The 67,633-nt window shown below is 45.9% G+C and overlaps 2 protein-coding genes across 3 annotated transcripts in view; both read left to right on the forward strand.

Moving 5' to 3' along the window:
- LOC149355094 (cytochrome P450 4V2-like) overlaps positions 1-11,724 on the forward strand; it is a 22,471-nt gene extending 10,747 nt beyond the window's left edge. For both annotated transcript variants that reach the window (XM_089577591.1, XM_089577592.1), the window contains exons 4-11: positions 188-387; positions 1,364-1,436; positions 3,840-3,966; positions 5,635-5,829; positions 7,598-7,771; positions 8,948-9,014; positions 10,147-10,326; positions 10,477-11,724. In XM_089577591.1, coding sequence (XP_089433717.1) covers positions 188-387; positions 1,364-1,436; positions 3,840-3,966; positions 5,635-5,829; positions 7,598-7,771; positions 8,948-9,014; positions 10,147-10,326; positions 10,477-10,697 — 1,237 coding nt within the window. In that variant the 3' untranslated portion in view covers positions 10,698-11,724. The remainder of the gene's footprint in view (positions 1-187; positions 388-1,363; positions 1,437-3,839; positions 3,967-5,634; positions 5,830-7,597; positions 7,772-8,947; positions 9,015-10,146; positions 10,327-10,476) is intronic.
- A 6,835-nt stretch (positions 11,725-18,559) lies between these two features.
- On the forward strand, positions 18,560-52,853 carry LOC149355095 (cytochrome P450 4V2-like). The gene is made up of 11 exons (XM_089577593.1): positions 18,560-19,122; positions 26,064-26,173; positions 33,711-33,799; positions 34,578-34,777; positions 38,382-38,451; positions 40,640-40,766; positions 40,867-41,058; positions 43,680-43,853; positions 49,486-49,552; positions 51,234-51,413; positions 52,636-52,853. Exons 1-11 carry the CDS (start codon positions 18,873-18,875, stop codon positions 52,836-52,838), a joined length of 1,662 nt encoding a protein of 553 aa, XP_089433719.1. The 5' UTR covers positions 18,560-18,872; the 3' UTR covers positions 52,839-52,853.
- The last annotated feature ends 14,780 nt before the right edge of the window (positions 52,854-67,633 follow it).

Genomic DNA, 67,633 nt, shown 5'->3' on the forward strand with positions numbered 1-67,633 from the left:
TAGATTATACAGAAGCGCACGAAAGTGGTCACACGGATTGGGAATTTCTTGAGATTGGGCAGGAGAGTTGGCAACATTTCAGCAACAGCTTTAGGCGCCTTCACCGAAAGCAAGGAAGCATGAAAATTTACCTTCTCGGCAAACAACGGTTGCTACATGACTCACTGCCGCGACTTCTTTATTGCAGCGTCGGCGAGAGCTGGCGGTTCAAACGGCGCCTTATGACGCCAGCGTTCCACTTCAAGGTCCTCGAGGACTACGTGAGCACCTTCAACTACAATGGCACTCTGCTCGTCGAGCGTGTGGACAAGCTGATCGCTAAGCAGCCGGGAGAACCCATACCGGCTTTCCGCATCGTCCAGAATTGCGCCCTGGACGTCATCACGAGTGAGTTAAGATGAATATACCTTTTCATAGAATGCGAGGCTACGCGGAGGCGGCAGCAGTGAACTTCCACGAAAGCTCTCTTCTCAAGAGATGCATGTCGGCGCGTGGTGCAGTGTGAACCGCGAGATTATTTTTTCGTCAAATTTACAGGCAGCTAACAGAACTCTTACCAATATTATAGGCTCTTGGGAATTAAGATTTTGTTTTTTTTCAGTGCATGCGTCCTAGGGCTAGTATTAATTAGCCACCCAAGAACTACAGGGCAAGGGGCGGTGTTCACTTAACTTCCCCCACGTTAGAACTGTCTGCTATTTGGCTGCGCTCGAGCGCTTCATGCATTGAAAATAGATGAGGCAATACCAAAAACACAAGAGCCAACGACAAAAGCACCGACCGATCATGAACATGTTCATGCTCAGTTTGTCGCCAGCATTTGTTCACCCATTCTAAATTGTTGCAATTAATTACTTTGGATTAATACTAATTATTTACAATTATATTCAATCTTTCCGGCCGCTATGCACCAACCGAGCAGCGGCCATGATACTTTGGAACACTTCCAATATCTAGACTGGCATTGTGAATGCTTGGAAATAATTATAACAATATCAATTGTTCTGCCACTAAACATGTTAACGGTAATAATAGTAAGCTTATAGCATAGCGTAATACGCGATCCTCTAAAGTGGATCACTTCCATGCTTTAGCCAGCGCGCACGCGCCGATTGGTTTCGTCGCAACAGGAGTGCGCGCTGTGTGGCGGCACCTGGCGCCAGTGGAGCCCTCAGGGCGTTCTGCGCATGCGCTATGGCGTCATTATTATTTCCGTCTATCGCGGACACATCATCTTCCCTGGGTAGTATGAGACACCACAAGTTTCTGTTTTTTATTGTTTTTTTTTAATTCGCCGAATTTAACAGTGTATATAATTCGTTAGCCTCGCTCTTAAAGCCCATGTGCGTTTCGTTGTTCGCAGAGGTTCTCATGGGAGTAGACTTGGGCTCGCAAGTGGATACTACTGACACGAGCTTCGCCAATCATTTCAACATGTAAGTATCCCATTATGCGGAGCAGTGAGACGTGCGCTTTCGAGTCCCAATTTCGACAGGATTAACGTATTTCCCTTGTATCGAAGCGCAGATGATTAAATCAAGCCCCAGCGCGAAGTTTCACGTAGTTTGCGTGTAGCCGCGTCACATGCAGCGGCGAGCTCTGACAAATTCGCTGCTCTCCGTGAAGCCGGATAAAACACATGTTTTGGTCGCCTTTGTTGCGGACACGGAAGCGCTTACTCCGTAATAGGCGGCGCCCCATTGCGCTTAGCTCAGTCCCACAAAAAGAAAAAGAGACAAGTAACTAAATTATTGTGTTTAAGATTCGTCACTTACGGTGCGGCGGCAACAACAATTCCATAAAATAACCGCAAACAACCATGTGTTAGGCCGTGTGCAGTAACACCTCTAATACTTTTGTTCGCTTGACATCCTCCCTAACTCTGCGCTCTTGCCACAACATAAAGAAATGCAAAAATATATCTTTACTAGGCGAAAAAGAAATTGATGTAAAAAGAAAAAAAAAGTCAAGAGAGCGGTGTTGTTCAGTCTGGATGCCTTCAGTGCGCGTGTGAGCGCATGTATGTACGCGTGCGCGCTTTTTTTTTTCTCCATTCGTCTTGCCCATGTTTTTATTCTGCGGGTGGTACAAGAGGGTGAAGAGCGAGGGAAGGAGACCCGATGTTTTTGGAACCCTTGGATTTCCTCGTATCTTGCAGTAGCAGGGAGAATGGTTCCGGACCAGAATGACTAGAGAAGCGTAAGCTTGGTCCGAGAACAGTGCAGAAAAGCCGGAAATACGTGACTTCATAAATAATTTCGCTAATTTTTGCTGTGACCTTTTAATTTCGAAATTGCCGAAAAAATCACTGCCGCACTTCCTATTGAATTGTGAGCCCGTTTGGGGTGTTAGTGCGCGGGTTAAGTTATCAGAAACCAAGATGTCAAGGCTGAGCGCTCCTAAACGTCTAGCCAGGATCTCGCTATGCGATTGCTAGTTCGGAAGGGCTAGGTCGACGTTCTGCAGTTCGTGCTTTATCTGCAGCATTCGCAGAAAAACGCTGCACATGTGAAAGAGCACCCCGTTGGTGCTGTTGCTCAAGCTTCGCTTCCCCTTCGCATAGCGAGCTGTTCACGCAGGCGTTCGACCTCTGGACCTATGCAGGCGCCGTGTTTGCGAATAGAACCCGCACGCAGCTTGAGTTGAGGCTCGTTGCATTCGACCGCTGTCGACTGCACTCGTCTTCCCGAGAACAGAGAGCGAATCTTTAGCAAATACGGCACCCGTTTGGCCTACTTTGCGGCACCGCCAAAGACAGCGGGTGCGCGTGACGCGAAGCCTTCCCCCGACGAGTAGGCTAGACTTGCTGCGGAACAGGAATATTCGCACCGTTATGGCTTTCTTAGAAATGGACCATCTGCACTGAAGAGCTACGCAGCTGCTCTAAGCATGCAAGAGACCAAGCGCGCACTGCGTCGTAAAAAAATATCTGTTCGACGTTACACTGTCAAGCGACCTTCCGTAGCACCGTCGAAGCCATTGCATACACTCTGTGATGCATGTGGCGTCACCGAAAGCACTAAAACTTCTCCTTCGCCAGAGTTGCAGGGCCAGCAATTCCGAGCACTGTCAGCTTTCCGCGGTGCCTCAGCGCGAACCCGGAATGCATTTCAAATAAGCTATTTGAAACGAATACGAGCGCTTTTTCTATTCCCCATTCCACTGTCGGAGGAAGGCAAAGGTGCCCGCCGGTGGGTGCGCACCAGCGTTATCTGGAGAGACGGATGCGTAAAATGTCCATTTACAGACAACACACAAAGGGTGCACCCGGCGCCGGTGGAAGATAGCGCGAAGGTAACCCCTCCGGATGTGTGCCCATGAAACGCTATAAGTGGCTTAAAAATGTATGTTGAGTATATATTCTGACTTATTGTTCGGTGGTACCTTCACACGGCACTCCTTCTTCGATACTAACCTGCAATTTCCTTGGGCGGGCTTGGCAAAAAGCGATCCGTTCAATTGTCATGTGTTAAAATATTTCACTTCGTATGGCCCCGTCTTTAAAAAATTCACATTTAAGCTTTCGCAGAACGTAACCACGACCACATAAACACATAAGCGCTTAAAGTTCTTTGTAGTCGCACTTAAGCACTTTTTTTCTCTCACCTCGTTCCCAATGTTAATTATTGCACTTTTTGTTCCCGTTTTTATCTAGCTGCAGTGTTTCAGCGAAAATTTTCAGAGGCATTCCTCACTTAAATCGGTGCCAAAAGCCGGTAAATACGCTTAAGTACTGAGAGTATAAAAGCTTTACGGTCACATCATCAGTAGATTCCTCGCAACTGCTACGAGGACCCCGTCTAGCATGCCATTTTCTTTTCGTTTCTGGTCATACGCAGGTTGATGTTCCTGATCGGCGTACGCGTCTTCCGTCCGTGGATGTGGCACGACTCCCTGTATGACAGGACCCTCGAAGGACGCCTCTACCACCAATCCATTCGGGAGATGGAAAAATACACTCTTGCGGTAAGTGGCAATAGGCAGAAAATAAAAGAAACCATCCTGATCTATGAAATGGCGCGCGGAAAGAAAGCGCGGCTGCTCCTTTGTATACACCTGCGCAACGAAATAAGGCCGTGTTTGTGTTGAAACCAAACCCGCATCTGGAGAACCTGATTACTGGCCTACATTACTTTCCTAAGCTATATAAAACTCGATGTTTCTAGATCTTGAAGTTCGCAGCATCCTCGTCCCCTGACATTACTTTATTTTGGATATGATTTGACCACTTTTACCTGCCAAAAAATGCACACCAATTTTCTCTTCCAGCATTAAAAATTAATGTTTTTGATCTTCAGCTACAGGCAATGAAATATTTCCTGTTTCCACATGCTGTGTTAAAGTGCACACCTTCATAAACAGATTCACAACAGCGCTACGGAACGAGGACAGAAGGAACACGAAAAACACAGGACAGCGCCCGTCCTGTGTTTTTCGTGTTCCTTCTGTCCTCGTTCCGTAGCGCTGTTGTGAATCTGTTTATTAAGAATGAACCAACTAGCCCACACCAGAATCCTTTTTGCACACCTTCATAAGGTGCAAAACATCTAATGGCGCCGACTGCAGTATTAATATAAGTGTCAACCACCTCTAGATAAAGTGAGGTGAAAAAAATTTCGCCTAATTATAATTATCTGAGGCATTACTGTTTTGCAGCTTCACCAGGTTACAGCTGCAGCGCACAACTATAAGACAGCTTTATGATGAAACGCTGGCATCAAAGTGGGAGATCACATGCATTGCCACCGGAAACCATGAATAAGACAAGCCTCGTGTTGTGTGAAGTCACTGATCCACTCATTCACAGTTTGTTTTACGATCAGGTTTTTCCCTGCATTCGTTAGCGCCATTAGTAAATTGCACTAGGTTTACAAATCTACTGACACCACCTATAATGGAAGTTAAAATAAAACAGCGACGTAGAACGTCTTCTTCACTAATAATACATTCGAAGTTCAGAGATAATGAGTCCATTTCTAAAAGACGATCATATGTCTGGTAAGGACTACAAAAGGGGAAGCAAAAAGAGCTTTACTTGTATGAACTGGTTGCAATCGGCGATCGGTATAGGGCAAGTGCATGTCACCTGGAGGCATCGCGCAATTTGAGTGCATAGTATGTTTGGTGTTGCCCTGGCCTGTTCGCTCTCTTATATTGCATTCTTTCGTTTTTTAATTTAGTTTATAGCTTGTTTCACGTGAAACTCTAAACTTCATTCCCTTGTTCTAGTTAGGTTTTCATATTCTTTTTGCCGGATTCGTTGTTGGCATGACGAAGCCAACCGGGCTACCATTCATTCATTCATTGCTCACAAGTTCACCTGGCCTAATGATTACATTCTTAATATTCCTCTATTTATTAACATCATTGAGTGCCACAATGCCATGTTTTCTCAAGGCCAATGCGTGCTTCAAAAAGGAATTAACATTTTACTTGCGGATTCAATTATTATACGCATTTTAAGATATTTCATGCCAGTTCATAATAGCACGAACGACCTTGTAGTGCAACTTCACATAGAGAATTCATAAGTACTGTATCTCTGAAATTCTTTTGCGAAGCCATTTCGCTTATAGTTCATTCATTACTAAGAACCGATATGGTCTTTTTTAATACTGCTTTACTGCTTTCCAGGTCCTTGAGCGACGCAAGGGCAAGCTCCAGCAGATCGCAGAAGAGCTGGAGAGCGCACCTCAGGATTACGCAGCGACTGGGGAGGAGGAAGAACAGGATTCGGTCATAGTGGACAGGTTTCTGAAGGCTCACCTGCAAGACAGCCGTTACAACATCGATGAGGTCAAGAAGGACATCGACTGCCTGCTCTTCGCAGTAAGAACACTCGGCACTGTTTTGTTGTGAACGAATGCGTTTTTGCTTTGACGTCCGAGGACCTCCACCCGCAGAACCTATTATCAAAAGGAGCAAAGCTGTTTGTCCAACGTGGCGTACGTCGTCTCGCTGCGTCGTGCACTGTCAGTCGGGGTAAAGTCGTTGAACTCTAAAAAAATTCGCTGCTGTTCAGCGTAGCACAAAAAAATCGCCCTAAGATTCCATGCCCTGGCAGAGGCAGAATGACGAGAGAAACGGCAGTTTTCATGTCTGTGAAGTCTTAGGGGCTGCCATATTTTTGTTCCCTCATGCGCACGTTGCAGGGCTATAGTGCCGTTTGCATAGAGTTGGGAAAAACAAAAAATAGGCACTTTTTGAGGCGGAGTGTAGTTTATTAACGCTAAATATTTTCTTTCTTTACATTAGTAAGAACTTCAACGCGAAGTGAGCAGCAGTCGCAGTCCTCTTAGGAAGCGAAACGAAGATTATTGTAGTAAAGAAAAAAAATTTTCCGCAAAAGATTACTCGGTCATATTCGTTGGTTCGTTGTGAAGATCGAAAAAGAGGTTTTTCAAACTTTGCTATGGCTTGTTGAATTTGTCGGCCAAGATTAATTTCAGGTCGCATTCAGTAGTTTCAGGATTAAAATAATTGATTGCGTGCATTAAGACGTTTTTGCTACGAAATCTGCGCGACGATGCAGAGGACATCCTACACAGATAGCACTTCAAAGCTCATTGTCTTCGAAGCTAAAATGCTGGACAGCAGATGATTCTCAGCTAGTTATTTTAAACCACGAGATGCAAAATACTTCCTGCTAACAAAACTTTTTAATTGCGTCATAATAGGTGAACAGTTTCAGATGTCGAAAACATGCAGTTTCTGTAAACTGCCCCATGTGCTGATCCATACATTATAAAGCCGCAGACTTGCATGTCTGCGGCTTTTGGATATAATGGAGCATAATTTTTGGATATAATGGAGCATAACAGGAAAAATGGGAAAGTGGCCAAGGGCGCCCTACGGGCGCAGAGCATTTCTTAGGTTCGCACAGCCTAATGCCGGCCAGTCTTGACAACTGAACTGTGATTTTACCATAATTCCGGGAACTGGCTGTTATTTTGACTTAAAAAATATGCCATAAATTCGGGAACCTTAAACACACGTTTACTTTTGTGTCCACCAAATTGCCGTTGGGACGGGTGAACACAGAACAAATTGAATCAAAGCCCAAAGATAGGCGCCTCTAGGAGCGCAACATCGTAGTGTCTTTTTTTTTTATTCGAGATGTTTGCCATTAGGCATGATAAGAAAGCGAGACACAGTTATAAGAAGGAGTGTAACCAAGCCTCGCTTAAAAAGTGACATAAGTTCTCGATAACGCGATTATCATGTGTCCACTTGCGATAGTCGCCTGCAACGTCCCATCGCAGGCCTACCATCTGTGTAGCATAGATCATAGTCAGTAGTAAAATTAGGCCTCTTATTCTTTAGTCTCCACTACTCTTGAATAGCTTTAACCTGTGCAACTGCTCGTCATTTTTCTTTCTCAATTGCGTAATTTTGCCTGCCCTCAACAACATTTTTCGCTGAGTACGGCTGCTCTGATTTCACCAGCAGTCCTGTCTGAAGGGACATAAAAAAAAGTGATTACCACTACACTAAACATTTACGTTGAACGTCTATATTACCACTACATTCACAACTGCTACGCGTAACCGCCAGTTAGGCGATTCAGAGCTCTGATGTGCGGCTCTTTCTGTCGTAGGGCACGGATACTACCACATCAGCGGTCGGATGGGCCTTCTACATGCTGGGGCTGCACCCAAAGGTGTTGGCCAAGGTCCACCAAGAACTTGACGACATCTTCTGTGGCGATACAGAGCGAGACATCACAGGAGACGACCTCAAGCGGATGAAGTACCTGGAGATGTGCTTCAAGGTTACTCCTCTTCTATGTTGTAATCGTATCGAGCGTGAAAAAGAAATGAACGGTATTCTTTAGGAAATGCGGTGTAAATACTGCAGGTAATGAACTAGTCAAAAGCAGCAAGAAGATGGACGCATCAGGCCCATTATTGATAGAAAGAATGTCGAAGGAGCAAGGTATTGAGGGCAATGTGAACAGTGCATGGTTTGGCAAAATGCACAGGGAGACGAGAGGATTAAACACTGAGAGTATGAAACAGAAAATCACTGTACTTTTAATAAACAAGTTCGAATAAAGAATAGCAGACGACAAGAGACTTGAGAGATCGTAGCATTGATTTCGTTGCACGGCGTGACAAAGAGAAATGGAGCTTGGTAAGGGCCAGAATGCACAGGGCCGCTCTTCTACCAGAGAATCTCGAGGCGACGCTCTTAGCAAAATTGCATGCCTTTTGTCAAACGTCTAAGAACCAGACATCGATGCCATGTCAATTGGCTAAACATCATGTGTGAGTGAAGATGCAACCCTGGCTAATTCTTGGGCGTGAGTGTACATGTACTTGCAACGATAGGAACGAAGAGCATGTTGCAAACATCGGGCTAGTTTATTCGAGTGCTTTGGTGCGTAATATGTGCTCCAAAGAGGCTACGACCTTAGTGCCCTTCACAGGCAAACTGAGATACCTAAATGTGTCAGTGTTTTTCTGAGCCTCTGTAATATGTTCCAGTGTTTGTAATTTATTAAAAATTGTTCTATTAGCTTCCTAAAACAAAAATGAGTGCAGTTAGACAGAGATGCATTGTGCAGAAGAAAATTTGAATGGTCTTTGTTACCTGCGACATTAGTGAAGGAAACCTTGACTGAACACTCGTCCAAAATGCATTTGCGCACATGAGGAGGCAAATATATATTAAGTCAGAGAAAAGGACGCAAAATTTGAAAGCACCCCGAAATGAGCGAATTCCAGCGGCGCTGCTTTGGCACGAGGGTAAGAATGTAGTACAAATGATAAAATAACTTAATTTTAGCAATATTCCCGCACTATAGCAATAATTAAGAATTAGTAGTAACAGACACCTCTGTACCTAAACTGCGGTATTCCAACGTTATGATCCAACAGTTCGCTAAACACTCAGTACGCGATGGTGGCAGTGCAATAAACCATTGTGTGGAATTTCATTTTCCCAGGAGTCATTGCGGATGTTCCCGCCTGTTCCAATCATTGGCAGAGTTCTGGAAGAGGACATGACAATAGGTGAGGAGTGAAGCCGCAGTAGCGCATTTATGATTTTATGCTAACACAAATGATGGCACCAGTCAGTGTGCCTAACTTTTAAACTAAAGCAACAGAAAGTGTCTTCGCGTCACCCATGATAATGCTTTTATGCAAGCGGGAAGCCACGACAAGTCTGGTAATTGTTAAAACCTAAAACAGCAAATATTCAGAGTACAGGTGACAGAGGGCATGAGATCAGAAAATCTCAGCTTTCTTGCGGGGTATGTCCTTAGCCGGTGAAGTAAACGCTTAAAGTTTAGTTTAGTTTATTGGGGTTTAACGTCCCAAAGCGACTCAGGCTATGAGGGACGCCGTAGTGGAAGGCTCCGGAAATTTCGACCACCTGGAGTTATTTAACGTACACTCACACAGTGCACGGGCTTCTTGAATTTCGCCTCCATCGAAATTCGGCCGCCGTGGCCGGAATCAAACCCGCGTCTTTCGAGTCAGCAGCCGAGCGCCGTAACCACTGAGCCACCGCGGCGGGGCAAAACGCTTAACAGAAGCAAGCGGATGGCACTCGTTCTTGGTTTCCACTCAGTTCCACCGACCGAATGTTTCTTTCGAAAAGTAAAACTTGCAAAGTGTAATACGCATTTTTGCTTCAAGGCAATTTAGACTTCTTTAGACTGTTTAGACTAGTGCTGATGCTGAAGATGTTGAAGATGACGCGAAGAATTAAAAGAATAAAAATTTTGCCACTTAGCACTGAATGCGGTACAAGTATACACGGCAATCTGTTCTCTTACATTAATAAAGTCGAAACGTAACGGCCAGACGAAGACCATTAGCAGTTTGAACGTGTGCCAGGAGGTCAGTGTGTGAATGTTATAAAGAAACGCGCTGAATGTAAAACTTAACTCGACTGACAATCATTCGCACACACTAATAATGTTCGTAGAAAGCTGCATGAACCAAACTTCTCTAAGAAATCTCTACATGACCCCAATTGTACATTGTTCTGTAGGGTTATTGTTTTTATATTTCACTGCCAACTGGCTGCTCTTCTATGCTATCTATTCTTCGTCAAAATTCGTGCGCACCATGCACGCATATCATTAATGTAACAGCATGGTAAGCTCATTACGATGGTCTACACCCGTCGTTTCAGACGGACACAAGATCCCGAAGGGAGTCACCTGCTTCATCAACATGTACAGCCTCCACCGAAATCCCGAATACTACAAAGACCCGGACATGTATATTCCCGAGCGTTTTCTTACACCGGAAGTAAGGAATCGTCATCCTTTCAGCTACATTCCTTTCTCGGGAGGTCCCAAGAACTGCTTAGGTAAGCCATCTTTTGCCCTCACACAAGCCTGAATTCCATTGAATGCTACCTTTCTGAGGCAGCGATCTATCGGACCGCGAAACGAGAATAAGACAGAGTTGGTGCCTTAGGCGCGGGTTTGAGAGTAAATTACGGCTCTTGATGCTCCAGGTCAACGTTTTGCGCACATGGAGGCCAAGACACTCTTAGCCAAGGTTCTTCGCAAGTACACCATGGAATCCACAAGACCCGTCAGTCAGCTCAGGATCACGTACGAGCTGATTCTCAAGGCGAGGGGAGGACTGCGCATCTGGTTCCGTGAACGGAGTCATGCAGAGCGAGCTGCTAAGATCACGGACTTCGAAGACAAGCACACGAATTACGGCCTATAATTGCCGCTACAACCTGTACAGCGTTGCGATATAGATACATGTATATTGTGTTCCATTCCTAACTGCTTATGAAAGGCACGTGGTGTTTGTGCGCGTCGAGCATTTTCGGCGCAGCGTGTTTGCTGTGAAATTACACCATCTACTACACAGTTGACTCAATAACTGCACCAGCGGACAAAAGTGCAATGATTTTGAACACCCGCATCTTTTATGAGCACAACTGCACCTGTGGACTATTTGAAATGTATGGACTATTTGAAGAATGTGTCATGGATCACGCTATCAATGATGCATTCTCTGCGTCTCTAATCCATGTTTCTTCTTGTTACCTTCTGGGTATGCGCCCGATGTACGAAACACCTGATAGAAATGAAATGTTTCGTAAGCTCCCAACTTTTGTGCTTTCAGGGAATCAGAATCGCTATTTCCCTAAACGGGCAACCTTTGAAAGCACACTAAGTCAACGGGACTATGTGAATAGATTCCGTGGAGTGGTACGAAATTTCTATGGCGCTTCGAAGTGCGTAGGACGCCATAGAACAGCGCCATGGGAAGCTTACGCGTTTCAAAGCGTGCAAAATGTACAGCGAGACAAACTATACTCTGTTCTGATTGCCTCCAAATGTGAACAGGGTCACAGATACCTGAAACCAAAGCTTCCAAGCTGTTCATGAAAATGGTTAAGTAAGCTGCGTATTTCTCTAGAATAATTAGTGTGTAATATAAGGCATGTTGCTTTAATTCTCCAAGGAACTGTAGACCTTCTACATAAGACACTTTGCCTAATGTACAAGGTCCACAGTTATCCGGCTCTTTTACGCCATTATGAATGTGTGTTTTAAGCGTGGGTATAGCAGCCTCCATACCAGAGGCCCAGGCGCCACGTCAGCACTTTCCTTCCGTCTGAGAGCTCCTGCGCTGCTATTTAAAGGTTTTGCAATATGCAAAAATGAAGGGTGTGCTCCAAAAGGCTTCAGGTATGCAAGAACTGCTTCCACTCGAAGTACATAATGTGTGTTTAATAAAGTGATGTCCTTCTGTCATTTTCTCTGCTCGTGCCTGTTTCCTGGACGTCGGAATGCAGAAGCACCGTGCCTCGTGCACAATTATTTGGAAACCAGGCTCTTTCGATCGCTTGTGCCATTTAGGATTTATGACGCGGCGAATATAGCCGTTTACTGATTACTGACTTCTCAGTAAGTAACCTGGATTTCGTCTTCAAGGGATACTGATGCCTATCCTGCTGGCCTCCTGAAAATCGTAGTGTAAAAAATGGGAAAATTTGCAAGCTTGCAAACTTCCGTAGCCTGCATAACAAACAAGCTTGAATTTTAAAAAAAAATGGAAAGTGAACATAGCGATATTTTCCACCACTGGAAGTCTAAAAAAAGTCAATAACAAGCTGTCTTCGGATGTGAAGCTTATCATGGTACGTTTCTTGCATGAAAATGACAGCTCAGCTGCAAACGACAGCACTTTTTTGGGTAATCACGATGGTTATTATTCTCACCCTTCATCGGCAACTTATGCAACGTTAACCGCAGTCAAAGAATCGGTTTAAAATTTACACTTTCTGTTAATTCCGGCTTCATGCGAGCCATTAGAGATATTCATTATAGCCTGCAGAATTTATGAACTTCACGACAATCACGTGTAAAACCAAAAGTATTCATAAAACAATAGCTGCATAGCCTGAATGTTTCTTCTTTAAACTCCTTACAAGTATTTTAGCGTTTTGCCTATGGTTCGCCTATTTAAAAGAAACGTGTGTCAAAGGGGAAGGCTTCACTCAAAGTTCAGAACTAATAATCTACTTCCGTCCGTCGCTTTCAGCTATACGTTGCCAGTATATCTTTATTGGCTTCACTACGTTTCCAGTGTTTGATTCTTGAAAGCGATTCTGTTTGCAACTACCGGTTTACACACAAGCGCACGAGTTCGGTGATATCTACGTTGGGAACGGGACGTTGTTAGCCTGATTATCTTTCGTTTTTTTTAGTGAGTTCATCTGTCACTTCATTTTCTTTTTCCTCCAAGCATGACAACCCAGCAACAGTTATCTAGAGACGCATTTGCTATGAAGTGTTAAGCAAGATGACAAGGCTAAGCGAATTTGTGTTTTTGTTTTTAGTTTTGAAGGCTACCCATTTTAGGTCACCAGTGTAATTCTTGCATATAGTAGTCTTTGCTTTCTTGGCAATCAGCTTCGTATGATGCTGTCCATGAGGACGCCTCCTAAACCATCTGCGTGAGACTACAAGGAACGTTTTGCTCTAGCTCCTGTCGAGATTTAAAATTAATCTCCGCATTCTGAATCAAACCCGAATTGTCGACCCGAAGCTGACAAAGATGAGCATTTCTGAAGTAGGCTTAGCTTTTACACGCACACCTACACACACACAAACACACACACACACACACACACGCACACGCACGCACGCACGCACGCACGCGCACACACACACACACACACACACACGAAATCTAGAGGTATTGTACACGTTGCCCGATACCACTGGAAGACGTGGTCCACTGCGACCTTGATAGAGCGTGCCCGCTGTACGTCACTACACAAAAACAAGTACCACGCGAACACATATTAAAATATTGCGTAACACTTAACCAAAAATGCAAAGGCTTCCACAGCAATTTATACATATGGTTCAAAAATAGCACACTACGCGGTAAGTGCTGTGATAGAAAACAAATAGGAGAAAACGTTTAGGCTGCCTTAGTGTACATCCATTTTCGCTGCTGAGCGTGACTCTCTCTGCGTGGCTCTAGAAAGAAAATAATAATCAAGAATATTTAAAACGTTATTTTCTAAACCAGTTCCCAAGCATATTGATCACACTACCGCTCAAAAAATGCAGTAAACTTTTAATATCAGGAATCCTATACAACGCAATACAACCTAAAACACAAGACCATGTGATAAAGTTCTGGGTACCTATAGTCACATTAGAATCAGCGAGAATGAGAGCGCTGCTGCATGTGCCACATGAGTTCTTAAGGAAATAATAGAACAAGCGAACATGCCGAACAAAAACTGCATGAAGATTATGGGAAGTAAACTGATAGTTAAACCCCATATGATTATTAAGTAGGCAACGAACTTCCCCTGGTTAAGCCAGTGCGAGTATAATGGGTGCCATGTTGGTGCCAGTATAATGGGTGCCACTATTCATTGAAGTTATTTTGTAGCCTTTTCATCAGACGCGCACATCTGAAACACAGCGTCATTCTCATGATACAAGATGAACCGATATATGATGGATGCGGAAAAGAGCTTATGCTAAGCCACATCTTACTTTCTAGTAAAAACCTCGATCTAGCAAGGAAAAAAGTTATTTCACGAAATTTCACTATGAATATATTTCTTTGCACTCCAGTTTGATCCTAAGAAGTAATCCACCGATCGAAATTTGTTGGTTTTAGCTTCTTGAGAGAACCAAAGCAATGGTCCTAAAGTTATAATATTCAAATATTTAGTTCATATCCAAACAAGCACATTAGACCTTGCATTAGACGCATGATACCCTCAGCTGCTTCAGCACCATGGAACTCTACATACATACAAGCATACGTACCCCCTTTGCCAAAAGTGACCAAGCAACAAGTCTTTGCTTCTCAACCGTATAACAGAGCCTCTACGGCACTATTAAAGACCGAAATGTGTCAAAACGTGAGGACAAGGGTTCGCCCTACTACGCACAGATTCAGAGCTTAAGGACTGCCATAAGTGCTTCGCTACTACAAACCACCGCTGTCCGGTTACTTTTGGCAAAGACTGTGCGTGAGTACACAACGTACCTTCTTTGTCAAAAGTAACCAGGCTGCATGGTTTGCTTCTAGCTAGTATAGTGGAGCCCCTGTGGCTTTCCTAAAGATGAAAAGGTGTTGGAAGGCAAGAAGACCCCAGTCCTTACATTTAACGATCATTTCAGCTTCAGGGAAGCTGTAAGGGCTCCACTGTACGAGCTAGAAGCAAACCATGCAGCCTGGTTACTTTTGACAAAGACTGTACGTACACAAACACACACGTACGTTCACACACAAACACACACACACACACGTTCTTCATTTATATATTCCATCAAAGGCACCCGGGTAGCTACAAAATTAAAGCGTCGGTGGTGATCTTGAAACGAATAAGGTTGATATGGCGTACGGCGTCCAGTGGCAGATCATTCCAGCCCCACCATGATTTGACAAAAATTTACCAGAGGTAGAAGGTGGCTCTTGCAGCATAGACGTAAACGGCTTTGTGGTGGTTTATTCGGTTGGAGAAGCGATGAGCTGGTGATATGACTGATGTTTCTAAGGCGGATGATTAAACTTATGAAAGAATTGCAATAGAGAAATTTTCTGTCGCGTTTCCAGGTTAGGTAGGTTGGCTCTAGATTTTAAGGCCGACACACAAGTGTTATGTCAGCCATCACAATATATGAAGCGCATAGCGCGGTTGTGTATTTTTTTTAGCGTTAAGGACAGGTTATATTGGTTAGGCTCCTGTACTTCTGAAGCAGATTTTAACTTAAGGCCAAATGAAAGTTAGGAATGCGAATGATTTAATGGATGGGACGCGTAATCGCAGGTTACGACGTGAAAAGCAAGTGAGCGCTTGACCTCATTACCGATATCTATGATATGAGTTATCCATGCCACATTGTGTTAGAGTAATGGCCAAATACTTGCAAGAACAAACGGTCTACACTTGAAAACCAAAATGAATGCATTCAGAAGGAATGCGCGGGTGCTCGTAATAGCAAGCAATCAAGCATATCTTAGTAACGTTAATAGACATTAACCAAAGTTTACACCGAGCTTCGATTCCGGTATTATCTTGTTGAAGCAAATCATGGTGAGTGCTGTTAAAGATAATGAGGTAATTTACACAATCATCGGCTAGCATTCGGTCGTTCGAGGAGGTAACATTGGCAGGACGATCATTAATGTAAATGAGGAAAATCAAGAGTCCGAGCACTATGCCACGAGGACACCTCTAATAACCAGAGAACGAGGGGAAGAATGCTTGCCAACACAGCCAGATTTCTCTCTGTTAATCATAGCGTTGCAAACACATTCCATTACAGAAGAAGTAAGGATGTCTTGTAGTACATGAACCTCTCTTTCTGTTCCTTTGTATTGCGGCTCCCACCTATCCCTTAGGCTGTTTCTAGATTTTGCCCCAAATGACACTGCACGCTTTCGTAAAACGAACTAAGGACACGGCTGTCTCTTCACCTCAAAAAACGGGTGACTGGACGGCAAGGAAGTTATCAAAGCCTTCCCTGCGGGCAAGAGATACCATCATGCGTAATTGTAGCACGAAAATGTCGCATCTGTAGATATTTATACCACAAGCATACACAATAGCCGCTCGTTGTAATTACAGGATTCTTTAACGCCTCTAATTATTTATTCCACGAGCATACACATTAGCTGGACGAGTAACAAACACTTGTCCGCCTCATGCGTTCTGAATGGTCAGAAGCACACTCATGCATAATGCTACCGCTAATCACGTGCACAGAATACCGTAAACGTTACAAACTCCTTTATTAAGCGTAACTGCTCTCAGTTACAGTCTTAGCGTTGAAACATGCAGTGCATGCGCATTAACGTGCTAACGTTAAACAGGTCTTCAAGGTATAATGGTTTCTTTCTCAAGAAATAACCATCTCTTCTTATCCTGAAGGACAATCAGTGCTTCCAGGAGTCATTTCTTTGAACTGGATGCCGTTATTACAATTTTTCTTTAACATTAATGGTAGAGTGTTTAGCCAGTAGAAACAAGTGAGAAATTGCGATTCGAAAGATTTTGAATGTCAAGAAATTCGCATATAGCAGAATAGTCAGCAAAGGTTCCTTCATTCTAAACGTATTTTGCGCTCAACCTCACTCGCCGGAGCTGAAAACTGCCTGATATTGTGAGTCGCTCTCTTGCGTTGCTGGCGATGCTGACAGGGCCAACAAGGGCAACAAGGCCAACACGAGTGCGTCAGGCATAACTTTTTTGAAACTGCCAATCATGTGGGCGACGTTTGAACTATTATTTCGTGTTCTTCTTGACGTTTTCATTATATTTCCTCTCATTAAAACTGCCGTTGCATGGTTCAATTCTGTTTCTGGAATTTCTTAGCCTCCCATTTAAAACTTAAGACCATAGACGGTCGAACACTGAATACGGACAACCGTAATTACCACGCAGTTCCCGCTCGAATTTGGTCGTCGAACTGTTCCTCGTAGCACATCTGAGTCGCCTGACGGGCAGGGGTTGTGGGGCCGCAGTTGGAGTCCCTTGCTTCCGGCATCGGTGCTTACGCTGCTCTTTATTTTGCCAGCACGCTGTTCTTCAGTCAAAGCACGTTTGGCAGGGAGAGCGCTCGTGGATGGTCTCCGCAAAGCCGAGCTGAAAGGTAGTCCGAGTGCTTCCCTGTTGCGTTTGAGAGGCTACGATCAAGCCGAGATACGATCAAGCACCGCAGCACAACATGCCATCGTGGCAAAAGGCAGTGAGAGCGGCCTGCTTCGACTTGTGTAAGAGAGGTCTGCAGACTTGCGACGCACAGCTCTGAATGCTACCAAGACAACCGACTAGAAGTTGCCTATGCACCTACAGCCCCTCCCTGCACCTAATTCCCTAATAGCGGCCGGGTGCCATCCCTTCCTCGCAATAAAGGCTTCATTCATTCATTCATTCATTCATTCATTCATTCATTCATTCATTCATTCATTCATTCATTCATTCATTCATTCATTCATTCATTCATTCATTCATTCATTCATTCATTCATTATTACTTCCTAAATTATGTATACTTGCATGTTAGACACGTCTAAGAATAGTTGACGCCTATTAAAATCAACCGTTATTACTCCTAATAACATTATTATTAAGAATGAAGATTCATTTCTAATTGTAGCTGAACAACTTTTGCTCATATTTTGGTTCTGCACTGATATTAGCTTCATTCTGAGTTTCTGACAATGCAACAGATGAAAAATTTTAATTTCTGCATTCGTGTTTTGGCTATTGCACCGCAGTTTAATTAATTTTGCAAGAGCATAAATCCCGAACGCACCTTGTATCAGGAACTTTTTTTACGCAGAGTTTTTCTGATGTTTTCCAACGCTCAAAAGTTTCAAAGCAATCAACTCAAGCGTTTGCGCAGGTTTCGACGCAACAAAGGAACTAAGGCTGTCAAATATACTACCAGCCTGTCATACGTTTCCATCTGCACAGGCCTTGTCTCGTGCACCGTTTAACGCACATCTCCTACTGTCTATTTCCTCCTACAGGTCTGCGCCATACACACACGCAATTGTGTTGACTCTGTGTGTGCCTCTGCTCTGGCAACAAAGAATGAAACGCGAAGAGAACATTAAACTAGCAGGTGAGGAGTGAACAGCATGCGCAAAGAATAGAGAACATTAACCTTTCCTTTTGGCGCTGAGGTGGCCAACAAAGTCGGGACTTCTGTACGGAAGTGATCAACCGCAACAAAAACAAAAAAAATCCAACCGACAAACCAAGTGGCAGCTCCTACCGCACGTGTCATTCGCCCTTCAAGCAGTTTGTTACGGATGTGACGTGGCCTGGCTACTTGCTGCTCTTCAAAACAAAAGGCCGGCCTAAGGGCGTCCGTCATCGCGATTTCGGCGCGGCCGACTGTGCCGAGGTAATTACCAGGGCGCCCTTTGTGACAAAAGGCAGCATAAAATAGAAAGTGACGGCAAGGTCGTGAGTTGTCAGAAAAGCGCGATCGTCATCTACAGGCCATGGTCAGTAACTCCGACGGAGCGTCTGCCCTTATAAAGCCAGTGCCACTTCCGCTTTTTCGCTTCTGGCGGTCACAACTCGCGAATAGAACACACCTGCAGAAATCAGTAGTGCTTGCGCTTCTGTAAAAGAAAGAGGACGATCTAGTTAGCCCACGAGTTGAAACAGTTTACTAATCCGAGAGCAGAAACGGAACGGGAAGGGCCTGATGGACAGTGGCGGTGTCTTGCGTGTCCTCTCAATAACTGTGACCGCTTCACCAACTTCTCTAAGCACTCATTATGTCTGTACGAGAGTCTAAGCGGGGTTCCCTTAGCCATATACATGCAGAGACGGTTTAAAACAAACTGTTGGGCATAACCTTGCAATCAATACGTGAGAATCTGAGAGATGCCTCTCCAATGGAGCTCGCACGATGTCCGCGCAACTTCTCACCTCGATGCCTTGCTCATGACAGTAGCACCGTGGCTCTTTGGAATTCTCGTGTGCTATGTTGTTTTCGTAATCACTGCGCGGTGGTTTAAGACATGGATCGCCCTTAGACCTTTGCCGGGACCTTGGGATGGCATTCCTTTCTGGTTCTCCGCAGTCGCTTACTGGAAAAAGAGCCGACAGTTCAGCGCTAAGGACGCCGCTGTTGGTAAGTTCTCGAGGAAGCTCTTCACTGAACTGACTTCGCACCAAAAATTCACTGGCCGATTATGCTCACTGAACTTTCTGGTGCAAAGTCGCTTGCTTTCATTCTGTATTACATGCCTGCACTTGAGTCAAATGTCTGTCCTTGTATGCTGTAAATAATGCATTTATCCCTTTCGCGTTAAATAGTGATTTCCAGTAACACCCACGTTAGTCGAGTCGCACACATAAAAAGAAAGGCTATGTAGGTTTCCAAACCTGCTTAGTTGCCGGAAAATTCTCGCTGTGGTGATCGAACGCTGGACTACCGAGTATCCGGTAATTGTTGGTCTAGCAGGTAAGCTACTCCGCAATTCCTGCAGTCGGCAAGGCTGGTACTAGTTTATCAGCACATTGAAATGGTAACAAAATATTTTTTTACGGAGAACAAAATTTCCTTTTTGAAAAGCTGAGCCATACAGACTTTTAGACTAAACGCTTTGCAGTAACGCTGGTCCTACTTCTGACTGAAAGTCAGCACAGACTTGTCCTGCCCATTGTTAAGCATTACCAGCGCTTAATTGCTAGGGCGAGTGCCAGGGCAAGAGATGTTTCCAGGTTTCAGCAGCGGACCAGGACGAATTTTTTTTACGCTATAAAGGTTCAGATTGCATTATAGCTTTTCAGCCGTCTAGAGCCGTTTAGCTGGATGTTGATTGAAATTACGCCCTTGTACGAAATCTACTCCCCTTTGAAGCTTTCGTCCAAAGACAATGGAAGGACTTTTTCAGCTGTTTATATGAATCAATCTCGTCTTTACCAACCACGTGGTTGCGACCGCGCTTTTTCCATGGGCTTCACAAAGAGCTTTCGCCATGTTTAGCAGCACGTTTAACTGAAATAATCACTGCTGATGAAAGGCAGGGAGAGACAGCAACTGTAGCTTCTCTGGCGACGAGTAAGCCGGTACAGGTGACAGTAGATGTTGTCAGCCATTACAGCGCCTTCAAGAACACAAGAGCCATCATTTGTGTAGAACATCGGTTTTGATTCTGTGGCTCATTTCTCCAGAAATTGCGATTCTCAGATTCACCGATGTTTCTTCGTTTTTTTTAATTTCTGTAATAATCTGGTTTTTGCTAACTTTCTGCCCTTTAATTCTCAGCTGGCGGCAAGCATGAAAATTGCTGCGGTAGTTCACTAGGGTAAAACAAAAATTCACAAGACGCTTTCACCTGTAACGCGAATTACCGGGACAGCTTGGGCGGCACGAAGTGCTGCATGTTCGCGCATACGTCGTTTTGCCTCGATATCGGCGGCACGTATACGCGCCCCTGTGATCTGCGCGACCTTGTCGCGCAGCCTCTTTCCGCCCATCGTTCCGAGCGCTTTGTGTCCCCGATTCCACTTGACGCACAACTTCGGTCCCTGTCGGCTGCTTCTATGGCCGCCTAGCGCTCACATTCGCTCATCCAAACTCTCCTGCAAGTGTTGCTCCTCATGTCAGCGGAAGCTGCTTCCTAGAAACGCGATTAAACGAGGATGTTGTCGAGTACATGCTTCCCAGAACCGTGCTTTACTGCTCTTTCGCGATGTCGTGCCAGTCGCTAAGCTTGTGCGTCCACAGGGCCATGTGTCTGTAATGTCTGAAACATTCCTTGGAAGAGTTTATTAGGCAATCGGTCTATTATTTCTAGCGTGTCCCGCCGTGGCATCAAAACAACCAACCGGAAGTGGCGAAAAGAAAGACGAGGAGGCTTGCTTTCGGAAGCGCCTGGCGCCGAAGGCTCTGAGTCACGTCGTCACATGATATGATGCGGTGGGCAGTGGCGAAGAGAAAAAACAGATAACTTCCGCTCGCCAACGCCTCGTTCTTTTCCCACACGTGCCTTCCTTCGCGATTTCTTCCTCACTGCGTACAGAAGGCACCAATGCTATTTCGGGAATCGGAGCATTACAGCTCCCGCTCTAAAGCTGCATGCCTCGCTCACGTCCAAGCGGGAAAGTACATAGCCGCCCCGGATTTGGCAACGCAGTTGGTTCTGGCCGAGCGCGGAGAAGCACGGCTTATCCAAGAGGCGCCGTATTTCAGAAAGTTTTGCTGGAAAAAAAGGACGTGGGTAAAGTATTGGGCAGTATGCGCGTATGTTTTTTTTTTAGAAATTGAACTGAAGTTCGCCTGAACAGCACAACGTGATAGGTTTGGTTTGGTTTATTGGGGTTTAACGTCCCGAAGCAACTTAGGCTATGAGGGACGCCGTAGTGGAGGGCTCCGGAAATTTCGACCACCTGGGGTTCTTAACGTGCACTGACATCGCACAGTACACCGGCCTCTAGAATTTCTCCTCCAAAGAAATTCAGCCGCCGCGGCCGGGATCGAACCCGCGTCTTTCGGGTCAGCAGCCGAGCACCATAGCCACTGAGCCACCGCGGCGGCTTCCACACAACGTGATAGAGTTAAATGGTCCCTACGGTCGCTTTGATGTCCCCTGGCGCACCCCATCCCAGACATCCACGCGCTCATTGTCATCACAAAATGCTTTATTAAACATTAGTGCCCATATTAATTGTTTACGCTAATTAGTGAGCCTAATTAACTTAGTCTTCCTCTAGACCGCCACGGTGGCTCAGTGGTTGTGGTGCTCGGCTACTTACACGAATGACGCGGGTTTCATCCCGGCCGCGGCGGTCGAATTTCGATGCAGGCGAAATTCTAGCGGCTCGTGTACTCTGCGATGTGACTGCACGTTAAAGAACCACAGATGGTAAAAATTTCCGGAGCCCTTCACTACGGCGTCTCTCATAGCCTGAGTAGCTTTGGGACGTTAAACCCCCATAAACCAAACATAAATCTTCCCGTAATGTAATTAGAATACTGGGTGGTGCAAGCTGCTCGTACATGTGGTGCGGAAGTAGCGTGCCAACAGCAAGGACAGCAGCTCGATTCTTTTTGGCCATCTTTTTTGCTTTTCAGTGAAACTGTTTTCCTACGTCACTACCCTCTCGATCATTCAGGATTTTCTTGTTATGGGGACGTCGACGCCGACGCTCGGTTTTCCGCCGAGCGGGACCATTAGCTCTATCGCTTTAATACGGATGAAATATCGAGGAAGTCTCAGGCACCCTACAGTATTTGCAAGTGCTACATTAAAGAGGGCTACGACAACAATGTTGCCTTCTACTCGTTTCCGCCCTGGCCGAAAGAAAAAGCGCGGCGGGTTGACGTTGGTTTAGGCGTTCAGGCGTGTATGCTGAATTCGTTTGCAGCTCATTTCTACACAGCTTTACCCAGCAATCAACGTCTTCCTAATTCGCAAACGGCAAACAGTTACAACCGATGCCCGATGCCCGTATAGGCAGCAAAGATTTTGCATGCAAAGCGTTTGCGCGCCTCCTAATGACATCTAAAATATACTTCAGAGACGCAGTAAGCGAGGTGGATCCGAACGCTACTGATCGGGTTGGAGTTGCTCCCAGAAAGAAAGTGAGCATCTCTTTACTAGCGCTAAAGGCAGACACCCTTTGTTTAAATGCCACAGCACTATGGACCCCTTTCGCCAAATTTGCCGCGGTGCGTGGTTAATTTCACCTCCCCAGCTACCTCGGCGGCACGCGCGACACTCGCAACGGAAAAGCTCCGGCTGACGTGAACCATGAGGTCACCGCGTGAAGAGCAGGTACTCGCTGGTGCGGGGAGTGCACGTGACACATGGGCGCAATGTCGCCTCTTGTTCTTTCCTCCATGTTTCCAGGTCGCCTGGCAATGGCGATGACGTCCCGGTAGCAGCCCGTGTCGCTCGCAGACCGCTAAAGCAGCGGCTCGGGTGCCGCCGGCGACAGCGCCACTGCGAGGAACAAGATTTCTCAGCTACAGCGACGCCAGAATGCCGAAACTCAATGTTGTTGAATTACCTGCATGTCGCGTCACGTTGTTTGATCGCCTGCCGATTTTTTGACGCTTTTTTAGTGTTAGCATTTGTGTGCGCACTACTAGAATATTCGTGCAGTATTAAAGCGATAGCTTTAAGGCTCCCATTCAGCGGAAGCCTGGGTGCCGTTTCGTCGGCGTCTGGCGTTGTGATGCGAAACTCCGGGTCTGGCCTAAAATGTTTTACGTCAGACATCGAGCGGAACAATTAAAAAGTGTTTGAAACTCTACATACATTGGGATTTCAAGGCTTTAACGTCACTGAGCGCCATTGCGACATATAAGTATATGAAGTAAATCAATTTTAAGATAAGATATTCATCGAAAGAATTTATACTCTTCTAATAAGTGATTAAATTCTCCTGGAAAGAAAATTTTGCTAGCTGGTGGGGCATTCGAACCCTGACCCTTCTATTGTCAGTCAGACACGCTACCCACGCACCAGCAACCCATAGCCATAGGCTCGTTTGCGGTCGAATAGAGCACGGAGCTTGCAGACTGCGGTAGCTTTTGCTTCATAGTAAGTCTGACAGCGGTACCTATCGGATCCCGCCGTGCATTATGCAAACCCGCAATCGCCTGCGCAAGATCGGCAGACCTAAAGTCGCCAAGGCGGAGTTGCCATCGAATTGCGGTTGTGGCGCCAGCAAAGGACCCGTGCACCTTGCAACGCTCACCCCGGAACCTTTCGCATCGCGGCGCTTTCCTCGGTAGACAACAGATGGCGCCACCACGACCAACCGACGGCAACTCAGCGTTGGCGGTCTTCCGTTCCTGTATGTCGGCGCTTGGAGATTACAGGTTTTATCATGTGTGGCCGAACAAGGTAAGTACCGATGTCGAACTTGCTACGCTCCAAAACAGACCGCAATTTGCAAACTCAGTGAGCAGTTTCGCCGCTAACAAGCCCGCTTTTAAGGCAGGAAAAACTCCAAAATTTATTTCTATAAAGGTACACAGCACTGCATACTATAGAACAAACACTACGAAAATTTCATGAGGCCCAGTGCTGGCGTGCTTATATGCAAACTTCTGCTGCAAACATACACAGCTGTTTTGGACTTTCCATAAACGTTTATTATTCTTCGCACCCTAAACTATTATCAGCAATTAACTCTATGCTTAAATACCAAATGATAACTAGTGTCATACCTTGTACCTCCCTTCTGAAGTCGAGTAAATCTAGGCTAAAGGGTGTAAATTAAGTATTAAATCAGTCGACTCGGGTGCTCGCCTTGGCAGCATTCTAGATCCGCTTGTGTTTTTTTTTTATCACTGACTTGCCTGGAGGCTTAGGCATGTACTGAGACTGTATGCAGAGGAATCCTTTATAAACAAATTTGAACTCCAGAGATCAGTTCGAACTAAATCGAGACTCACTAAGCGGAATGAGTAATTACAATTGCATTTGATTAACAGTTATTTCTGCAATTCACTCATAGATGATGTGTGCATCAAGGCCTCGACATCAATGTAGAACCTCAGACGCAATATGAGCAATGCAACTCCTGAATATAAAAACTCATTGCATTGAAGTCCATTCATACCAAATATCGAATATGAAAGAATTGCCTGGCATCACCACATTGTTTCTAGTTGTTCTAAGGTGAAAAAAGTTCACTGTCTCGGAGCAAGGCTAGCGTTTAATGGGCACAAGTCTACTGTTTATGAACTTCCTTGCGTAAAAAAGCTGATATTCAAATACTTGATTCGTGAACAAAATCTGATAGGCGAAGGTGTCTTTCACAGCGAAAACTTTATTAGCTTTGTACAAGCCATTTAGTATAAGTAATGTACGGGGTAGAACGACAGCCATGTAAAGCGTCACGCCTAGCGCGTTATGTGGACACTACCGTCACACACCTCGAAGCGCGACTGAGATGTCCACTGACCCAGGGAGCCAGTTATGCGTCTCTTTACTTTCCTCAAAACCAACGGAATATAAACTCTCTGTTGATTTTGAGAAGAGGAAAGGCGCCCAACTCGTGAATTCGTGGCGGGGTACCACCGCCACCTCACAGCGTGATTGAGGTGTCCACCAGTGAGCCAGCTATGCACCTTTCCTTTCTCAAAACCAACCCAGGGTTTAGACAGCAAATAAGACAACACTGGGAACTAGACTGCTTGCTTCGTGCAAGCGGGCCCTGGAGTCCGTGAAATGTGCCTGCAACGCGATCGAGCCGACGACCGCAATCGGAAAGCCTAGTATGTATACGTGAGCACATAGGCGCCCAACCAGGCAGTGGCCTGCGAAACGTCAAAATGTCCCTGCCGCTCCAGACCTCCCGGCCACTAATGCCAATCAACATTCACTGATCAATGTTCTAAGCCGGTAAGCTTATATCTAATCATTTTTTTCTAGTTAACCACAACTTAAAAATAAAAAAATACATGATGAGCAGAAATCTGATGCGACAATTCTGCGAAAACAGCTTGGTTTACTCTTGAAGATTATTTTGATGCTTTGACTCTACTGAATGCTTTTCCTCAATACCGAGGCTTCACAATGCGACAAAATTTACATGAAGACTGAGCGTGGAGATTGGTCGGTAGGCTGCCCCCTAGCTAGGTGGGAGCAATGGGAGAGCGCCAGGTGCCGACAGGATGAGAGAACACGCCGGCACAACGGAAAGCGGGCGGACAGAATGGTTTATAGCACTGACTTGAAAGCTACGACAAACAATCGCACGCAGCAGGGGAGTATTCGAAACTGTCTATTGACAGGACTGCGCAACCCACCTACGTTAGCAGAAGGTTGTCATGTGCGTTGTGTGGTTTAAAATGTTTAATTGCACTAGCGGTTGTGTTCCTAATGGGTGACTGTCTGTAGTTCTTGTAGAACGGAGTAAGCAGTGCGCAGTGCTTCGGCAGCCACCGCTGTTCCGTTGCAGGAACGGCAAGAATGCGCCAGTTTCCTTAACGAGATCCTTGCATTTCTTTGTGTCATGACCGAAAACTTATCGCTCCTATTAAAATATCGAAGTAGAGCGCCTTCCATTCAATAGTCAAATGCACTGCATCTTGGTTCACTCTTTCAGGGTTTTTCACTGTCATACGCGAGTTATGCGACACCTACAGAGGAAAAACATTCAAGGCTTACATAGGCATGACACCCATCGTGGTCCTGCATACTCCTGAAGCAGTTGAGGTGAGTGCTATTCAGCATAGCAAAAATGTTTTGCTATTCAGCAAAACATTTTTGATATGCATAACCAACAATTCTGGACAAAAACATTTAGAACGGGAAACCGCTTATGAACGCATTTTTTTCATACCTAGGAAGATTTGACTATAACAATCAATAAATACGCAGATCACCCCATGCCTGTCTCTTTTTTTTCTATGAATGTTTTTGCTATGGTCAACAGCGCTCTCCATTCGTTTTTTTTTTTTATGGCAGTCTTAACTTTACAATAGGATCGATGGAAATGCTTCAAAAGAAAGATTTTTCTACATACCGGAAGAATGGACCATTACCTTCAATACTTCCATAAGAGTATGCTACATTTTTCCAACTTTCAAAATTTTTGTCCACGAATGCTGGGCATGGTTTTCCGCAAGAGGATGTGTCTTTTGGAAATATTTTGTTACCCAGACTCGAATGAAGAAGTTCGGTACGTTTTCATTGTATCCTCCCCAACGCCTGCTCTATAGTACATGTTAATCTTGAGGCCTTCTAAAATCGTAGTCTACAGAATCATCTCCTCCAGCACGCCACTGTTTGGCTCATGACCTCGAGCCTTTACATTAGAAACAAAATTGTAGTTTTAAGCTTGGCTATCCGGGTTTGAATATGGTGTTGGTGATCCGGGGTTAAATAGAGTGGCCTGATTTCGCAAATTGTGCAATTATCAAAATGTCATGCGCGTACAATACTGCCGCCCTTATAAATGGCATTAGGAGAAAGAAGAACGGCATCTGAACCTTCCACCTTTGGAGAGTAATAAGAGGTACGCATGCGGCTTACAACGTGGACAGTTGGAGCGGTCGGTACTGCATAGAAGCAATTGAATTGTGGCTCAAATTCGGTAATTTAAAGTGAAAGAATTAGGCTGGAAAAAGGTCGTCCTGTGCTCTTCCTTGAACTACTATTGTTATTTTCTTGTCGCACACTGAATTCATCCTCTTTCTAGCGCGAAACTACGTGTTATTCATTCCGCGAGCCTGTAATTGGTCTAGGCCTTCAGACCAATAATACCTCATGCAGGGTTCTTCACCTCGCAGCACGAAACTGACGCGTTGAAGAAGCCAGGGCCAGATTAAGAAATCATTTTGCTCATACCGACGTAGTCATCACTGATAGGCGCATTGTGGCCAGCTGGTTTATAACAGTGAGAACCAGCAGCCCGCAAGCTTCGAAAGTAAATTAACCGCGAATTACTTGGGACCAGTTTTACACATTTCGTGTATTAGCTTACACTCCCGTTACTTTTGTAACAATGCGTGACCTTTGCCGCAGGCAAGATATGAGACCACCGCCGTGACCATTAAGGAATGTCACGCCCCTTCCTTGACTTGGGCCTCCCTGTTGAATAGGTTGAATCTTACTGACTAAAAAAAGAAAAGCTATAACTGGTATTGTTGGATCGGCAAAGGTTTTAGCCCGTAAGATCGTCTTCAGTACCTGTGCGCGCCTTCTTTCCATCTCATTTCTGATTGGGTGGACAACTAGCGCAGGAGTGCCATTGAGTTCTCAGCCGCTAAGGCAAAATACTGCATAAATCTTAAGCCATATTTCCGTAAAAAGGAGTTCATGTTCAATTGCGGGTGATAATAGAACGGTACCCACGAAATATTTAAGACAGAATTGATTTAGCCGAGCTGAGATGCTAGGCGATGACTAATGGGTATTTCGTACCAAAAACAATCTGAACCGAATCCCTCGTCCGGTGTGCGTTTGAGACCATTAAACTGGAGACGACGAAATGATTCAAGGAGCATATATTAGTGGCCCTTCACTTTCAGTTTTTTTGGCCGAAATTGAGGGCTAAAAGTCGGGCACTATATTTCCAGCTGAAAGCTGGGTACAAATCTGTCTATTCAAAAAAAAAAAGTTTCATTATTTGGTTTTTTTTTCGGGTTCTATTTTATAAAAGGTAATTGGCTATTTGCGCTCTTTCTTTACCATTTTTATTTTTTATTTGTTTAGCGCTCTCTTAAAATGTTGTTTTTCCTCAAATCTCTCCGAAACTATATAGAAATGGCAGCTTCCATCTCATACCACACCACACAATACACCTCTCTTTCGTAATTTATTACACTTATTGCCATACCCGTTTCCAGTCCCTCTGCGCTCGTGTTAGACCGGCGTGCTTTTGTTTGTACGGTGCAAAAACACTCTTTCAACAGCAAAGCGTCGATTCTACACAGAACCTAAAAACCTCTCTGAACCTCTGAACCTCTCTGCAGCATAAATTATGCTGCTCTCTTCCTTTGACTAATCACTTTGGAGGAGGACATCATTAGCGTAGATGGTGCTCATGCAATGGTGTTAGTAAGACGCCCTGATAGCAAGCCAGTGTTCTGGCCTCTCGCTTATGAAATGTACATCATGAACTCATCTTCAGATTAAACCAAGCCATGGGTAATTAAACGTTAAAAGAAGCTTGACATAATAATTAACTGAACACACCACTCTAGATTGAGTAAACTACATCCGCTAGTTCCCGCGTCATGTTGCCTTCTCCTTTGCGCTCTAGCAGACTACATTTTCTTGAAAGCGAAATTTTCAGGTAGAGATAGACTTTAACCCAATATTTTAGAAATACCGTCGGGGTGAAAAAATTGGGTGACACTAGGTTTTACCGTAAAACAAAGAGCCTTACGTGCATTCTGCCACTAACTCTGTTTGGTTACGTTGCTGTTGTGCGGAAGTAGTGCAAAAAAATTTCGCTGCCCTTGGCTTTATTTTAAAGACTACACACAGGGTCTATTCTCGAAGCGCAACACCATTCGTCTAGTCTATTCTCAAAAGGCAACATCATTCGTCATAGATCCGCGTTACTAGGCGGATTACCGGGTGCCCATCGTCACAGCTACGTGTATCTGTGACGCTCAGCGACAGCGTGTGATGTCTCTGCTCCGCCCGTGGTGGGGTTTCTCTTTATAACGCTCTAGATCACGTGTTCTGTGTAGAACTGTTTTCACTCCGGAGAGCCTTGAAACCATGATGCTTTCACAAATGAAAGTGAGGCTGAGTGTTCTAAGTTCAAATTATAATATTTTAGCAGTGGTAACACAAAAAAATCTGCATTAGTACACACTTCTTGCAATGCACACTCTAATAAATGGGGTATAGGAGGTATTCACATGACGTCATCCGCAAGGGGCGCTAGCGGCCGGCGCGGCATTCGCCATGTTGGTGGTCGCGCGCGCGGCCGCCGCAGCCAGCCGCGGCGTTTGAATAGCTGGTGATGGGTGAAATGTGAGTGTATTTCGCGTCTCGCCGCACATAATTTCTGTCCGACCCGTGCCGCCGCGTGACTGAGTGAATATTCCGTGAACTGTGCGAAGCAGAAAAGAGCGGGCACGCTCAGAAGGTTCTACTTTGTGAAAAGGTCGACCCCCCGTAGGAATGCGGAGGCACCGGCATGGTGTGCGACGTATAGAAGACTGCTGCCGCGCGTTGAATTCACCGGTATCGAGGCCCACCTTGTGCACGGCTTAAGTTTGCTGGCAGGCCAAGGAATTAAAGGATATAAACCTATGAGAGGGTGCAATTACTTGACAAGCGGGTGAGTCCAAGAGTCGTGCTGTGGGTGCCGACGTCCGCGGTGCCTACGGCCGAAGTGCCGTTTTTGAAGAGGTGAGTAATTCGAAGGGTCTGTTCACTTAGCTGTAGCTTAATTTCTCATCTCTACCTGCTGAAAGTGACGTGTTACAACTGAATCTAGCGGAATGGCTGCACACTGCGTTGCTGCGAAAACGCTCTTGTGCATACGAAGCAGCGCTACGTAGCTACAATCAAAACTGCAAAACATTCTCGCTGTGTCTGCCGTTCGTGCTGCGAGCGCATGGCAGTATTTGTTTGGCCGTTCTGTCGGGTAAATAAGGCAGCTATGACGCTTTGCCTTTCTGCTGAAAGACCGTACGTCTGAGAAGCGTCAGCAGTTCGCGGACTACAGCTAGGCGCTTGAATTATCAATTTCTGCGGTGGTAGTTCTGGAATTTCGGTAATTAATCGTGCTGTTTATCCACGATGTGCCCTGCATGACTAGCTGACAGTTATCAACTGATATTAAAAGCTGCAAGTAGTGTACGTTCCTGCGTGCAGCGCAGCCAGCCAGTTTTGCTGCCGAGTTGAGGCAGCTCGGTTATATCACGGCGCAGAAGAATTCTGCTGCAAACTTCATGCACAATACGCGCTCCACAAAGATAAGTGGTCGCTGACGTATTCAACAACGTACAAATATGCTCCGGATCACTAACAGTTCAGGCCGGGTACCTCACGGCGCACCGTACGCTGCGCGAGCTGGCCTGAAACGACCGCAAACATGGCGCGCCTGCCGCGACGACGCTCGCGCCGTCTGGTAGCGCGGCCTCAGTGAATACCTCCTATAGGAATTGAGGCCCGACCTTTTCGTGCCAACACACCTTTCTGCGCCAACAGCCTGGCCGCTTTGTCAGTATCAATAATAATAGAATAATGTAGCCGTAAGAAGCTTAAGAGGCCAGATGCACAACGCTATTCGTACGCCTTCACGAGCAGTACAAGTGCCTGATTGGAGGGAACAGTATCCAGTGTTTTGGGAACTATCCCAACTGGCCTGTGCGCTGGCAAGCAGATCATGAAACCATCATACCATAGTATTTGTCAAAAATATACAGCCCAAGGGGTTTGATTCCAAGCCGTGTAGCGGGGCTCTTTAAGCACATTTGACAGTCCTAGGCTTGGCAGGGTTGAGGACTTAAGCTCCTCCCGCCTTCGTGAGACTAGGGTCCCTGAGTATGGAAGAGGAGCCGCTCTGCAGCGCTCAGAAGCAGACCCCTTGGGCTATATACCTTTGACAAAGACTATACCTTGAAGGCATACGAACAATTCTGTGAACAATCGCTTTATTTTCAGTGTTAAGTAATCAATTTCAGGGACAGCGTTCACAAAAACTGTCTTAAGTATTAGCACTGCACACTGATCGTTGTACCAGCGACAAGCCATTACAAACGGCTATTTTTAAAACTTTCGTGTCTTAACCTTGATATGCGCATATATGAATGGATATGTGATTTCTTAACTAACCGCCAGCAGTTTGTGTATGTTAACAATACCGCCTCTTCCAGGTCTCCCGTACTTTCAGGTGTGCCTCAGGGTACTGTCCTTGGTCCTCTACTCTTTCTAATATATATAAATGATATCGCTTCAAACATCTCATCTTCCATTCGCCTATTTGCCGACGATTGCATTATTTACCGTCCTATTAACAATCAAGCCGATGCTCATGCCCTCCAAACTGACCTTTCACACGTAGAAACTTGGTGCAAAACATGGTTAATGTCCCTGAATGTGAAAAAAAATTCCTTAATTTCTCTTCAACGGTGACGCACTTACCCAACTCCTTGCTGCGTACTTTGCGGTTCCGTTATTTCTCCGACATCAACATGTAAGTACCTGGGAATTAACATATCGCATGATCTTTCTTGGACCACCCATATCACTGCCAGTACTAATGAAGCTAATCGTGTCCTGTCTTACTTACTACGTAATTTGTCAGTAGCTTCTTCGTCTATTAAAACTCTCGCCTACATAACGTTGGTTCGTCCCAATCTGGAATATGCATGCGCAGTTTCGGACCCTCACATTTCTTATCTAACTAAAGCACTTGAATCAGTGCAAAACCGTGCAGCTAGATTCATCCATTCAGACTACTCTTATCATTCTAGTGTGACTGCCATGAAGTCAAGAGCTAACGTGCCTGACCTCAAGCTGCGACGCAAAATCTGCCGACTAATCCTTTTCCACAAGTTTTATCATTCATCCCTTGCAGATCTAAAACCAGCTCATCACGCGTCCCCTCGCACCAGTCACAGAAAAGCCGTTTATCCCCACCGCGCACGCACCACTGCGCACCTTCATTCCTTCTCTTCCGAGACTGCAGTAGACTGGAATGGCCTGCCTGCCGATGCCGCACTCCACACCAGCCCCGTCCATTTTAAAAAAGCAATTGAAAATGTTCTGTTTTAAGCCCCATGTTATTAATTTCAGATTCATTTTGTGTATTGTTTCCCCTCATGTAATACCCCTATTCAGGCGCATTTGAGGTGTACAAGAAATAAATAAATAAATAATCCAAAACAGACTACGAGAAACGCATCGGTAAATAGCAAAATGCACTTACTTAATAGTTGTCATTTATAATTTGCTATGGCAATGTTTCATTCGAGATTCTACAATTTAAAATTCGCATAACTCGCCTTTCGAGAGTAGTGGTAAGCGTGAAATTAATTGCAGAATAGGTGTAACATATTCTAGGACTTCACGTAGATGGCAGTAGACTAACTCTGGTATTGGCCAGGTCCTATGGTTGATAGACGAGCCGCCGCCAGTGCCCGCTTCCATCTTTTTTTTATCTGGGCAACCAGCATGGCCCCCCTGGCTGCTTCCGCGAGGTGAGCCGCTGCCATCAGGCGCTTCATTTGGAGATGGACAGCACGCTCAGCATCCCTCGCTGCTTTCCCCGCTTCACACATCATAGCGCTCACCCGCTCTTCTTTGGCCATAGCCACACCTTCGGCCACCTTGGCCACCTTCCCACCTTTGTGAGCGGCTACCTGAAGCTGCTGTCGATGACATAGGCGAGCCATTCAATCTCTTGACTCATCCGTCCTCATTGTGCTGCCTTGCGTGTAAGATTGCTGCTGTAGAACATTTGGAAGAACAGCACGAACAAATGAAAGAGACAGCGACAGTGATTTAGCCTCTGCAGAGTGCTATTTACCATTTAAAATCTATATTGCGGGACGCACCAGTGACCACTGATTGGCCTGAGGCATTGAGGAACGAAGTTGCACTGTGTACACGTGCACTGGTTGAAGGCGCGTTCGGCACTAAGATGGGCGAAAGTTTATTTTTTTTTTAACGCTGGAAAATTTCGCGGACATCTCACGGACATCATGTTTTTGTGATGTGAGGGTTTTCGAGATTCGCAAAGCTTGGCAACAAACAACTACGAACTGATAATGTCTCGAATTTCTATATCAAGGTTGCGTCGTATTCAGATGTTGTCTCAGGATTTTTTTTTTTATTTTTACCGGCGCGCTAATACACACTGCTCTTTCAGTGCCTGTTAAGTGTGCAAGCATGCGGGTGCCAAAAGGAGGAAGTTGCTTGAGACGCCGGACAAAAACAGTTTAAATATGCTCCTGTGTGGGCAATATAGTTTTTTGGTGTGCATGTTTTTTCCTTTGTGCCTGAATGTTTAAAATGAGGAGATAATAAACAATACAGAATTGATCAGGGGCTGCATTTTGCAACCATGTGCTTCCCATTTCCTTCTTTTCTGGTTTTTCATTTGGTAGCTGTCGCCTAAGCCCTGATTTAGAGAGAGCAAACAATATAGTATGCAGGCTCCAGTACCATAGGCGAGGCTGACAAATGGAAAATGAACAAAAGAATGAAACTAGAAAAAAGCATGTGTCAAATATGGCTCCAGACTCGATTTACTTTATTAAATGGGATGCTTTATTTACAGCCGCTTCTTTCTAACAAGGACAACCTTGCAAAGCCACACGTGTACGACTTCATCGCAGCATGGCTGGGGCCCAACAACCTTCTGACCAGGTTTGTAAGCGTGGCGTTATTTGAGTGTTTCTTTCAGAATCTCCGGTAAGCTACTGATAGTTTTTGAAGCATTGCATTATAATTATCTATCCTGCAAAGACCAAAATACCATTCCCTTCGAGCCTTAATTTACTGCCTCCTACGTAAACTGAAAGGCCAGGCTCTAAAAAAGAAGTCTGATATTTGTCCCAAAATCCAGCTCACGTTAACTCCGTCGATAACAGATCCCTCAATATCTCAATGCGCCCGTACCGAGACGTTACACACTGTCACGCATGGAGCGAAGCAGCGTTTTGACTTCGCGGGTGAGCGCCGCTGCACCACGGCGGTGACGTTTAGATATTTTAAGCCAATTTCTTACTCAGACACCTGGTTCACAATCTACAGGGCGTCAATCTGAATTTTATTTTCATTTTTGGAAGCTACCTTGCCTGCTGCGCTGTAGAACGTGCGTTATTTGTGTGGGAAATTCGTGAGCGGTTCTGAAAAAGTAACCAGGCAACGAAGTTACGTTTCCTAGCTGGGTAAGGGAGCGCTTATGGCACTCTGTAGGCTCTAAATCTGTGTAAGATAAAGGTAACTCTTGCCCTCACCTTTGGCGACATTCCTATCTTCTGTCTTGACGGTTCTGTTGCACGGCTGCTAAGCAAGCCCTGTTGCCTCGCTACTTTTGTCAAAGAAGTGGCATATACATTCTTCTGTTTTCTTTTACAAAATTCACTCTACATATTGATAATTAGACAGCACTTCTTGTTCCCTTTCATTCTTTCCATTTCAGTCGAGGGGAGCCTTGGAGGCAGAAACGAAAACTGTTCACACCTGCATTCCATGCACGCGTGCTGGAAATCTACATGGACGTTTTCCACAAGAACAGCGATGGTTTTATCGGCCAGATAGAACAGTTTGTGCGGGAAAATCCTAATGAGCCTTTCTGCTGTTTCCAGGGTCTGCAGAAATGCTTTGTTGACACCATGGCTCGTAAGTGGCTGATGATTTCTCTGTCATAATATCGCATCTTGAATTTTTCCGTTTTTACCTGCCGTTTGAGGAATAGAAAAGTGCGCAAGGCACAGTCATGCACGAAAGTCAACTTCGAAGGAATAGAAAACTCATGAGCAGTAAGCCGTTTGAGTGTGCACCTACACAGCTAAAGCAAAAAAATTGGCTCGGTGTCAAGCATTGCTCAGCACAAAATATTGTGCGAAAGCACAGTTATTTCGAGGCGGACACCATCATCACGTACCTGAAAGCGTTAATGGGGTGTACTGACACAGGGAGCCAGTTATGCGCGTCCTCAACTTTTTCATCGTCATTGCCAATTTACCCAATGTATGCCGGCGGCCTCTGCTCCAGTGCCGCGTTTCTACAGCAATGCTGTCAAAGCCAACGCGTATTGCTCTAGTGCAGTGTTTCTGCCACAACGCTGTCCACACCAATGCATGCAGCGCACACCTCTCTCTCACTACACCACCACATAGCTAAAAGCGCGAATATTAGTTTAATAGTGGTATTAGTTGATGAAGACGACCACGTGCAATGTGCAGCGCGAGAGTGTGTTGCAGTTTAACACGAAGCGTGCTCGGCTGCAGTGATAGCCTGTTCACCGCAGCTCCCGACTCCAGGTAAGCCTGCATATAAACGCGGGTAATAAATACCGTGCTAAATAAAATGCAGCGATAGCCTGGTGCTCTCGTGGAGTGGCCAACGAAACTAATCTGTTCGCTCCGCCGCGGGTTCGAATCCTATTCGCGGCAAGATTTCTTTTATTATTGCGAAAGCAATACTGCTCGCAGTTTGAGCCCTTCAGCGTCGTCCCGGCGGTGTAACTCCGTTTGACCTTTAGCATGACCTCCGCTGTGACGTCACGCCAGACGGAGAGAGACAGAGCCCCAACTCGTCTCGTCGCGGTCGTCCCAGCGTAACCACGGTGCGGCGAGCAGCAGCTGCGCGCCGCTGCCGCGAGGAGGCGCTCGCTGTGATGACGTCACGCCAGACAGAGATATATCATAGAGTAATATAGAAGTAAAGAGCGGACACTCCCGTAGGCCCCAGCGGCCGACTTTTGTGCGCAGCGCACCTAGCGGACCCGGGGAAACGCACTGGCCTCAGAGATGACAGGCGAGAACAGGAATCTTGGAGGCTCTACTTTCATTGCGTCTTGTGCGTTCTCCACTCTCGCGGAGGAGGCGGTGTCACATTGCCCAGCTGAGCAGCCGGCCACCAGCGTGACGATTACGGAGCACGCAACGATTATCCAGGTTTCGACGTGCAACGCTCGTCAAAAGCCTTTGGCTTTGATCGTTTGCCTGGACGCCGCGGCGAACACGTCACCCACAAGCCGCAAAGGCGTTATGCCACGCATCGCGTGCGCTTGGCAAGCGGCAATGAACCTACTACTACGTGCATTCTGTCAGGGTGACAATGAGCGCATCAGTCACTCCGCAGAAGGAAGCCAGGACATGCCAAGACCATACTCTTTTTCTTTTTTTTTTTTATTTGCACGTTCAGTGCCATCTGGCGGAAACGGGGAAGCGCCGTACTCGGCCTCGAAAGGACCCGAGTGTCCGCTCTTTACTTTTATGTTACTCTATGGATATATCGGGCTCCGACCCGGCTCGTCGCAGTCGTCCCGGCGTAACCACGCTGTGCGTTTCAGCCAGGCCATGTCGTCCGGCATGCACAAGGCAAGGCTGCAACGATTCGCTCAAGTTAGGAAACGACGGCGGGCTGAAGAAACGGATGAAGTTGCTTTCGCAATTTCTGGGTTTAACCAAGCTGAGCCTCTGCCAATTTTTTATTTTATTTTATTTAGGTCAAGCATGACACAAACCGGTGAGCCGGTTCGACCTCTTGAAGTAATCCTTTCGCACTAAAAAGTTACACCATCTGCAGCCTGTCTCACGAAAACATAAGAACCTCTGCGAGAGCTATACTGCTTGCGTCTGGTAATATGGGCCCAAATTAACCTGGACTGTAAACGTTACAAAGGTTTGAACTTGGGCAGTAAACTTGTTCTGACTAATCACAATAATCAACAAGACGCTAGACAAGGCGCTGCCTATCCGTTACTTGCTCTTACGTGCGAAAAGCTTAGCGATTTCATCGTTGGTCCCTCCCTAAAGCCACAGCTAACTTGCATATTATTGTAAGGTTTTACAGAATAACGAAAAAAATTAAGCTCGCGAGTCTGGAAAACTTCAGTCGTTCACCTGATCATTCAAGCGTCTCTGAGTGTTTTTTCCATAACCTGTCCAGATGAAAAAGCACAATTCCAAGCAAGGCTAATGCACTGCTTGTTCTCTACTTTAATTTCATTTTTTTAATTTCTAATTTCGTTCATAGTCATTGGGTGAAGTCATGCGATGCCACCGCTGTCCCTGGTTTGAGCAAATGAGAATGGGCGAAATTGCGGCGTGACGCTACTTAAGCCAGTTGTAAAGCAGAACTTGCCACATTATCTTTGCTCTGTGGTGCGCATTTTGTGGCGACCCTTTTCCCGACCGATTCGTTTACCAAGTTTCCTACTCATCAACTATGCCTTTAAAACTGAAGTTCGCAACTGAAGCCTCGAGCCGACTGCTGGCCATTACGTTGCAGTGTGTAGATGCCAGTTGGCAGAGGGACAACAGAAAATACAAAAGTCGTATTTAAATTCATACTGTTTCTTTATTTGAACTCACTCGCATTTTTTAATCATGCATTATTTTGTACTAACTTGCTGCCTACTACCTCTGACGTCAGGGTTGGTTAGCAGCAAGCATTGCGAACCATTGACAACAACATCAAAGGCGGGGATGATCTGTGTCAACAGGAGGAATTACCGTATTTACTCGATCGTAATTTTACTTCCTTTAATGTTTTGGTGATGACGGAAGCAATAACTAACCCTTCGCGTTACAGGCATAGTCTTATACAAGGCGTTCCAGCTAACATGTTCTACAATTTTTAAAAATAGGTCTTTTGAGTTAGAAGAACGATTTTATTGGCATAGCATTGTCAGCGGTGTAGCGCATCAGAATGCAGCTACAACGTGCTCACTAATTAGCCTGGTTAACTACTATAGAATGGTTACATTTTAAACTATTAATGTCAGCCCCCTTGTTTGTGAGAGGCATGTGGCTCACGCGTGCACCGTAAGTAATATTAGTACCAGTTTCTAGAGTATCAAAAACGCGGGTAACCTCGGTGCTTTGGTCAGATAATTTTTTGCTTACATCACGCCACAATAGATGCGCTTTCGAGAAGCTTGCAGGCAAAGAAACCCCTCCAGTGCACGACCCGTCGAAATAGCCAAAATTTGTTCTAGACTTTTACTTCCCCCGTGTTCTTATGTTAGTGCCTTGCCATTTACTTTAAGGAAAAAATATGTATTGGCTGTAAAGACGCAAGCTCAAATTTGAAATAACTTCGCATTACTGTAGCGAAAGTGCTCCGTTTGTTATGGAAGAAATCAGTACATGAACGGTATTCATGTTAAATAATATTTCTCAAGGAAGAAAGAAATATTTTGTTGTCATTTTTATTCAGCTTATTTTGGAAAGAACTTAGTTCGCAGTTCAGATCCTGACCTTTTTGCATGCAGGTGTGTGCATGGGAGTTGAGCTGAATACGCAACAGGACTACACGAACTTCTTTGGCAACTGCTTCAATCGGTGAGTCTAACGGGTGAGGTCAATACACCGGCCTCACTATATGGCACTGCGAGCCCTCCGGACGGAGCAGTGCGTATGTTCTGGCCAGTCCCGACTCGTTCCCGCCGAAGAAAAACGTTTGGTTTGTGCCCTGATGAGATGGCACCTTTCTGGCCCCGCGGACTACTGAATGGTTTTAACAACGCTGCTTTATGGGGCCAAAAGTGAGCTTATCTCTTTAACCAAGAATGCTGATCTGTATCAGAGCACAATGATAAATCGAATCCTACCGCAAATCAATTATTCTGATAGCTATAGCTGCCTCAGTGGTTGACATGCTACTCTTATAAATTGTTACGATTTGCTTTTCAGCAACGCGCTCGTTTGCTGTTGTATTTTTACTCACAAAAAAAACTTGGCTGCCCCATGGAGCCTGAAGGTGGCGTAACCGGAGCAGGAGATTATTTGGCAATACTGTTCATGCAGTAGGACGTTCAGTGTTCGATCGGCACCTTGGCAATTGCACGCTCGGTTTCCTTGACTACCGAGTGTACGGGCACGAACTGCGCACAGGGCTTACGTGCAAAGAGCTTTGGGTATATGAGTTGTGATTTGCTGACGCTCGTCGTTGTTCCAACAGGGCTGCCACGTTTTAGTGACACAGGTGATGAGTGTTTCTAGCCTCTCAGTTTTCAGCGCCTCCCTTTTCTTGCTTTGCGCATGCACACACAAGTCCAACATTCTTTCACAGAAATTTTGATATTGCAAAATTATAAGGCACTGTTATGTAAATATTGAAGATATTGGTCCATTATTCCGATGTGTAGCAAAATCTTTCTTTTAAAGTTTCTCTGTCGCTCGCAATGAGCAGTTAAGACTGCCATGTAAAACCATTGGGGAACGCTTTTAGCGAAAGCAGAAACGTTAATAGCAAACAAATGCAAGCCTGTTGGCCGTGGATCTGCAGATATATTAATTGTTATAGTGAAACCTTACAATATATGAAAAAATTTGAAATATTTGTAGATGAATATTTAGTTGCTGGGCTAGTTGGTATTCTAAACTTAAGTCATAGTATTCAGTGCAAAGGCACAACGCCAAAGAAAAGAAGGAAGAAGAATGACGGGAAGGAAGACAAACACAGCGCTGACTGACAACTGTTTATTCATAGACATCCACACAGCTTAAATACCCTCAGACCAGCGCAGGTGCACACCGTGCAGGGGAAAACGAGGAAAAAGAAAGAAAAAACCTTCCCGTCCTGCTTCTCCTTTCCTGTCTTTGGCCTTGTGCCGCGCCACGAGAGAAGGCATGAAGGGGGAGTGAAAGAATGAAAAAAAGAGGCAGGTGCCCCGGGATAATTTCGACCACTTTTTGTTCTCAGCGTTCACTGACAACGCACAGCGCGAGGTGTCTTTAGCATTTCGCCTCCATTGAAACGTGGCCTCCGCCTGTTACATAAGCCGGGAGTCTGGTATGACAGGTGCAGCGAGAAAAAAGGGCGAGGAATAGAGGAAGCGCCGGTCTCCAGACGCTGCACGTTAGCGGGAGGCCAGAGCCCGCTAACGTGCGGCGGGTAGAATAAGGGACGAACACGCACGGAGCGCTGGTCTGAAACGCTGTGCGCGACAGGATTTTGTAGGTCCCAAAATACGAATGCGCGCTCCGCTCACTTCGAGACAAAACTTAGGATTGGTCCGTGCCACGTCGTTCGAAACCGAAGCGCGCCGATCGGTCGGAGTCGCATCGACCTCCCCACTCCACGGCCGGTTGTAAATTCGTCGACTCCAGCACTCTCAGCATAAGGAATTAACTACACCCTACGCATGGCGCTAGTGGGAGTGTAGCGGCCTAAACGCAGTAGATACCACACATCCCGTCCCTAAGTTACTAAAACTCCGACGGGAGTCATAATTTCCTAGCTACTGAAAGAAAACGGCTTGTGGAACAATGACGCGGGAAGAAAAAGACGTACACGAGCACTGACTAACAACTAGTGTACGTTCCTCTCTTCCTGTGCCCTTGTTCTACGCGCTGTTTTCTTTCGGTATGCAATACCAACTAGCCCGACACCTTGGTCTTGTGAATTTCCCTCGTCCTAGCTGGCGCTGAAATTCGCATTAGCCCGAGGGTAAACGTGCAATCAATTTTTTTACCTCATTTCTTTATATATTGTTTTTTAAGTTGTACAACCCCTCTTTCCCGGAAGGTTGTCCTACTTGACTGCGGTTCGCGGATGCCGACCATGGCTGTGGGTACAGCGAGTCTATGACATGACGAAAGAGGGACGAGTATTTAAAGACACCGTCGAAAAGATGCAAATGTTCAGCTACACGGTGAGTAGTGATTCTGTTCTTTGACCTTTTTTTTCTCCTTTCTTGTTCTAACGATATTGGACATAAAGAGCTAACAACTCCTTCTTCCCTAACGCGACAGGTACTTAGGGAACGGAAAGAGATCCTTCTCAAGAACCAGTCAGTGAACACGAAGGATGTTGGCCTGAAAATATCCACCTCAATGCCCGAGTCATCATCGCTCTTCTTGGACTGTTTGCTGACTTACAGCATCAAAGATCCCGCTTATTCTATCGAAGAAGTCAAGAATGACATTGATTCCATTATATTCGCGGTAAGTGCTCGGCTGCCTCATGGTTGCTGCAATTAACGTATGCTTTACATAATTTTGAGAGCAATGGTTACGGGAAACGACCTAGCTTGAAGCAGTAAGACACACTGTACTGCGACGCAAATTAAATCTGCTGTCGGAGCCTACTTGCCTATATCTTTGTGAGAGGCATATAATGTTCTGTCCATTGATCAAAATATTACTTTATTGCTTTACGGTTAAGATGGGGTGTTATCACTCTATGTTATGCATTTTATGGTAAATATTACTCTTAATTATGACAAGATAAAATGTTATTTTCAGTAAAATATAGAGGAGGCGAGGCTGAAAACTGTACAACTTGAAATATAACCTGATTGATGTTGTAGCCTGCAATTCATATGCAGGTTCTGATAAACCCTTCTCTTCCTACACAAAGGGGCATTTTTTTCTCTCCTTGTTTTTTATTCGTTTTTCTTAGTATCAGAAACGTTTTTGTGTCTTCTCCAAAAACCTAATGTCTATTTTATTCCACGCTAAGTTATTCACATTTTCTGCTCCTTATTTTTAGGCAAAAAATTTAACATTCGAAACTGTTACGGAGATGGCGCAACAGGGGCTGACGCATTATATCAAATGTCTATCACCGTCATAAAGAAATCTCCTTTCCTCTATTTTAGCGTGAAGAAGCTGAAGCTGTGTAAAATCTTTGTAGATATGAATGAATCACATCTTTCTTGCACAGCAGCATTGATTAATGTGAATTAAAGCTCATAATTCCTATATTCAGATTGAAACTGCCCTATTCATTAAGTTTTCTTTGTTGCTTTCCTGCGACATTTCAACATAAGATCTAGCGCTCGCATATGCAAATTAACACTGCGTTAGCAGTGTATGCAACAGAAGAGAAGACAGGCCACTCTTTCGCACATTTTCACATTCTGGTGGTGTCTCTGAAACGGGTGAACGGAAGGAAATGCAAATAACATGCTTCGATACCCTAAATGTTTATTAGGCGGGTATTTGCGGAGTGTAAGGCTTTCTTTATATTTGTTTTCCCGATGGCCACCAGTAAATCGGTTCGCACACTCACGGGCAGATGTGAACGAACTTCGTAAATTCCGCGGCTTTGTTTTTTTTTTTGCGTCTGAAAACTAATTGGAAAATGAGGTCGAAGCGGCGCCTGCGATGTAATGCCCCAGGAAGAAGTGAACAAAAGCCCGATGGTCACTTCATTTTGTATTTTCTAGCAGGGCAAGAACCAGAGGCTAGTTGGTTGCGTATTGTAAAGATCACCTCAACTTTGAGGGTAACTAAGCAGAAGAAATCGTTCAGGCTCGGAAAATGGACATCGTGAAGTTTAGCATACGATATCACGCGTCGCTGTTACGGTTTATTGATCAGAACGTGATTTTGACATCAGAACTTGGAGAGCTGTGTGCACCAGTTTAGCATTGTGATGCCGTCATTCGGCGTGAAATGAGCCTAAATAAACCGCCAGGTGTGTTCTTAACAATCAAAAACCATTTCATAACCATTCCACAACCACGATAATTTGAAACATTGATTCTTGCTAACACGACATTTAGCTCAGTTGCCATCATGCGCAACCTTTCACGCTTCTCAACGGCGCCCTGCGGCACGTCCAACAGCATTGCCAACAGACCAACACTGACATGGTGGTAGTGTTGTGTGAATCACGTCATCACCCGTCCCGCGTTCCCAAATATCACTGACCCCTGAGTGTTCGACAAGGGGGCCCCACAAACGAGCATATGCTCTCTAAACCAATATTATTGGGTCTATGGTACTCTATCATGCTTTTGTCGCCCTACGCCTAATTTTAGCGCTGTCAATGAAATCAGCTTTATTTGTACTCAAGCAACGTCTAGTTTGCTTTTGGCTCGTTGCGTGCTACCATTTTTGCCCAACTTGCATGCGACTAGTTTAAAAATTTATTAGCCTTTTAAGGCAATATTAAGCCTGGAATAATACCTATAAAGTAACTTGCGTAGTGCGTGTCCTCTTCTTTTTTTTTATGCGTAGCATATTGCAATCACTCAGTTCAGCCCTTGGGTGCGGCCGGGCAGCCACCAAACCACGTGACGTGACGTCACCAAACCACTTAAAAAATAAAAAAGAAAAAAAGAAAAGAAAGAACGGCTGAGCATGGTGGCGGTTGCCACCGCCCCGTTTCAAAGGGGGCGCTCCTATCCATCCATCCATCCATCCATACGTCACGGACGAAAAGCTGCTGAGAAAATCGAGTGCCGCCAAGCAATACCTCGCGCAAAAAGACCGCGCAATATGCAACGCATTCTTGGCTTAACCAAGCTAAGCCTGGGCATCTTTTTTTAGTCGTTATTAATGCTATGTCGTTTCGAATAATTAGCGACCACAAAGCTCGCAATGAAAAAGCGGTGCTCATGTGCAAAAATTTGAATCACTGACGTCAAGTGAGCGCCACTTCAAAGCCTTACGCATTCAAGCAAATGCGGCGGCCGCTACAGCATATTTGAACTATTGGATTTGCGTCGACTGTCTTCGAGAAACGGAAGCCATATTTTGGCGCAATTCATTGGAAGTAACATGTATCTGAATGAACTTCTTATTTCTCCAATTTTCTGCGCGTTAAAATCCTTCAGGGCACCGACTCAACCGCATCTGGAGTAAGTTGGACTATTTACTTGTTGGGCCTTCACCCGTCGAAGTTGGCCAAAGTGCACGAAGAACTCGACCAACTTTTGGGAGGAGACATTGAAAGCGCCATTACGTCTGACGACCTACTGCATCTGAACTACCTTGAATGCTGCCTAAAGGTGAGTTAACGCTGCGATGTTTCGGTGCTTCTCAAGGCTCTTATTACAAATAAACATTGCGGCATGAATATTTTAAAGTACTACGCAGTACGCACAGCCTATCCTGTGATATGAGCTGATCAAATACAGCGGCTTTTTACCACTGAAGTGCAATTCCTCATGGCAGTTCATTATTGCCAGTACCAATAATTGTGAATATCTTCGGTATCTGCCTTATTGAATTCGGGTTTTCCCCTGAGAGGAAAAAATAAATTGCCCGCCGGAATCGTTCCGACAGCTCATGTGAGGCGAAGCAAAATTTTATCAGTTTTATTACGAGAAGCTCACAAGAAATTGTATACCCTGTGTTGCGCTGGCGACTACATTAGCACTTCCTCGCAGTTTCTTCAGATCTTTACGCGTATTTACAATGTATCCGAAGGTACACGGTACGTACTGTGGATGCGTCCACCGCCAGTCTAAATCTTCCTTTCTGCTACTTGTGCTGCTGTTTGCATGGCAGGTGTGCGAGACTAAATGACACTAAATCTGAGCTATATTGAGATATCAGTCCTTAAAGATCCCAGATATGTCGCCTTTCATGCGAAGAGTGCTTTGAAAAAGCAAGAAATCACAGAACAGAACGCTTTCATATATCAGGGGACTGCTTCTGGTCCAATGAGATTCGCCAATGACCGTATTCTGTAAGCTGTCTATATTTTAGAATGGCCATTTCGCGTCCGTCTGGTCCTGTGTAATTGGTCCGTCAGATATACCCGAGGCATCCAAGCGTCTGTGGAAAGCGACCCTGCCATTAGGTAGAAGACGACCGGACCTCGACGTTGGGTGCTTATCGCAGCCAATGGGAGCAAGTGACGAGGTCCTCTCTCCTGCTGTTGACAGAGTACTGCGATGCACCTCACTGTTCGCTGCATATCGCACTAAATGCCAGCCAGTGGCAAGGTCCGGTCGCCAAACACCCAGCCGCTGGGTCGCTTTTCACAGACGCTTGAAATCCGCAGGTATATCTGATTGACCAAATACAGAAGACCAGAGCGACGCGAAATCAACGTTACTAGAACTGAACCAACTTCGCAGCTTCCCATCCCGGCCAGCGGATGAAGGTGGCCCCACTGGGGGTCAGAGAACTAACAGCTCTGCAGTCGAGTCTTGCCTCCGGTCGGGCACTGCCGTCTGCTACTGCCAAAGCAAAACACAGGGACGAGGGGAGGAGTAACCATTCTCGCTAGGCTTTCTCTTTTCTACTTTGTCATTTAGCTCACCCCTATTGAAGGAAGCGTTTAAATCGTTAGTGTCTGCCTTCAGCTCTCGCTGTGAGCCTAATGTCCGTTTTCGGTGCTTATCATTCAGGATCAAAGACGTGTTCTTTGGGCTGTTTCATTCAGGTGCAAATATCTGCAGTGGTCGTACTTGAATGCTAGAAATAAATTTTGTTTCTAATCATATATATATATATATATATATATATATATATATATATATATATATATATATATATATATATATACATATATATATATATATATATATATATATATATATATATATATATATATATATATATATATATATAAGGTGGAACTGCTGAGTTTAACCCAGAAACAATGGCATGGAGGAGCTAATTGAGCCCTAGCGCTAATCGGTTCCTGCATACCGCCTGGTGATGCGCGCTGTGACCGCCATGAAAATCTCCAAGGTGCAGAGAGCTGCAGTTCGTGTAAGTGGAACGTGCGTAGGAGAGAACTGCCGCTGTAGTGGTTTTAAAGCGTGCGCTCAATGTAAGCACGCAGCGCGTATAGCTCTTTATGCAATTCTTACAGAACTGTACGAGTAATGCTTCTGTGCGGAACACATACCGAATTAGCTTTATGCATAGATACCAAATTATGTCTCAAATGTCCCAAGGCACCGAGCCCATGGCAGCAGTCCAATGGTGGCCGTATGTTGCCGAAATAACTTCGGTAATTTGTTTGGACGAACAAATGGGCAATAGTGGAATTTCTCCTCGACATTTCCATTCCCAAAATCAGCTGGTGCCAGATATCGACGTTGTGCGCCTGTCTGTAGCTTTCGCCTGCGTACCCTAAAACCCATTTCCACCTTTTACTTCTTCCATTCACACTTTGTAACCATTCCGGCACAAGGCTTCCCAAAGGCTTAGTATTGAAGAAGCGTAGATTGTTCGGCCAGTTGGTGCATGTTACAATGGAATAGAAAAAAAAAACAGCAAAACAGGACGCGTTCACGCGGCGAAGAAATACACAAGGACTGCACTGTCCTTTTGTATTTCTTTGCCGTGTGAACGCGTCCAGTTTTGCTGTTTTTTTTCTATTCCTTTGTAAGAGAAAAGCCATTCTGATATCTTCTGTTACTCTGAATGTGTGAAGTGGACTGTAATAATTCTATGAAACTCCACATGTAAAGCGATCAAAAATTTGAGCTCCACAATTTTTTTTCTCATCACACCTAGGCATTCGATATCAATTTCAGCATCTTCAAAAGGTGAACGAAGGGAGCTGTTATTGCCGCTTAAAATCGGAACAAGCAGCTGCCGTCACTAGCTCCCAACTGTAGTACGTTCTTCAAACAGCACTTGCTTTCATAATCGACTTTTAATCGGCCAGTTCCTTTGCTGCTAAGCGTCAGTCCCGGAATTAGTGATCTCACGAACTGAAACAGGTACTTCAACAATTAAAAATATCCAGCTTTTCTTCTGGGTGCCAGGTGTCAGTGGTTTCTGAGCGAAAGTGAACTGATGACTGGAGATAAGGGCAGTCTTTGGGCGCCAAGCAGTGCACATAAACGCATCATTACAAGCACTGATATTTTGTGATAAAAATTGATATCCAGGGTTTGATGGAAACCCATCTGGTCGGGTGCGTTCATGGCGGAAGCTCTTCAAGCGCTGACCATTGGTTACAAAAATGACTGGTGAACAAGGCTCCAGTAGTGTGGCCGAAACGTCATTTTTGTAACGAATGGTCGGCGCTTAAACATTCCCTTACGAAGCTATAGACACCGGCTTTCCGAGTGAACGTGTATTGGGTAGCACTATCCAGAAGACACGGTAGTAGTACAGCATTAGGAGGAGCGCACCTATATAAACGGAGCATGCCTTCGGACCTCCTTCGCGGTTCCCAAATGCAGCTGCCTGTTGGGCGTTAATTTTGTGCGCTTTCTTATGGACAAACTATTAGTGTTTCTTCATTTTCAATGGGGGAGGTGTGACTGCACTTGAAACGGAACAGCGTGCTCCGTTTACTTATGTCCCTACATGTACAATTTAACAATAAAATTATTCTAACTTGTTACTTTCACGCAATGGTGCTTTCGAGGGGGGTCTTGAGAGGTAAATCAACAATTAACGAATGTGTACAGCTTTTTCACCAACATTCGGTTTTGGTCCTATATCGTACCTCGGGGACAGAGTCAGAGACTCAGCCTGTCTCGAAAGCCTTGTTACCGCGCGCTGCGCCTGCAAGCAATGCATGTGAGCCAGGACACCTTGCACCCAGCTCGGTGGCTGCAGTACCTCCTCCTAAATCGCATGACCACACACTCCTCCTCTCGCCCAGAATTTCGCAAGGAAGAAAATGTGTCATGCAAATGCTCGCAAGCGCCAGAAGGAAATGTACAACCGAAATCGATGAAGGTAGTCAGTTTAGGGTAAACCTACTCGGATAAAGGGCTCTGGCGCAGTTTATGTTTGCAAAAAGACCAAACGAAGCGCATGCGGTTATTTCGCGCTTTCATTCTTGTTTCCTCCAACTCCACCTTTTAAGGAGAACTAGGAGGAATTGTCTTGCTGTATTTCCAAAAAAAAAATAATTGCTTCTCTTCGGCCGTCACACAAGTGATCACCTTGATGATGTTAGCGGAACAATGCACACGTAAAAGAGGACACCGTAGGACTTTCGTGGCACTTGTGTCAATCTCAGCCCATTAATATCGCGTCACACAAAATGAAGAAGTGGTGTGACTTGCCTTTGTGGTGTGACTGCCTTGGTGGTGTGACAAGTGGTGTGACTTGCCTTGTGACTTGCCTTGCCTTTGCAAAGAACAGTGGTATTCATATAAAGCATATCTGCACACAGCCTCTGCGCCCCATTTGTAGCATACGATGCCCTGGGCCGGCAGCAAGACTCGGCTGCAGCGCCGTTAGTTTGCGTGACCGCCAGTGGGGCCCCGTTTTTGGCGGAGCTGCGAAACTGTCTTGTTCTAGTAACTTTTCGCGAAATGTTCATTTCAAAATGGACAGCTTGTAGAGTTCGGCCCCAGGTAACCATTCGTTCTTCGCTCCACGCGCCGTACTATTTCGACACACAACTGCATTTGAACTCACAGGAAAGCAGCGCAGCAGATGTTTCCGAGATAAAAGAATGCGAAGGGTCTACCTTGGTCGCTTTCCATCACATCCAGCTGGCCTGAGTAGACTAATCTTGGGCAGCATTTTCAGAAAAATGCTAGCGCATCATAGGGTTGTTTACTCTTTTCCTTAATGATGAAGCAAAATCTTTAAACGATGACCTCAGCACGCTTAACGGCATGAAGTGTTGTAAGAAATATGTTCACGTTATCTGTTGCTAAATATTTTAATAAATGACCATCTTATCGCCGGGCTAAGCGGCATCATTTTCTCAGATTCGCACAGAGTCATAAAAATGGAGGCGCAAAATATATTTTAAAGTGGCTTTAAGGGTTCATGGCGTTTCATGCAAGAAAATTATAACTAATGTGCACTGGCAGCCGAAAGCAAAAACGTATCCTATGTAGAACGTTTCACTCTCCAGCGCTCGTGATACCAGACCAATTGCGGTAGAAAGCACGGAGTATGTTCGATAACATTTTCATAGCATTCATTTTCATTTTCATAGCAAAGTGTTCTAAGTCTTGGTGCTGGAGGCTGCACCTTGGGCGATGAGTGTATTTGTCAGCCTAAACGTTGACTAAGCTAATAAATCTAAGTAATGAAAAGGTGGGGGCTATGCGTGAAGGACACAATTGTATTGCTTAGGTTACATGCCGCTAAATACCACGTAAAACTCCCAATCAGGCAACAAATTAAGATTAATAAAGTATCGCTATATAGTTCGGTCGCTGTAAATATTTCTGATGTAGATTTCACGCACTTATCACTGCTTTAATTTAAATCTTTGTGGAGGAAGGCACGACAGCCCTGATTTTCCATAAATGCGCTCAGAAGGAACGTGGACGGGTTAATTATTATTATCAGGTGAGGTTTGTTGTCTGTGTTGACTGCTGCCATAAAAAGGGAAAAGGATATGTAAATGGCACAAAGTAGCGGACCAATCGAGATTTGTGACTGTTCCATTTCTTATGTGTGACGTCCATAGCTGCCACTTACAACCGTCCATGATAGCCTTTTGAAATTTCTCAGCCTTATTTGGCAACTGTAACTATGCGCAGTCGATAAATAGCGATATCAGTATGCTTGCCTAAACCTGAGAGTTCCTCGAGAGTGTATGTTGCACTCGTTAACGTCCGACTGTGGTTTTACGTTGCATCAACTTTCTGTTGAGCGATAGCGATCCACTCATCAAAGTGACGCAGAACAGCCTGCCTACTAAGCGTGCCGGAGTTATGTTTCGTCTCACTCTCTCTCTCTTTTCAGGAGTCGCTGCGCCTCTATCCACCATTTCCTCTATTTGGAAGAAAACTAGAACACGACATGGTCATAGGTAGGACAACTCCTCATGTTCTGCCATGCTGCATGCGCAGTTGTGTTGGAGAATACATTACTTCATGCTACTTGCAACAAGTTAGAGAACTTACCTCGGGTCTCCATTTTCTATAATAAAATTCAGCTGAGCGCTGTTCTTTTTTTTTTTTGCTCCCGTGAAGCTGGTACGATTAATAGAATATACAGGGTGTTCAGGGTAACTTTCGCCAAGGGTTAAAAGATAAAATATTTGAGGTAGGCCAGGGAAATCACGTACATACACCTACCAACTGGCTTGCGCATCGTAGACAAATTTTTGTTTTGAAATTAATTAGTTAGCAATTACGATAAGTTTTGGAAGCGCGCAAATATTAACTTTAGACAGGAAGTGTGAATCGCAAAGATTGAGAGCACCTTCAGAAACCCCCATTCTGATTATTTACGATAAAGAAACCCTCACGTGTATCGTTTTTCCGAGCTCCAAAGAAAATCCGCGAAATACAAAAAAAAAATTCCGTGCGTAGCGCATTCGCGCGCCACAATTGTGCTGCTCTCAATCCTGGCTTGAGTGAATAAAATCAGCTGCTGGCAAGGCGCGACCACCTCATTGCTCCGGCAGGCCGGTATGTCGACGGTGGTTGCCATCCCTGCGCGAGCTAGTCTGCAAGCGTGACGGTGCAACGACATTTGTGCCTGCCGGAGCAATGGGGTCGTCGCGCCATACCAGCAGCTGATTTCATTCGCTCAAGCCAGGATTGAGAGCAGCACAATCGTGGCGCGCGAATGCGCTAGTCACGTGATTTTTTCGTATTTCGCGGGCTTTCTTTGGAGCTCGGAAAAAGATACACGTGAGGCTTTCTTTGTCGCAAATAAATGGAATGGGGGTTTTTGAAGGTGCTTTCCAACTTTGCTATTCACAACTGCCGTCTAAAGTCGATATTATAAAGTCGAATATGTTATCGCTTAAAGCTATTTGATTAGAAAAGCAGAAGAAAAAACAACCACATGCCGCCGGTGGGATACGAACCCACGACAACAGTAATATATATATATATATATATATATATATATATATATATATATATATATATATATGATAAAAGTCATTAGCCACAGAAACCAAGGAACAGGAGATTTTTTATATATTTATTTATTTTGTGGTCTTTATCAATTTTGTCGCTTAAAGATAATTCATTATAAATGCAGAAGAAAAAACCAGATGCCTCTGGTGTGAACCAAAGCCACGAGCTCCGAATTCGGAGGTCATGGGTTCGGTTCCCAGCGCTGACATGTGGTTGTTTTTTTTTCGTTTTTTTTTCTCGACTTTACAGTATTATATGCCTTAGCTTTGCACCAAGAGTTTCGCTTAGCCCTTGCCAGCCAGCCGGGGCTCCCGTGCACAGGAAACAAACACTAAACTTTCCAGAAGCGCGATCAAACTTGCAGTGATTAGCGTGAAGGAAATATGGTTTAGTCACTTAGAGGAAAGCAATGCAAGAGAAGGACATAGCGGTGCTGCAAACGAGCTTAAAAGCATACCCGAAAGAAATGTAAGCCAGAGTTCTTGGTACCAGTAACACCAGTTGAGGCGGTCCGTCGCTTCCTTCATTCATTTTTCTTTCTGCAACACCTGTGTCTGATGGAAACCGCAATATTTTACCAGAGCCTTCAGTCAAACCCCCGTGTCCTCTCTGCTGCAGATGGACACAACCTTCCCGAAGGCGTAACGTGCTTCGTAAACCTCTACAGTCTGCACAGAGACCCCAGGCACTTCCACGAGCCGAGTGCTTTTCTCCCCGAGCGGTTCCTGGTCGAGGAGTTTGGTGAACGTCACCCGTACTCCTACGTCCCTTTCTCAGCTGGACCCAAGAACTGCTTAGGCAAGACTGCGCCTTTGAAAACCTGGGGACACGAAAACCCTATGTTCCTGAACCTCCTCGCGAAGTTGCATAAATATTTAGGTTAGGAATGTATTAATATTGTAATGTTAGAGTACAAACTACTTTTCGGGACTAAAATAAGAAAGATACTTTACAATTACCGAGTAACTGCCGCCAGTGAAAGCTATGAGAACCGAGTAGCCGCGCTTTCATGCAATTGGCTGTGTATTAGGATATCAATTTTAATCGTTCTGCTGCCGGAGCTTGAAGAGGAAGTGGCGCACAGGGGTGATGGGTCGCTGAAGAGAACGTACTTCTTAACTGGCGCTTGCGAATGCGGTCATTACTTCGATGACTTTTCACGGTTTCAATAACCATGGTCCACGTGGGTGAACCGCAAGCTCCGGGCATTCTGCGATGTCGTTTAATGTTTCTTGGGAGAGGGTACTGTCTTTGGCAAAAGTAGCCTGCCCTAAATGCTTCTCGTGTGATCAGTAAACTCATTATCATCCTGAGTAGGACAGAGATGGCGCAGGTTCACGTCATGCAGGTTCTGTTCGCAGCCAACGAAAGTTGCTGACTTAAGCATCGCCGCTACGCTCCCAACTTGCTTCTTCAGTGCTCACGGCAGCCTGGTTTACTTCTGACAAAGGCGGCATATATTTTATTTTTCCGTCTTTAGCCTCTAACGCTGTGCCCCACGTGGTTGTCTATTATTCACTACAGTTTTCTCTGTCGTATATGCTGTAACTAAAACTTGTGAATTGAACTTCTGCATATTTTAAGAGGAAAAACCTAAAATCTTCCCGTCCTGCTTTTGCTCATCGCGGAAACAGTTAATCGACTATCCATTCCAGAGGGCCCTTTAGAAAGATGTTATAATGACAGAAGGCAACATTAGCCTGTGATCTAAACTACAGTCATTTCAGATAACTTTAAAATAATTTTGAAAAAGAAAATATAGTGTTAGGCTTTTCATGCGCTTGTAGCAAAGGAGAAAATTGCGGCAGCGTTTTTTTTTTGTTGTTGTTTATAGTCTTTCGCCTTGGCTGGAACGCATTCGAAACCGCTGGGCCAGGCTACTTTAACTCGCAAAAAGCCCGATGGTATTAGTTTATTTGTCATAAATATATTCCTTTGTAATTTATTTATGTCATTCTCAACATCGCGTATCGCGGCGTATGGAGTGTGGACAATGCATCACTGTCGCTCTTTTTTGCAGGTCAGCGGTTCTTCATGCTGGAAGCAAAGTTACTGCTGGCTAAGGTCTTGTCTAAGTACAGCGTTGAATCAACGAAGCCCTTGGAAGAACTCAAGATTACGTATGAAGTCGTATTGAAAGCCAGGGGTGGCCTCCGTGTCTGGTTTCGCAAAAGAGACGTGGCTAACTCCACGCAGTCGACTCGGAAGGGAATAGCATTATGATCACTGCCACCAGTCTCCGTCAAATTTAATAAAGCTGTAGAGTCTCAATATTTCGTCGAAAAGCAAACTACAGGAACACCTTTTGGGGATCGTGCGAAAGCTACTTTTCTCCTGAGTGGATGCAGCAATAAACAGGGCGTAAAGGAAGTTGGGAAGTAATACCTGCCTCACACGGATACTTTCAACTCATAGTCGACTCGAGGAGCTTCTTAATTCAGAAACTCCAACAAAGTCGCAAAATTCGGGTTGCTGCTATATATGGTAACATCATGCCTTCCATCAAAGCTTAATTGTTTCAGGTATCCACACATGGTGAGAAAATTACTACATCATGTCTTTATCAGAAAACAATTGCATTTTTAAGTACAACAATCTCGCAACCAAAAGTGGTGTGCTTGCGTCGCCGCCACCATGAACGCCACTAATGATTTTTTGTATGTATGAGCAGAACGCCGAAAATTAAACGCTACTTTCATAAGGCCGCATTTGTACATTAAAATCATTTTTTCAAGCATGCGACCGTTACATTGGCGTTTAGCGACAACGAAACCCTGCTTTTAGGTGCTGTTCAAGGCAATTCGGTTTTTTTTTTTAATGAAATAATTAAGGAATACTTTACTGGCATTTTTATCATGCAGCGCACAGCTGCCCGCGCACTACTCTCAAGAAGGAAAAGTAATATTCGAAGGCCCTCGAAATGTCGATAGTGCCCAGCTGCTGCGTCGACTAGATCAGCGCCTCCTAGCACGATGGAGCGGGCGCTGTTTGGAGCAACTCCTTTGGCTCGCCAATGCGTCGAAGGACAATCCGTTGAAAGGCGCTGGAAATGTCACCTGTGACATAGGCATAATTACGGTTTCAAGACTCCCATCTTCCAAGGAGTACCGTCATTAGTGTTATGCACACTGTCTACATACTCCGAAGGTTCTAATAGCTGTCTTACGAAGCGGGAAGTTGAATGTAGCTTCCGGTGGAGGTCTCTACCTTACTTTGTGTATTGCGTTCACCTTGGGCTTCCACGACAAATTCCAAAGGGTGTGATGCGTCAGCTTAGTAAAATATTGGGAGAGAATGCTAACTTCCATAAGGCGCATAGAACACTTTCGGTGTGTGTGTGGGGGGGGGGGGGGGGGGGGGGGGGGGGGGGGGGGGGGGGTGCAGCGGCGGCTGGCACTCAAAAATTCCTCTGTGGAGCATGGCATCCAGGGTTCCCACCTTCCTCGATCAATCAAGCGCCCTTCTGACTCAAAACACTGCCCGTTTTGTCTTTCGCAATACTGTCGCTGTCCTCTTGACACCGCTATCGCGCTCGGAGGTACACGGGCCCGTCCGACGCAGCGATCGGGGTGCGGCTCGTGCGACGAGCAACTGACGCTGGCTGAGTCGCACGACAGAACGCTCTCCCCAATCAAGGCGACTACGGCAGACCGCGTTCGCAATGCCGCTGTAAGCGCTCTCGGTTATTCTGTCTCGCAAGGAAACCGCCAATGTAGGCTTGTTATTTCTGAGATTTTCTGCGACGAAGCAAACTGCTGTGCTAATGTGAAGACTCTGAGCAGGCGCACAGTGAAGTAGCGAGTATAAGTTACGGGCTTCTTAATATCACATTATAATAATATTTCATCATCATCCACGAGCGCAATTAACGGGGACTGCAAAGTGCATACAGAAATAACAGCAGACATGATAGCAGAGCTCGACGAAGCATTATACCATGGACACGAAAATAAATAGCATAACGTATATAACATAATGAGAAAGCAATTACTCATTAGCATCGACTCAAGCGCAGCCACGTGGCTACAAAACAAAGCTATACAGCTTTCATTCATTTTACATTATGAATTTAAAACAAAAAAAAACAAAAGTAAGCTCGTTCACTCAGGCAAAACAAAATTATTATACGATACTTAATTACGCAAGCAGAATGTAGGATATATTAAAACACATCAAGAATAACTCAACAAAAGGTCGGTTGTTCTAGTCACCCTACAGTCATATACGGATTCTGGAAGCCCTTACCTGCAGTCTCTTCACCTTGGGGCACCCATAGAGCTTCTCTTTTATGCAGAATTTGCGGTTCGATAGGTAGACGAGGCCGGCAGTGAATAGGTCTTCACGTATATTTTTTTTTTTCATAAAACAATGCTTCCGGAAAACAGCACAGACGTTTGGTTAATAAATCGCAGTTTTGTCTCTGGGGGCCCTAGTGCGCGAAAACACGCAAAGATAAAACGCAAGCGCCTATTCAATCAAATGATAAGCAGCTGGTCAACTGAGTCATTGACTTCGAACCCCAGCGTACTCATTCCCCGAAGCACACAGCCTTTGGCTAAAGCAGCGGAACGGGAGTTGTGGCGCTCAATTGTAGCGAAAAGCATCCTTGCAGCAGCGAGTCAACATAAAGGCGCGCGCATCGCTACACAAATAAACCGCCGATTCGATAGGCCTCCATCTTGTTACGTGGTCTCCGGCACTGCAGAAAGGGCTGCAGTTACTTCCAGCCATGGAGGCGCGCCGCTTCTAAATTATTCGCATGTGGTAACGAAAGCGTCAAAGCAATCTGAACGTCAGCACATTTCTACAGCAGCTATTCTCAAAAGCAGCGCCAAAACAAATATTTATTTTCACTAATAAACAGGTATACCAAGCGTTTCAGGGAAGCCCGCCGCTAATTTTTAAAAATAGTCTTCTTGAGGTAAAGGGAAGACTTCTGCGGCATAGTAAGAGCAGTGTTGGCGGCTGTCAAAAAACAGATGAATGATTTTAATTGATGAGGTGATTGAATAAATTCTAATAGTTAACTTTTTAGCTAACACCGATAGGCGTGTGGTTGCAACCAGCGACTTGTGGCCGCCCGTCAGTAATAGCCATATCAGTTTTTTTTTTTAATTTAGAAAGCGCAATTACCACTCCCCCTCCCCCCTCCCCTGCTGTGACTCAAATAATGTGTCGCATTTTTGTGCCATTCGAAAGCAACGCGCCTGCGGGGTGCGCAATAAAAGAGTCCATCAAATTATAACACTTCTTGACGCAAGCGCCACGTGGCATTTTCTGCTCCTTCCGTGCTGGTACGTGCATAATGGCTCATGGAAGTGTTCCAGGGATGTCTTTAGAACCCTACCCTAGGTGGCCAAATATAGAATATGGCTCTCATTACTGACCGGCGAGCAGCTTCAATGTTTCTAGAATGTAATGTGCATTGAACTGAAGTAAGTTTATTAGAATCTTTGTTCCCAAAATGTTTAAAATAGGCCACAGTCGAAAATCTGAAATGCTTTAGGGAGCCTGTGGCCATAAACGAAATGCAAAAAAAAATGCAGAGGCACTTTCGGTGGCATGGAAAAGGGGCGGCAGGTCAAAAATCATGCTGAGGGTATTAGCGAGCGGCAAAAACTGCGCCTGGACAATGACGATGTTCCTTAGGAGGTCTTCAAGACGCAGTTAGCAGCCTGTCGGACGTAATAAACGACGTATTTCAAGGAGGAGAAATTCCACTCCACTGAAAACATTCGGTGGCGGTCCCAATACAAAGGCTGGGAAACCTCCCCAAAGCGTACAATCTTTGCGGCTTATAACGCTAACGCCCACAATTTTCAATATCTACGAAATTCTGATTCTCACACGCCTGTCATGGAGGTTGGGAAATGAACAAAAATACCATGGTCGACAAATTGGGTTCCGTACAAGCCTTGGCACAGAAACTGGGTTGGTTATACTGGCTCAAGAGGTCATACATGTGCTGCCGCACAGCCACCTTGCGCGCACTGTGGTGGCTACCGACGTGCCGATGGCATATGACAATGTGTTACGTGCCAAGATCCTTGACAACATGGAACGTATGAGCATTCTCGTAAAGGTCATAAAATAAGTATATAAAATCATTAAGGACAGGACGTTTTCTCTCCAGGTAAACTGCCAAATCGGTAATTACACCTCAATCAGAGGCTTGCCACGCGGGTCAGTTTTAGCAACTATGCTATTTAATATCGAAATCGTACCATTCGCATGGAAATTAGCTGAAATACCAAAGCTGCAGCTTGTTATTTACGTAGACGTTGTCACGTTTTGGTGTACTGATAGACAGCTCGAGACAGAATTGCGCAAGAGGCGTTAAATACACTAGATGAGTACGTCAATGATGCCGGCCTGGAACTGTCACCACAAAAGTCCATCTACATTCATGTTGCAAACAAGAATTGAAGGGGGCAATTGGCAACTAAAAGAGTCAGCTAAAAATTGGAAACCATTCATTACAAGAGGTAGGTGAGTTAAGATTCCTTGACCAACACATTCATAAATCTGGCAAAGGAACACAATGACTCCATAAGATGAAAAAAGCACCCGCGTCTTCCATGAACTTTATCACAAGCATTTCGTCTCGAGGAGGAGGAGCCCGAACAGAGATGGCAAGGCGTCTTCTACAATCGGTGCTTCAGCCTAGGATGCTCTAGCAGGTCCAGTTCCAAAGACTGACGAGGCGACAATGGGCGGAGTTGCAAGCAATAAATAGGAACGCAATGCGCACCATCACATCCTTACCAAAACTTACCCCCATCCCGATTCTCCAGGAATTTGCACACCTGAATACACTGCCCATTATTATAGGCGGGTAGGAGGCGTTGGTAATAACAAATATAATTATTGCGTATACGGACGCGTCGATTATAGAAAAGGGCGGTACAACAGCAGCCACTAGCCCGACACACAAAGAGCTAAACATACAGTCTGCGTCACCCTTGTGTAGAGCACTTAGGCGGTGTCCTCGCCTGCACAAAACTCGACACCTGCGCTTGCGCGGAAGTAGTACCACATGAACCTCCAAGCAAGGTAGGCACAAACAACTTTCCCGTAAGCCATGGGCTCCTTTTTAGTTTCGCTTTTTACTGCGTGATGCAGACCGGTCGAGCGCTCTACACAAGGGTGTTGGAGACTACATCATTAATACGTATCAGACCATCCGGATCCGCTTGTGACGGAACTTTATGCAATCCACGATGTTACGGAGGCCATAAATAAAGTAGTCTATAACAGAAGCTCATATGTATACAGACTCCTTAGTCGCCATAAGACAACTGAAAAGATTGACAAAGGCATTATGTGTCACTCAGGAGATTCATGCACTCAGCAAGAAAACAAAGGTTTGGTTTGGTTTGGTTTATGGGGTTTAACGTCCCAAAGCGACTAAGGCTATGAGAGACGCCGTAGTGGAGGGCTCCGGAAATTTCGACCACCTGGGGTTCTTTAACATGCACTGACATCACACAGTACACGGGTCTCAAGAATTTCTCCTCCAAAGAAATTCTAGCCGCCGCGGCCGGGATCGAACCCGCGTCTTTCGGGTCAGCAGCCAAGCACCATAACCACTGAGCCACCGCGGCGGCAGAAAACAAAGGTGCGCATCCAGGTACACTGGACACAAGATGATGCTGAGAACACTGAACAGAGAAAAGTACACAGTCCTACACACCATGCTCTAAACACTAATGCATCGCCCTCCACGCTCCCTTTTGATGGCCGCTCGGCTCTCCACATCTTCGCATCCTCAAAGGAAAGTGCACGAGCCCTCATTCCTCCGTGCACTTTCCCCCTCCCTCATAACCTAAGGAGATTGTAGAAGATATCCCTTAGAAGTATCAGGGCTAGGGCGGCTCTTACCCTGTCGGCCACGTGCCGATGCGGCTCTGGTGACGACGCAGGACCCACCACCTGCCCGAGGAGTTCTACACCGGCTGCCAAGGTGGACGTTCGCCACCTGCAGTGGACTTCAGCAGGAACAATGGCTTTAAGGATGCGAATTTTGTAAATAGGACTAACGGCAGCAAGGAAGGAGGGTATCTCCGAGTGGCTGACCGACAACAACAAGAGCAGGAGCCATCTCCGGCTCCTGCAAAAAACACCTCGCATGATTGCATTTAGTATACAGCAATCCCAAATTGTGACTTTATGGCAAGTGGGCGAAAAAAAAATCCAATTTCAAACCCAAGAATAACAGAAACAACCATCAGCACGGCGGCAAGCGAAAGGTAAAGCAAGCAGCGATTAATAAATACAAATGTAAGCAATCTAATCGGCTATGTTCATAAAATTTGTGATTTAAGATGCCAACTTCTGGTGCTAGCATTTTGTGAGCTACATGCTCCAAGCTCCAAACACAACTCCAAACACAACATGCTCCAAACACAACTCCAAGTGACTTATACAGTCCGCTGTTTCAACCTCGTTGCTACTAAGTAGGAAAGGTTTTGTTTTGTGTGATTTTAAGGTTTACTGGGTGGAAAAATAGGTCTTTAGACTTTTTAATATTTATGGCGAGACGACTGCACCGTAATAGAGCTTGTTGTTGGGCTAGTTGGCGCACATCTTCTTGCTATTCATTTCAAAGCTCTACAAATAAAAGATATCAGTTGTTAGTCAGCCCGTGTCCGTGTCACTTCCTTCTCCGTCCGCGTTTTTTGCGCTGTTTGTCACCTTTTAAGACTACACCGTGACCACGCGTATAGGCACCCTGCACCCGCCAGGCACCGCCACCGTCAAGCCGCGTTCAGGTCCCCCGCGCGGCCAGTTCCTCGTCCCTGTCAGGAAGGCTCGCCCCGCGACTGCGAAGGGATGGCATCTGCTAGCGGCTGCCGCTGTTCGTAGAGGCGGGATTTCGACCTATGCATTCATGAGGCTGAAAAATTCTTTCGAGGAGCGAACGTCAGGAAAGGAACGAAGCTTTTTGAAGCAGGCCATGTACACAACGTGAAAGAGGCGGTATCTTGCGACGGGAGCGAAGTAGCAGCCCGGTACACTGCGCAGACAAGCATCCCTGCGCCACCGAAAACCATCAAATTAACGCTAAGAAATATTTGTATCTGGTGTCTGTTACCGCTGAACTCTCACTCATTTTTTTATGTAGCTACATTCCAGTAGACAGCTTGTTACCGCAAGCTGTAGTTGCAAGGCAGGCATCGCAGGCAAATGTAAATACGCTGCTGTCGTTGCCGTGTATTTGGAGCGGTGTGAAACGCTCTCCAAAACGAGCCACCCGCAAGCCTGCAGTGTTCCTGCATTTAAAAAAAACTTACCCTAAAGTTTCAAAGACGGCCAGGCGGCATAACATTGAAGGTAATTAGAAAAGTCCACTTTTTGAGCGAGCGGCGCAAACTTGACTTCTTAACATTCTCGTCTGCCGCAACTTCGGTGTTCGATATGAAATGCCCTGTTCAAACTACGCCTTGAAATGATGTACCCGTGGCGTAATCTGCCGCTCATATTTTCTCATTTTTCCAGCAACTGCCAGGTCCTTATCGTTGCAACACGTGCGTCAGTGTTTTGATGATATGAGATGTCCAATGAACTAGCTTTTGCAAGCAGAAAAGGATGCAAGCTGCGGCGAAGCGCCTGTGCGCACTGAAACTCAGTGCGGAAAACATAAAACTTTTTGACTGGGATTGTGCAAAAAAGGAGTATCCCAGCTATTTCATGCAGGATTCTTGCAGAATGCGTGGGCTCAAAAAGCGGGATTTCATTGCAAGCTTTGTTTAATTTCTACACATTCAGTACAAGTGCCCTAAATTTTTGACATTAGAATTGTAGTAAATTATCACCCAGTCGTTCAGATGTGGAGGCAAAGATTTATCAAGAACATGTTGCCGTTGCCTCTGAAAACGTGCGTTTACTGTCGAAAAAGACGCTGGACGACACGGCGCAGTGGAAGCGAACAAGGATTCCGCGCATAACTGGAAGTAAGGTAAACGACTCTTTACTGCGCAAGATTTCGGCTTCTTCCACAGGCGTGACTGCGGGCGAGTTATGCGTGGCTTTTCAAGACCACATATTGTGTACAGCCATGCATGAGTCAAGTTAGCTTCTGCACGGGTTTGACCACTGCTTGACCAGAAACCGCGCGTGCGTGTTGCCCGTCGCGAAGGGTGGGCAGTCTCCCAATGTCGCGTCGGAAGTCCACAAAACCTTGTCCCAGGCGAATTTATATATGCATTATTGCATCCTGCAACACAGCAGTGTGTCCTGCTGTTGTTATGTGCAATTTTTTGCTCGGTAAGGACGTCCAAAACTGCTTCGGGACGGCGCGCGCAGCACAGCGGGAGCTGTCGGGCTGCCCCATCCTTCCTGACAGGGACGCGCGCGCCGCCGCCAGTGGCGCGCGCGTCGCGCTGGAGTTAGATGCGCAGGGTGCCTATAGTGCAATTAAAGGTGCACTGAAGAGGAATCTGAACTCGTCTTTTTGCCGCGGGAGCTCGATCTACACGTTCCTAGCATTCTTAGAAACTGCGACTTATTGCCCTGTGTGGCCGATTTCCCTAATTAAATCGAATTAACGGCCGGCACCCGCCTTTTTTTTATTTCTCCCTCGTACAGTGGGTGGAGTCGACCAACGCGGGGAGTGCCTTTCAGCCAGCTCCGTAAAGGCTTTGCTTTCGCTTCATTTTGTTTTTTAGGTTTCCGCGAATAAATAGTTTCATTTGCAGATAATATAACCGCAAAATAAGCCCGCAGAAATAAAAATACGCGCGGACTATTTGCTTCTACGGACTACTACGTATTACTCCGCCGATGGCAGAGCGGCAAGCCGCCACGGGTCTGGGTGAAAGGCACTCCCCGCGTTGGTCGACTCCGCCCACCGTACGAGGGAGAATTTAAAAAAAAAGGGGGGGGGGGGGGGGGGAGCCGGGCGTTAATTCGATTTATTTAGGGAAATCGGCCACACAGGGCAATATATCGAAGTTTCTAAGAATGCTCGGAACGTGTAGATTGAGTTCCCGCGGCAAAAAGACGAGTTCAGATTCCTCTTCAGTGCACCTTTAAGACTGAGTTGCCTCTACCGGGATACAGAGTCAGATGGAATTGTGTCGTTAGCGTACAGAATGTATTGTATCTATATGGCTATACAAACTACATCATTATATATCTGTTCAACAGAAACAGACCCAAAAGGCTGCTTTGAGGAACACCGCAGTGTACCATTTGCAAAGTCGATGCCCTATCACCACAAAAGACTCCGTCTTTTCGCTCGACAAAATCAGTTCATATTTATCGAGCGTCATATTGTACTAGCTTAAAATGACGAACTTCATGTCTAATGACGTGTGACCTGAGCAGGGCAAAAGTCCTGACGTAATTCACAGTGTTAGCTGTTCGTAGCTCTCCAGTTTTTTGCCGGTGTTGCCATCCGCAAGGCCAGCAGCGCCTCCTCTATTTTTACAATGCCAGCCGCATCATCCGCTTCCCAATGGGAGCAGTCAGTGCGCCTCATTTCAGTTAGGGGCGGCGCTGCGGCGCTACCCAGATCGTAGCACTGCTTGCGTCATGCTTGCCAGTTTTGCGCGATGGTAATAATAGCTCTGTCCTACTCCAACGCCACGCGTCTGTCAGATTATTGCTTCCTACCCCTTCTTGTGTATCTCTCGCTTCATCCGCGGCGCGGCGCTTTTTACAACGGCAATTTCGGCAATCTAAAGTTCCTCCTGCAGTCGGTTGGAGCGGCAGTTTTGCTTGCCGTTTGCAGAGGTGGGCTGCGGCGTTCTCTCCGCTTATTCCTTGAGAATTGCGGCTCGCATACTTGAGGCGCTGCTTGAGGTGTTTGCGCCGTTAACTGCTGTTCCTTGCCAGAATAATAAAGCGTTGTAAGTTGTTACGTTAATTCATTTCGTGGCACCATGCATGGTTAACGAAAATTGTTTCGCACGGGAAAATGGCGTGGTCCACGAAGCTGACGAGGTGTCCTCGCAGCAGCAGTAAAATGGCACCGGTTAATTATATGCAGTAAGGCTGCAGCTTTGAGTTTTGTGTGAAGTCCGGGAGATTTTAAGGCGAAAGCCTTTAATGCCTCATACTGTCGTTAGCAGACGCGTCGGCAGCCGTGTCGACAGACGCGTCGGCAGGAGTGTCGACAGACGCGTCGGCAGCCGTGTCGACAGACGCGTCGGTAGCCGTGTCGACAGACGCGTCGACAGACGCGTCGACAGACGCGTCGGCAGACGCGTCGGCAGACGCGTCGGCAGGAGTGTCGACAGACGCGTCGGCAGATTCGTCCGCCTTTCGGCGTCACTGCTTAAAAGGCTCAAGGTTCCAGCATGAATAAAGGCGCATCTAGTGAATGCATGGGCTTCATAAATAGAAAAGGAGAAAAGTCAAGAAGAGGAAATTAAACAATAAAAATAAAAAATAAACAAAATAAAAACAAAATAAAGATAAGATGTGAAAATAAAAATAAAAAACAATCAAATTAAGAAAAGGAGCAAAGAAATAAATAAAAAACAAAATATGAAAAATAAAAAGTAAATAAAAACAAACAGTGCGCCAGGAAACGCTTTCGCCTTGCAGCACTTTAGAGAACCAAAGTGTCCCCTGAATTTTTAGGCTCGTTTTTGAGGAGCTGACGAACTTCGCTGCACAGACTATAGAAAAGAAGGAGACGTTTACGTGCATTTATTTACACATATTTGCACCTATTTACAGGTATAGCATATATACGATACTTTGCATTGAACTACGACTATATACTCCACAACTGTATTTATAGCCATTTAACTCTATAAAGTTTGTGCCTATTTCCTTGTATTTACGCGTATATTTTCATTCATCAGAAATTTTCATTGTAGCACCACTTTTGCACGCGCGAGGAGGACAAAGCATCTCTTGCGCGAGCTGAACACAAGAAACGGAACAAAACACACCTAACGCCCGTGTGGAGAAGCCAGTTCGTACGCCCTCATGTGTTTGATCGCCCTCTCCTGCGGCGGCGAGTGACAACGCCGGTAGAAGAGACGCTTACGCGGCGCCGAATAATCGCTGCCTTGTGGAGCGGTCTTTACGGTGACTGCCCCTGACCACGTGCTGAAGCGAACTTGATTTCGGTTTTTTCTTGCCTGGTTTTCTTCACGCTCTTTTTTTAGTTTTGAGTCATTTTATTAGCGCCTGGCTAGGCACGGCGCAGCAGCGCATGCTGCTCATGAGTAAGGTCTGTATTTTTCAAAGGTAGCGCAAACTCCTCTCCTCGCCGTTTCCTCCTCGCCCCTCCCTCTCTGCCGCTATTAGTGAGCGAAGCACACGGCCGCTACGGCCCGCTTTATTTCATATCGCATGAGGTTCGTTGAAGCGCTTGCTTCAAAACGCGACTTTTCTGTGCGCATTTTCACAAGGCTGTTCGTCCGTAAGATAAGACGCGCTCGGCTGTAGCCGAGCGCGTCTTCAAGAATGCAGAAAGCCTACGTCGCGCACAGTGCACATGTGTCGCGGTATTTCTAAGCTCACTAATGACGCCGTTTTTCTGCGATAACTTAGCGATAACGAAAGCAGCGCGGGTTCTTCGTCAGGTATGAATCCTCGTCCAATGGGAGAGCAGAAAACGGCGAAGAAGTCAGGAGAGGGGTAGAGGGCGGGGAGGAAATTCTCTCTTGTTATTTGAACAATGCTTTGCGCTACCTCTGGAACACAGCGGGGTCTTAATCATGAGATGCAGAGCGCCGCCTCACGAAGAAAGAGGGAACGTTTCAAAAATTGGCTTCGTCCGCTTTCCTTCGTCAGACGCCACACAGATGGCACTTTCCCCCACAGTACTAGAGCAGGCGCGAAGGCTAGCCGATGGGGGAGAGTAGAAAAGGAGGATAGGAGAGGGCCTTGGACGGTCGGATCGCCCGTTCTTGGCAGGCATTGTAAAAATAGAGGAGGCGCTGGCAGGGCCATTTTCAGGCACCCATGCATTCAGCAAAAATGCGCGTCCCTACCAGCTCTTTTTAAATCCGCGCAGCAGACCCTAAAACATTGTCTCCTTAGGACAGACTCTGCCTCTTCACGGACACGTTTCTCGCATATGAAACGTGCAGACGAGTGAGTGCGAGATAGTGTCACACCCTAGCATCGCTGATGATAGAGCCGCTACATTTCAGGAACTGAACCACAAACTGAACTCTTTCATGGTTGCCTGCCCACGCAGTCATAGCAAGGAATAAGCGGACCAACAGCGAGCGCAGGAGCAGCAGCATACAAAATGGCAACAGCGCCGAAAAGAAACTCCCTTCAGCTGAATCCCACAACTTTCAAAGAAATAGTGAAGATGCGACGCCGCAAGGTCCTTCAACCCCTCTGCGGTGAACAAGCGGGATGCTCTTAGTGGCAGGCGCGCATTATCCCATCTCTTCGGAAAGAGCTATCGAAGGGAACGCAGAATCTGGTCCGACACCCCATATCAAATACTGCTCCACAACCAGCCTAGTTTTGCAAAAATGACCCAATAAAAGAATGTGGTGTCGTTGTGTAGTCACCCGGCAACCACTGCCCATGTCGTCTGGGAGTGCCAGGAATATTCGGAGCTATGTTCAAGGACGCTCACAGAATTCCCAATCGTTATTCGCCCGGCCACGTACGGCGACAGGGCTCTTACACACAAAACCAGAGTCATCGCCCTGCTCTCGGCGATGGAAGTTACTCGCGGAATTTGCTGTTGAAGTCCTCAGTAATACGGCTTATGGCAGTCGGCGGCGTTCAAATCAGCATCCCCCTAGACCGCCGTGAAAGTGGTGTAGCCACACTCTCGCTCTGATTTCAAGAGCGAAGTACATTAATAAAAAAGTATTTCGATCAATCAATCCCACCCATCACCTCCCGCATACAATGCGATGCTCTAACTACTGGGCCACCGCTAGGGTGGCCAAGAGGTTAGCGTTAGCTGTTCTGAGCTTTTTCTCCAGCTTTGCGGCGATGGCGTCGGCGTCCGAAAGCCCACCACCGAGCAGCCATGGAAAATATGCCCCTCCCGACTGCGACTCGATCACTCCCGTAGAGTACCTCCCCCCCCCCCCCCCCTACAAGCATCTCCTGAATACTAAACGGATGATTTACTAATAGCCACCACTGCGGATTGGTTAGAGCAACCACTCTAATGTATCATCTATAATATGTATCCATTTCTTCGCGATCAGAAGCCAGGTAACGCTGGATAATTCGGGTTACGAACTCTCAACCGTTCGGTGCATTTTTGCCTGTGAGAAAACCATGACGCAGAACCTAGCAGCCTCCATGCACGCCAGTTGTAGTGGTATGAGCACATGAACTTCTGCATTCAAATTTTTCCAAGAATACGGGACCAGTGATTGTGAACCTCGCGGAATGTGACGTCACGCAGAGGCCGCACGTTGGGCGCCGAGGGAAGCCAAAATTCTTGGTCAAATAATGATTTTCCAGTATTGATTGCCGCTCCGCTCTGATTTCCTGAAGTTATTTTGCATGATACAGTGGGGCCTACTTATAACGAACCGGGCGGTCACATAGGTTGTGTTTGTTGTATCCGAGGCTCGTAATAAGTGGACATCCCATATTACAGCCGAAAGTACAAAGGCAGACGCAAGTGCCATTTATTTTTTTACAGAAGCTCCTTATCCACGTCTGCTCCTTAAAAGTAGATCCTATATCGGCGCTTTCCAAGCTTGCCGGAGACGTAATGTGCTCCTCGCCGAGACAATGAAAACAAGCTGCTGTGACGACCTCACGTACTGCGCGGCTCCACATGGGACGGAGAGGCAAAGAAACACCGCTAGACTGAGTTGGAACAAAAGATATACATTCAGGAATTGCATATTAGCGACTACATGTTGCAGAAGCTGGGATGCTCAAGCTTACATGCTGCTGTGTTGGCGCCGGAGTCTTCCACAAAAGGAACGGGGGGACTACGCAGTTGATCTTGTTCGTACGCTGAGGCTGAGCTTCTCTCCGATGGCTTGGGCGCTTCCCGCGCCTGAGGCACGACTGCCAGCGGTGTCATCTCGGGCCTTTCCTTGTCACCGCACTTTGTAGTTTTTTGTACCTTCTGTAGATTTTGTAGTTTTTTTTCCCGTCCATTCGGGAGATTCATCTTTCCGGGCTGGAGCGTCTTCCTTGCCCTCCTCTCGGCGGCGGCGCCTGCGGCATTCCCCGTCTTCCCACGGATCCCACCGGCTTGGGTCTTTTCTCCTCCGGCCGGCGTCCCTGTCACACTTGAGGGGTGTGCTCGACCAGCCCACTGCTTGTCGGCGTGAAAATGAAGCTGACGGCTAGACTGTCGGCCTTCAGACCACTAATGAGCCTTGGCCCCCGACACCCGACGATTCCTGATGCCATACAGCCTCTTGCTCAAGCCCGTCCGGAGTCCCACAAAGGGATGATTTCGGTAGGCCCTCCGCAGAATCGCAGCTCACTCTCACACTGCTTTGGGGATGGATAAATAAATCGCGGTTGAAGCGCTCATGGCAGCTGGTGCTAGGTCGGCCCCCTCGGCATCCTCTTTATAATATTCTTTTCCTCGGTAGTTTGGGAGTGCTTACGCTGGCGTACTTCAGCCGCGTCGGGGTATGGCTCTGCTAAATCAGCGTGGTCATCCGCGTCAACCAAGTCATTCGAAACAAATTTATATCCGGCCAACTATGAATAACACATTGCTACAAGTTCAAGTGCGTCTGAACTCGTTGGTGTTCCACTGCGTCCTCCATCATTCCCGGGTACGTAAATACTACCCCACTGAAACAATTCGTTATGCACTTTCATGCAGTCATTTCCACCTAGGCGATTTTAATCATTTTCACGGCTGCGAACAAACAGATTTTAACCGGGGCATCCGCAGCTGGTCTCTAAGTTACTGCCGGCATACGCTGCGACGAGTCGCCAATAGGGAATGTAGAGCGCGTGAATTATGCGCCCATGTCGAGTGGCTGGTCTTTCGCGTCGCATTCGGTGGCAGAAGCGCTCACCGCATTCAGAGAAGGCAACGCACGGTGCTTCGCACAATTGGCTACCACAAGAAGGAACCTTTTCTTGTT

Source organism: Amblyomma mixtum, chromosome 3, assembly GCF_055824585.1.
Source record: "Amblyomma mixtum isolate Tamu chromosome 3, ASM5582458v1, whole genome shotgun sequence".
Lineage (NCBI taxonomy): Eukaryota > Metazoa > Arthropoda > Arachnida > Ixodida > Ixodidae > Amblyomma > Amblyomma mixtum.

Coding starts and splice junctions, on each gene's coding strand:
- LOC149355095 (XM_089577593.1), top strand. CDS start 18,873: ATGCCTCTCCAATGGAGCTCGCACGATGTCCGCGCAACTTCTCACCTC. Junction 41,059..43,679: donor TTGATTCCATTATATTCGCG/GTAAGTGCTCGG, acceptor AAAATCCTTCAG/GGCACCGACTCAACCGCATC. Junction 43,854..49,485: donor ACCTTGAATGCTGCCTAAAG/GTGAGTTAACGC, acceptor CTCTCTTTTCAG/GAGTCGCTGCGCCTCTATCC.